Source organism: Diceros bicornis, chromosome 25, assembly GCF_020826845.1.
Source record: "Diceros bicornis minor isolate mBicDic1 chromosome 25, mDicBic1.mat.cur, whole genome shotgun sequence".
Lineage (NCBI taxonomy): Eukaryota > Metazoa > Chordata > Mammalia > Perissodactyla > Rhinocerotidae > Diceros > Diceros bicornis.
This window is the reverse complement of record NC_080764.1, coordinates 34,144,685-34,216,773: the sequence shown is the minus strand read 5'-3', so window position 1 is coordinate 34,216,773 and position 72,089 is coordinate 34,144,685.

Here is a 72,089-nt window from a genome sequence, read left to right as displayed (position 1 = left end):
AATAATAAAGCAAATGGATTAAATATAAAAAAAAAATAATAAAATAAAATAAAAGAGAATGTCAGACCGAATAAAAAAAATAAGACCCAATTATATGCTGCCATCAAGATATCTACTTTAAATATATACAGATACTAAAAGCAAAAGGATGGAAAGGAGGCAAAGATGAATTAAAAGCAAGCAAGAGTGGCTGTATAAATACAAGCCAGACACTATATCAGATAAAGTAATGAATTAAAATTGTTGTATGACACGATTCTTGTCCTGAAAGAGACTTTATTCTATCTAAGGATATAAGAATTGAATAATACAAAAGAGTCATAAATAGAAAAGAAAATTATATTCAGTGTGTGCATGTAAAGTAAATAAGCTACTTCTCTTCCTGAATTGTTTCTTAAATTTAAAATAAACAGCAAAATCTTATTTAAAGTACTTTCCTTGATAAGAATTATGCCCCAATAGAGGAAATGAACTTGAAGTACTTCTCACTTTCTCCAAAGTGGACAACCTTAATATATTCTAATTATATTACACAACTTGTGTTGTTGTGATTGTGATTGTTTTTAGTCTACTAAAGAGAAAATTTCTCTATAAGGCGGTATAGATCAGAGCAAAGGCATGAATCTGAAGTAATCCAAGCCAAAGTTGGAATTCTGGCTATACAATGTACTTATTAAGTAATTGGCAAATTACTAAACCTTCCTGATATTTCCTAGTATTATTGTTAAGATTATAGATACTAAATAATTAGCAAAACATTAGGGACATAGTTAGCCCTAAATGAATAGCGACTAGTATGATGTCAGAAAACATTGGAAAGTTGTGTGGGAGAAATAACTACTGGGATTTAGTGTCTAAGGTATAATACACACACAGTTTTATACTGTATTGCGTACTATAAATGTATTTCCTATTTTATACGTATATACCAAATATTTATTAATAAACTTTGAAGGGATAGTGTATTAAACATCACATTTTATGAATCTAATTATTTTATATTCTATTATGCTTGACTAAAATAGAAGGTAATAAATATCTTTTTAAAATAATCTATTATTGGAGGTTTTAGCTAAGAGGGATGGAGACATAAGGGAATGTTAGAGATGAACCACATGATTATTTCCCTTCTCACCTATGTTATTATTTTAAAATATTTTTAATTATATGACCATAAAATGTATTCTAATATTAGCTAATTCTGAAACATATAATTAGGCTGTATTTGCAATCTCTCTGTTTCCAGTCATTTCAAGTATCATAGACGATTTAAAAATTAACCATGGGAACTGCATTTCTTTTTTAGACTTGTAGGACCAATTAAATATTATTTTCTCAGCATCTTCTAAATCTCAAATTTGATGGTACATTTTTGAAGTGAGTAACAAGAGACTATGACAACAATCCTTTCAAATATTCGTTGTTAAGAAAATAATACAATTTAATCTAACTTTTCCCCTTTAGGATGCAAGAAAAAGGCCAGTAATCTCAATGATAATTAGATGTGGTAAATTAGTGCAAAATCCCTGTCAGTACTTTAGCTTTGTGACTACAGAATAATGTTCCGGTTTAGTTGCATTCAAAAAATTTTCAGTGGGTCTCTAAAACTGAAATAATTTCATTTCATTCTTATTGTGCTTATCTAAAAAGGTTAGCTTTATCTAAAACCCAATGGGTAAACCAGACCTTAAAATTAAATCATATTGTGTTATTTAGCCATAATACTAGAAGTATATCTTAGAAGGTCTGGGATGAAACGAAATTCTTAGATCATTAAGTTGCCCCCTTCCATAATTACACTGAATTTATGGGATTGTTTTAAAATGTATTAATTATCTATTGTTTCATAACAAATTACCACAAATTTAGCAGATTAAAACAACATACATTTATTATCTCATAGTTCCTGTGAGTCATGAGTCTGGACGTAGGTCCTCTGTTCAAGGCCTCATAAGGCTGCAATCAAGCTCTGGGCCAGGCTGCACTCCTTTCTGGAGTTCAGTGTCCTCTTCAAAGATCACACGATTGTTGCTGAATTCAGCGCCTTGTGTTTGTGAGACTCAGGTCCTTGTTTTCTTGCTTATTGTCATCCTGGAACTTCTCTCAGCTACTGGAGGCCTCCTGCAATGTCTTTCCAGGAAGCCTTCTCACACGCTCTCTTACAGGCCCTGTGATAACATGACAACCTACTCCTGCAAGGCCAGCTGGAGAATCTTATTCCTGTGTGCTAAAACTAAGCTAAAATAATCACAGGAGTAACTATCCTTTGTTAAATTCTCTTGGCAGCAAGTCACAGGTTCTCCACATACAGGAAGGGGGTTATGTAAGGATGTGACTCATTTGTGTGTGGAGGTGCCACTTTAGGGTGTGTCTAACACCTGAGGATTAAATTAACTAACACAGGTAAGAGATTAATAATCCTGTTTGGCAAAAGCAGACTCTCAATAATTCTAGCTCTTAGCTACTATTGTTGTCACCTAGTAAAATTTCCTAATCTCTGTCATATGCCTCCAATTGCTTTATGAATTCAGTTGCTTCAACTGTTAGGCTGCCTTAAAAGTTTCCTTATGGTCTTCTCTCTAAAAATCTCTTTTTTTCTGGGCGACTGGTCACTGGCTCTCTCTTTATGCATTTAACCTGTTGTCACAAAGGTGATGATGATTAGTGGAAAGACACTAGCCAATAAACAAACAAGTCTATTTAATAAGGGTAAAAGTACAACAATTTATCCTCAAGAGCATGTAGACTGTATATCGCAGGGGACACAACAGCACACTCCCAGCTAGTGGCGTCATTCTCTGATTTGTGCATCCCCCAGAAGTCAAGTGTCAATTTTATGAGTTCATATAGGCGAAGACTCAGTCAGGTCCTTTGACTGGTGGAGTGGAAGGAGGGTTAAATCTCTGTGCCACTCTCAAACAAGTGAGGGTACAGAGCAATTCCAGCCAATGTTGAACAATCAGTCAGTGCAGGCATAAATCAATTACAATAATATAGTATATCTTTCTCTAAGAATATTCATATCCATCACTCCTTATCAGCATGGTAACTTGTCTGTACAAGTACCAGCACCATTCTGAGCACAGATACTGTGGGCTAGATTGGATTGCAGGTGAGTGCCCCAGTGGTTTCCTCTGAGGTTCCTTTATAAGTAGGATTAAGTCTCATGTTCCCCTGAAATCCAATATCTAAACACAGCTCTTGGTCTACAATTTCCTATAGTCACCTTATTAACTCATCACCTTTTTTCTTTATAAAACTGTCACGATAATGATAACATCCCTAATAACACTGCAAACTTTATTACTATGTCAATACCTACTTGACTTATCCAACAGGGTAATTAGACTGGGAAAAATAGTATCAAGTGAATAACCTATAGTTTTCCATCCTCTTTAAGAGATAGTTTCATATTGTTTAAACAGGTGAATAATTTGTTCTTCACCTATTTGTATGAACATGTATTACTTTTAACAAGCAGATTGATTTGCTGATTTGTGACTTTATCTTCAATCACGTGTAACTTGGACCATTGTTTTCTATATTTTGGAGAGCACTATGGACTTATTTTAAGTTACCAATGTAAATCAGTTACACAGTCAGTATTATCAAAATATTTATTACACATGCATTCATTTTGTCTTACAATACATCCACAATTATACCACTATCAGTATAATTCAACATATAAGTAATTTGTTCACACTAAGTGTTGGTCATTATTAAGGATATTTCCTTTTCAGAAATATTCCCTGTTTTGACCCCTGTACTGGATAGAAAGAGGATTATACACCAGAGGCCAAGCTTCAGTAATTACATTCTAAACTATATCTGGGGTCATAACCACTGACTGATTGTAAAAGGACGGTTCTGTACAGAAATGAGTTGCAAAGTAGCGTTCGTTAATTACAGACCATTGATTGCCCATGGGCATTAGTCTGTGATCTCCCACAATCTGGATCATTCCTGCTAACTGTATATTCAACACAAATATTTATTCAGGCTGCTTAAATTGCTAGGAAGCTGTACTGTAGGCTACATTTTCATTTTATATTTTCAAGTATTCTGAGTTCCCCACTTTTTTGATAATTTTTCTTTTAGCTTTGTATTCTAGGATTTCAGACTACCTGATTCTGATTCTACTTCTGTTAACACATTGAAAATCTCTGAGTAAATAACCAGGATTATTTTAATATTTGAGTTCTAGCCAAGTAGCCCCAAATTTTGAGGTTATTATTAGGCCAGATTTATAAAGCTTCCTCTCCTCATCATGGAACTCCTGTGCCCACCTTGATTTCTGAAATAGAAATTCTTCTGGAGCTTCTCTCTGCCTCATGAGACTTTTTTCCTTTCCACTACTTATTTTCACATATGTTAGGTGTAACTTGGTGAGATTCCCCAAGCTAGTTAAAATGACACCAAGGTTTTATTTCCTGTGATTATGTGGTCAACGGTCTTCAAATCTTAATAAATTTTTTTCCCATAACTCATATTAACTCAGAACCTCCCAAAACTACTTCAATCACTAGCATTTCTTTCTTTAGGAGCAGTCAGATCTCATTTACAGTATTTACGTACACCTTGGTCTCACAGGACAACAAAAACTTTCACAATTCCTGTCTCTATATCATAGGACTTTGGAGAACCCCTTCTTTCTGTGTTCCTTTTTTTTTTCTGATCAAATGACTTAAATGTTGTATTACATTTGTGGATGATTACCTTCAGTGAACACAGCAAACACTGCCAGACAAACAGCATGTTAGCTGTCTTACCCTTTAAGCAGACTTACTTTCTCTTTTTTGAAACTTCTTTTCTTTAACCATTTTATTACTTCCATCTATAAAGCATTTACCTTTTGATTTGAATCTGGCAAAGAATCAAATGCTGAGAACCACTGCATCTACTATGGCAGGAATTAAATCTCAGAAGGAGATGGAACTGTGTTCCTAGTGCATGTAGTAGTCTCTTGTTTCATGCCCCCAGTATCTTTCTGAAAATACCAGTTCAGTTTAATAAGAGGGCTTTGTTGATCAGTGACTTCCTTATGAGAAAGCCTTTCTCATATCACCCAGGACATCTGCCCGTATACCTCAAAGTGATAAGTCAGCACATCCAGAGTCCCTGTTATAGACTGAGTGTTGTATTCCCCCAAAATTCATATGTTAAAGCACTAACCTCCAATGTGGTGGTATTTAGAGATGGGGTCTTTAGGAGGTAATTAGGGTTAGATGAGGTCATGAGGGTGGGGTGCTCATGATGGGATTAGTGCCCTAATAAACAGACACCAGTGAACTGGCTCCTTTTCTCTTGCACCAAGGAAAGGCCGTGTGACCACACAGAGAGAAGGCAGCCACCTGCAATCCAGGAAGAGAACACTCACCAGAACCAAATAGGCCAGCCCCTTGATCTTGGACTTTCCAGCCTCCAGAACTGTAAGAAATAACTTTCTGTTGTTTAAGCTGCTCAGTCTATGAAATTTTTGTTATGACAATCTGAGATGACTATTAGAAACCCCCCCAAATAGTCATAAGTATATGTTGAGATTTTCCCAAATCTAAATAGACTCAGTAAGCATTAGTTCTTGTTTTGAAGTGGTCCAAAAATAAAAATAAATTATTAGATAATGTTTCTAGCAACTCCAACCTAACTAATCTCCCTTTCTTTCCTTTTGTTAATTAAGCCATTGAATTTTTACATAATAATAAGCCAATTCTGCTCTGTCTTTTGACCTACCATCAGTTTTAAAATTATTTTTTGTGAATTCAAGAATTATTATGTTGTCAGTGTAGACGAGTATATTTCATGATACCATCATTGAATCCAAGCCATCTGGCACTAGTTGATCACAGTAGGTATCCTTGAGACAATATCATGAAAAATTATTGCATACCTAACTATGTAAATGCAGAATGGTATTTGACTTTCCTCAACAATACAATTGAAAAAGAAAAGACTATTTTTTCAAATCAATGACAGCCTAATATTGTACAGTGGTCTCCTTAATTTCTTGGACCTGTATTTGTATTTTCTACTAAATTATATAACCCTTATAATATAGAGAAGTGGTTCTTAACCAGGGGTGATTTTGCCCCCAGGAGACATTTGGTAACGTCTGAAGATATCTATGGTTGTCACAACTGGTGTGTGTGGGGAGGAGCATGCCACTGGTTTTCAGTGGTTAAATGCCCAGGATGTTGCTAAACATTGCAGCATGCCTGAGATAGCCTCCCACAACAAATAATTATCCAGTCCACAATGTTAATGCTGCTGAGGTTGAGGACCCAGATTTATGTTCTTTTTGGACAAGTCAAAGATGACTGTTGCCCCAAAACTCATAAAACAAAAAAACAACATAAAAAAAAATAATGCTAACTAAAACATTGGTTTCCATAAGATCTTCATTTAAAGCATACATTTCTGTCACTGCCATGATTTCTGCACTTATTTATATTTTCCACAGTTTTAGTAGAACTGAATATTTCCCACTTAGCATGCCTAATGGCTATATAAAAACCACAAGTTGTCCCCTCCAGACTCACTTTTCCTTTGAAATTTTTATTTGAATAATAGATTAATCTAAATAGCACCTCTTGGAGGGGTAAGAATACCAATGTTCACATGTATGGTGTATCTTATTCCACCAAGAACTGGAGATAGACTTTTCCCTTGGAATATTTCCTCTCTATAAGCTCCCAGATCAGGCACAAGTCCATTAGTGTGCTATATTAGGTTTTTTTGTACCACTGTACTAGTTTTCTGCTGCTGCTATGACAAATTATCATAAATTTGGCAGCTTAAAACAACACAGATGTATTATCTCACAGTGTGTGAAATAGCAGCCCAACATGGATCTTACTGGGCTAAAATCAAGATCTTGTCAGGGCTGCATTCCTTTCTGGAAGTTCTGGGGAAGAATCTGCATCAAAGATAATTCAGGTTGTTGGCAGAATTCAGTTTCATGCAATTATGGGACTGAGGTTTCTGTTTCTTTGCTGGCTATCAGCCAGGGAATGTTCTTAGCTTCCAGAGGCTGCCCACATTCCTTGGCTTTTGTCCCGTTACCTTCTTCTTCAAAGTAGGCAACTGTGGGTAGAATTTTCTTATGCTTTGAATATCTCTGACTTCACCTTCTGCCTCATCTCTCTGCTTTCCTCTTCCACTACATTGTCCTGGACTTCCTCTTTTGCTTTCCTTTTCTGCTTTTAAGGACTCATATGATTACATGAGGCCCCCTTAGGGAATCCAGGCTAATCTCCCTATTTGAAGATCTGTTGATTAGCGACCTTAAATACAGCTCAAAAATCCCTTCACACCAGAACCTAGATTAGTGTTTGATTAAAAAACCAGGGGATGGAAATCTTGGGGAACATCTTTAGAATTTTGTCTACCATAGCATCATCATCGATATTAAATATATTGTTTCCCTCCAAGAATCATATCACATAATGCCTCAGAGTCCCTATTAGAGTGTTGCAAGAGTGCCCCATCATTCCCAAAACACAGAGGGAACTCTAGAGTCTTAATCATCCCCTTATGCTTAACAGAATGCATTCACTCTGATATTACCAGTTTAAAGAAGGAAGAGGTTACTTCAATCCTCTTCTCAATAGCATTTTCTCACTCTCATTCTCTCCTTCCGGGTATAATTTAGTGTCTTTGATTCTTGTAATTCAAGATAATATCTTGCAAATTTACTTGAGTAGAGATTTCTGTGTTTTTATCTCCTTTGTGTCTTTGCTCAGGTTTTACTCATATTTGTTTGCCAGGTCCTAGAACATGAATTGCCCAAGGCAACGTCTACAAATATACAAACAAAATCTTGAATGAGCTCGTCGAAATGTCATGTCTTTTATAATTGCATTACATTTAGTAGACATTCATTTTTTCATCTGCCCAGAAGCCGTTCTTTCTTCCAAACTTCTAATAAGATTATTTTTACTCTCTTGCTGTCAGAAAACAATTTCTTCACCTACTACAGTCATACAAATCTGGTAGGTCATCACCAATTATAGTACCTGATCACTCTCCTCACAGTTGGTTTTCCCAAGGGTTTAACCACTGTGTAGACACTTTTGATTGACATATCCAACTATTTTCAACTCTTTTCTATGTTTCCTGTCTCCACTTTAGGGGCTGAAAAAGTTGCATAACTCTTTTTGAATGTTAAAACTCCTATGAAGGTCAAAATTTATAGGTCAGAATTTTAACTTGTCAGGGAAAATTTTGGTAGACACTATAATGGAGTCAGTTAGGATGGATATGGCACATAGAGGAAGTGTTTGATTTTGGTGGTTACAGGAGTCCCTGAGGAAATGTGGCAAGTGGCCAGAAGTTTAAATGTGATACTGATATGGGTGATTTAGTTTAATTATAGGCAAGTACATATTAAAGTTTCTCTACTTTAAAATTTTATATTTGACCATTTGTTCACTTTATTTGCTCTGTCAACAGATGTTAATTTAATATCTACTTTGTGCAAAGCACTGTTTTAGGAAGTGGGGATACATGCTAAGTAGAACAGACATCCAACATGTACTGAGTGCTTATTAGGTACCAGACTATTCTAAATGCTTTTCATATGTCAATAAAATCAATCCTCACACAAGTCTATGAGTTAGGTAAAATTTTTTCCCCATTTTACAGATGAGAAAATTAATGAAGAGTTTAGTTATTTGCATCAGGTAACAGCTCTGTAAGTGAAGGAACCATGATCAACACCCAAGAAATCTGACTATAGAAACTAAATATGAACACTGACAATATTTTATAATGAATAAATACTGTGACCTGATTAAAGTACTTTTTCCTTGAACATATTGTATATTATGAAAAAGGGTTTTCCTCTAAGGCCTGAAGCCCATATTCCACTTCATTTCTGTGCTATAGCCACACCTCTATTACAACACTCATCACGTGGGATTCAATTACTGATTTTCTTTTTCCATCTTCATGATAAACTCTTTGAAAGCCCTAAAAATCTCCCTATTACAGTGCAATATGATGTAAGGAAATGGAGAAGATTCTTTGTTTTGCAGATAGAAATATTATAAAGAAAGAACAATTTGGAAATATTAGTAATCACCTGAGCTCTTTTTGTCTCAGATCGAGTTCCAGTCCGTTCACCCTTTGGTCTACTCTGCTCTCTATTACACAATGTCATCCACCAAAATTACCTTGTTTTTCTCAGGATACAATGATATTTTGGTTCCTTATAAAAATTCATCTGACAACAAAAGAGACATTTCAAAACAAACTAGACTTATTGTATTGTTTTTATGTATTAATGTACATTTTACATCAAGCAATCCATTCTTCAGTTTAATACTAATGCTATTTCATCATAAGACTCTCAAAAGATCATCTAAAGCAGATAAATTTGAAAATAGCTATCAATAAAAGCAGTTTGTAGATATATTTTGTATTATTGTTTTTGGGTCATTGTTGATGGATAGAAAAACAAATCTTTTATGTGGATTACCAAGACAATTTAGGTGAGACAGAAAGTGAGAAAATACAAAGTCAACCCATCAAAGATTCAGGAAAATACAAATGGAGGCAGCCAGAACAACTAACAATATATTTATTTGATGTGATGAAATAAAAGATGAAAAAAGGATCTAAGTTTTTGAACCTCAAAAATGATTCATTCCTAGATCATTTAGTGCAATGGACTGAACGTCTGTGTGCCCCCAAAATTCATGTTAAAATCCTAACCCCCAATGTGATGGTATTAGGAGATGGGACCTCTAACGGTAAGGAGGTCGTGAGGGTGGAGCCCTCATGAAAGAGATTCATATGCTTATAAAAGAGACCCCAGAGAACTCTCTCTCTCCCGCTACAGTGTGAGGATACAAGAGGGCCATCTGCAAACAAGGAAGTAGGACCTCAACAGACACTAGATCTGCCATCACCTTCATCTTGGACTTCCCAGTCTCCAGAACTATGAGAAATAAGTATTCACTGTTTAAGCCACCCAGCCTATGGCATTTTTTTTTTTTACAGCAGGCCAAACTGATTAAGATACACAGAATTATTTATTATCATTTGGCATAAGGGTTGCTCATAACGTATGTTTGTACATTATATGCTCACATAAAAGTTACCAACACATCTGGGGAAAATCAATTAAATAATATTGCTTAAGAGGGATTCAATAGCTATTAATATTTTCCAATGTTTAATTTTAGTTTTGACTGGACTTAATAGCTCAAAATTTCGCAAAACTAAAATAGAAAATATAGCAACATCAAGACTATAAACATTCTTTGATCATTTTTCTCCTCTAACTGGCTTCCCGTGCTGGCTAGCAGATCAACTAGTGATAGATCCTGTTAGATATATGATTTCTGACATTCTAGTCAATATATTTTATATATATAGTTTTAACTATTTTTTAAAACAAATTTCATTTATGGTTGACCCATTTTTGTTTATCCCTGCTCAATTTTGTCTCATTTTTAATTATTCAAAAAAATAGCTTTACTCACCACGTGTTAAGTATTTTACATTTCAGTAGTACTGGTTTCAATAACCACAATTCACCATTTATTCTCAAGTTAAACCCACTAACAGTATAACTAACTAGGGAAATAAACACTGGAGTCATTTCGATGGAATAAGGCTTAAATAAAAACATGTAAAGCTTTTTAAAAGTAGAAGTCCTAAAATAAATGGAAAGTTATCTCAAACTGCCTGTAACACTGAGTTTTAAGACCTCTAAGGTGAGGCACAGATCTCTGATAGGAATGTATGAGCAGAGAGGGTGACAGAGCTGACTTTGATTGCTTTCCTCTAGTTGACTGAAGAAACAGAATGAGGAATTACTGCAGAACTCTATTGGCTACCAGGCTTAGCTGGAAATAGGGTTGCTATGAGAAGTAGAAAGATAGGCGGGAAATCAGCAAATCAGCAGACGATATCCGATGTAAGAAGAGGATAACATATAACCCCCACAAAACCAGAATAATTTATAATATAAAGATATCCCTGATTGGTGGGGGGTTAATATTTAAAAAAGGAGACATCATAAGGTTAAATAATATGTGGGAAAAGAAACTTGCCATTGGTTCTATACATGGTCATGTTTGTTTGGAAATATTTTACATGTTTTTAACTAAAATAATTCTGATAAATAATATATATTCAGTCAGTAAAAGATTCTGTCAACAAGAACTTGTTTGGGTCAGGAAGAACATATCTTATTTCACAAGCTAATTAAGAATACAAGAATTGGGGCCGGCCGGTGGTGCAGCAATTAAATGCACACACTCTGCTTGGGCAGCTGAGGGTTCACAGATTTGGATCCCGGGCACGCACTGACACACCACTTGTCAAGCCATGCTCTGGCAGCCTCTCATATAAAGTAGAGGAAGATGGACACGGATGTTAGCCCATGGCCAGTCTTCCTCAGCAAAAAAAGAGGAGGATTGGCACCAGATGTTAGCTCAGGAACAGATGTTCCTCACACACACACACAAAAAGAATACAAGAATAACACGAGATTGACAAAGAAGGAGAGTGTATAGTTCTGTCATTATTGTGACTACAAAAGAGAGGAAAAATTCATATAGAGATAAGGAAAAATTAGTGCTGTGAACAAAAGCTGAGATTATATACACAAAAATTTAAGATATGGATGAAAAGAAATTTGCCCAACCTATTGGCTAAAGAACATCTTGAGCATTTAGCTCTCATGCCATTTCTCTGCTGGTATGCTCATGGCCAGTATAAATGACCAAGTACACATAAATCCACGCTGCCTCTTTAGTCTTGCCTATTGACAACATTGCCCAGAAAGAAACTCTAAAGACATAGAGTTAGAGAGCTGTGAACAAGTTAGGAGAATACCTAATTCATCAATATTGAAATGCTTTTGGTTAGAATAAAACATGATGGAATACCATGCCGAGTGTTGGTGAGTTAAGAATTGCAAGCTCCAGCATTTGCCTAAACAAAGACACAGAGAATTTTGCAAATTAAGACCTAGTTATTGACATCATTCAAACTTATTAAATGTTCAACTTTATGGTTTTGTCCTTATTTTTCTCCCTTTCCACCTTACATTATAATGCTCATCACATCAATGTCATCTTGGCAACACTAAAAATGTTCATGTTTTCTATGTATGTGTATATGTATTTCCATATATATATCTACTTCTATAGGAGATACCACACACCACTAGCATGGCTATAATCAAGAAAAGACAGGGCTGGCCCCGTGGCTTGGCGGTTAAGTGCACGTGCCCGGGTTCGGATCCTGGGGGTGCACCAACACACTGCTTCTCCGGCCATGCTGAGGCCGTGTCCCACATACAGCAACTAGAAGGATGTGCAACTATGACATACAACTATCTACTGGGGCTTTGGGGGAAAAAAAGGGAGGAGGATTGGCAATAGATGTTAGCTCGGAGCCAGTCTTCCTCAGCAAAAAGAGGAGGATTAGCATGGATGTTAGCTCAGGGCTGATCTTCCTCACAAAAGAAAAAAAAAAAAAGAAGAGACAGAGGATAACATATGTTGGTGAGGATGTGGAGAAATTGGAACCTTCATATGTTGCTGCTAGAAATGTAAAATGACATAGGTGCTTTGAAAAATGCTTTGGCAGTCTTCAAAAAGTTAAAGAGAGTTATCATATGACACAGGAATTCTACTCCTAGGTATATACCCAAAAGAATTGAAAACATATGTAAACACAAAATTTGTACAGGAATGTTCATAGCCACATTATTCATAACAGCCAAAAGTGGAAAGAATAATATCCATTAATTGATGAAGGAATAAACAAAATGTGGTATATCCACACAATGGAGTAATACTGAGCCAAAAAAAAGGAATGAAATATTGAGACATGCTACACCATGGATGAACTTTGAAATCATTATGCTAAATAAAAGAAGACAGACACAAAAGGCCAATTATTGTACGATTCCATTTATATGAAATGTCCAGAACAGACAAATCCACAGAGATACAAAGTAATTGGTGATGCAAGGGGCTGGGTGGGAGGAAAAAATAAGGAGTGACTGCTAACGGGCACCTGGTTTCTTTTTGGATTGATAAAAATATTCTGGAATCATATATGTGATGGTTGTACAATTGCAAAGGTACCAAAAGCCACTGAAATTGTACACTTTCAAAGGTAAACTTTTTGTTGTGTGAATTTTACATCAATAAAAATAATAAAATTAAATTGTATGTGGATTTTAAAGTTAAATGTAAATGATAAATAATTCAGACTGTAGATGTTTTTTGAAAAGTTATACTTATGAACTTGTGTTAGAGAAGGACAACTTAAACAGAAAATCACTTTGACTACATTAGAGTTAAGATGTCTGTTAATCCAAAGAAACTATGGGTGAATGGAAAATAATCCCCAAAATGGAAGAAGATATTCATAACTGATGTAGACTTCATAGTCGGAATACAATAAAGTTCCTACAAATCAATAACAATAAACAAATAGCCTTATTAAAAATTGGTAAACAGACTTGCACAGGAATTTTCAAAAAAGGATACACAAGTGAAATATATTTAAAAATGCTCAATCTCATTAGAAAATACTCATTCCCTCATTAGTAAATTAAAGTGAAAACCAAAATTATGTACTATTGCATACAGATCAGAATGAATAGAATTAAAAGAAATGGCAATATCAAATGTTGACAACAATGTAGAGGATTAGCGTATCTCCTGTACTCCTGGTGGAAGTTCAAATTGGTACTACTGCTTTAGAAAACTCTTAGGCATTATCTGCTAAAGATAGACATTTACATACATTGTAACTCAGCAATTCTACTCCTAAATATCAACCAGCAAAATGCAAGCTTGTATGTACCAAAAAACGTATACTAGAATGTTCATAGCATTGTTCTTTCAATCCAAAGTTCGTCATTGTAAAATGAGTAGATTATTACCTTTTAATCAATGAAAATTAATGAATGACATACAAAAATGAGATTTAATCTTATCCATACAATATCTATGAATGTAACCAGATACAAAATTATCAATTTAATTAAAAATATATGCAAATCTAACTTATGGTATTAGAAATCATGATCTTGATTAATTTTATAAAGAACGGAGCATGGGTTCATTAGAAGAGGGCATAAATGGGAGCTTCTCATGTGCTAGTAATGTTTTCTATCTTGAGTTGGGTGGTGGTTACATATTCACTGAGCTGACCAATTATGTTTCTGCATTCTTCTGTGTTGTACCTCAATATAAATGTTTTTTAAAATGCAAGTCACTGAATAATATACACATATGATCCTATATATGTGAATACTTACAAACAAAACCATATCCACAAATTATATAATACATTATATTTAATATATTATGTATTCATAGCTTATAAATGTATTAAATATATGATATAGCAAATATAGATATTTATTGTTTATAAATACAAAGGAAATATTTAATTGGATGAAACACAATCTTTAGCAGTGCCTACCTCTGAGCATTGGCTTAGGACGGGGGATAAAATAGGGACTCACACTATGTACTCCTGGAATACTAAAATTTTATTTTAGTGAGATCATTCTTGCACTACTCATATAATTTTTAAATGCAAAATTATAAGCAACATTAAAGACATTTTTTCCATTAATGTTTTAAGAATTATAAGGTTTAAATCATTTCAGTATAACTTGGGACCATTATTGAGGAAATGCTCTGTGGTAAAAATCAGTCACCTGTGCCAAGGCATTTCCAAACAGTGAACAATATTCAGCAAGCAATAAAGTGAAATCCTGGTAATAATTTCTATTCCTATCATCTATACCTCCTTAAATCTGCAAACTTTAAAATCTCAGCAAGTTTTTAAGGTATTCAGGGTAGTGGAATTACATGGAAGCATTTCTCTCATAAATCTGTTCTAAAATTTTACAATTCAGTATTTTATGATCCTACACCAAATCTATATGGCAGATGCTTTCTACATTTCATTCTTCTTGACAGCAGTGGCCTTTTACAATTATTTTCAAAAGTGAAATCTAACCACATCAGGAAGTTCAAAACAACATTGTTCAGTGAGATTCTATTTTTTCCTACTCAAAATAGGTAATGCCTATGTTATAATGCTCCTTGGCACTATTCTGCAATTATTAGAATTTCCCAAAAGAAAAGGATTCCTGTTTTTCAATCTATACATTCAGTCATGTCTCAATCAGTTTTATTTAAAGCTACATGGCTAGCAGTAATATTTGGAGTCTCGTGAGTTCAGTTTAGAAGCAAGATTGAAGAGGAAAAATAGTATTTCTTTTGATTGAGGGCAACATTATTTCTTGGGTTTTCCTGCAAAATAATTGAGATAACAGGAAAAATTACATCAAAGCCACTAAGATTAAGCTAATTAAGAAAAAAAAAGTGAGAGTGGGCAATATTCAATCAAAATCTATTAGCCAAGCAGCATTGGCAAGAAAAATGATATATGGTTATGGTTAGAAATCAGGATAAGTGGGTTTTCATCTGAATAAATGACAATTTTGGTGTTCCTGCATATTGTCTGGCATAAAAATTCACCTAATTTATTCAATAAATATTCATTGGCAGATACTATATTCCAGATACATAATAAAGAGATATGGAAAGAAGGTGGGTAATATTGGAGGTTTGCTTATATTATATTATGAGAACATGGCTGTGAAACCTACTTTCTATGAGATCTCAAAAATCCAGAAACAACTATTATAATTCAATCCAAGTACTGGTCAATCATTCAAGGTAGTATAAGTAGACTCTAAACACTCTTGAGAAAAGGAAATCTAAGGTGTCAACAAAGGCATCTTATTTCTACTTAATCTTGTGTGTCTAGCAAATGACACATTTTATGCTGCTCTGGCCATTTTACATTCTACTTTATTTTACTTTCGGCAAATATTTTCTCTTTTTTACTTCTTTATTTACCCTAAAATCCACTGTGGTAGATTGCAGAAATGGTTGCACATTCTTCCTATCCCTGTATGTATACTTTTCATGATATAACTTTGCAACTTCTGCAATCAAGAGGTGAAGTTTATATCTCTACCCTTCATATTTGGACTTGGAATTGAACTGGTTCGGTTGAATTGAATTTGGTTGAATTGAGTTGAATTGGTTCACACGTGAATTGGCTTGGCCAGTGGGAATTTAGCCAAGGTGACACAAGCAGAGGCTTTCTAAGCACTTGCTCACTGAGGCTTGCCTTCCTTGCTGTTGACAACCTTGGAACTACAATGTGATGAAGCATGAACTAGCCTCATAGAAGATTAGAGACCTTTGGAAAAACAGGCCCAGCTGATTCAAGCGTCCCATCTATTCCAGCTGAAATCAGTCTGCTGCTGACCCACCAGCCACTGCAGCCCACGAGTGACCCCAGGTGAGAACAGAGAACTAACCCTGTCCAGCCACCCAAGAATCATGAGAAATAACAAAATTGTTCTCATTTTAAGTCACTAAATTTTGGGGTGGTTTTTGTGTAGCAAAAACAAACTGATACAACTACTTTGATTATTGCACGTATCATCAATTAGTAATTTTTTTTTTTTTTTTGGATTCAAACCAAGTAAAACCTAAACCAAACTCTCTCAAGGAATCAGAGAATTTTTTGCCTCACAAAATTCGTAAATTCAGAGACAACTAGGTTTTTATGTAAATTGATCAAGGTTTCAAATGATACAGATCAATGGGACCTGATTTTTCTCTCTGCTCCATTCTGTGTTCTGTCATATATATTCAAAGCTATGCCTACCTTTAAGAGGGTGTATTTTCTAGGATTCCTAGGAAATTCTACTTGGGTTTAATCGACTAAGGGATGCACTGATTATCTCCAGTTTAGGTCACATGTTACAATTTTTAGCTGAGTTACTGCCCTCACCTAACACATATGGTTACCCAGAATAATAAAAGATATTTTACTGAATGAAGGGTGAATAAATTCTAGGTGGCAAGAACACCAGATATTCACTATATAAAATATCAGCTGACTCTCTAATGAACTTTTATCAGCATCATGATAAAATATACGGATGTCTGAGTTTAAGTGCCATTTCCTCCCAGAAGTCTTTCCTAATGCCCTGTGTTAAGTTGGGTTGCCAAGTAATACATTCCTGTGATACTTTTACTATGTGTGTGTGTGTGTGTGTGTGTGTGTTTTAAATAAACTTGATTGACTTCTATTCTGTTCTATTGACAGTAAGATCCACAAAGTTGAGGGCCATAATTTTCTTCTTCACAACTGTGACCATGGGATCTAGTAACATGATTGGCAAATAAATCTTTGTTCAACGAATGAAAATAAATTTAACTGTTTACAATTTCAGGTTCCTTAACACAAGAAGGGGATTCAATTTAGGCTTATGTTTTAGGGTTCTTTCCTTAAATAATTTTATTGTATACAAAGATGTAAATTTAGTCTAGAAATGTAAAGGCCATAAATTATTGTGGAAAAAAAAATTTTGTTTCAAATTCAACATGATGTTTCAGTATTCCTTAGAGTTTTCTATCAACTGCATTTGACAATGCTAGCATTTTAATACTGTAGTTTTGTGTAATTTTGAAACAGTACCTTAACACAATAGTTTTACATAATTCTCCAGTCAGAGAATATGGTGAGCATGACACTAATTCTTTGAAATTTGGGAAACTTTTTTAGTTAACTTATACAAGGTCAATTTTCATAAGTGTTCCCTGGGCATTTAAAAAAGTATAGTCTGCAATTGTCTTCTATAATATTGTATATATTATTATTAGTTGTGCTGTGTAAATACTCTATATTCTTATTAATATTTTTACCTGCTTTAGTTCTCTATTAACAACAGAAATTTGTTTAAATTTTCCATTATGAAGGTGGATTTGTCAATTTCTCCTTATTTCTATTATTTTTATTTCTTTAAAATAATATCTGTGCATTAGCTTGTAATTTTTAAATCTTTCAGATGAAACTTTTATCAATATCTGTAATTTTTGTTCTAAAATCTGTTTTGCCTGATACTAATACATTTATTTAATGTGAATGAGATCTTGAGAATGGAGTGGAAGATGGTCTGAATTGGTCTTTTTCTCCAAAAGAAAGAGAAGACTATATAATTTTCAACAAAAGAAAAATGTATAGGTAGCAACAGGGAGAGGAAATTGAGTATTTAGCAATATCACCAGGACCTGTGAGACAGCTTGGCCATGCAAAAAATGCATTATTTATTTGAGATATATTGAGTAGTCAGGTACTTTTGTGTGAATGGGCGATATCGAATCAAAAACACATAAACTTGCTGGTCATTGGCATTTTAACTCAATCATTAGTCATATTGTGTTATCCAAGGTAAGTCATTTACATAATCTTTTAAATTAGTCTTGGTAGTGATTAATGTCACTCCTCAAAATTTCTTGTGTTTTAACATTGTTCTTCTCTATAGTTTTTTTCCTATATATACTCTGAAATTTGGAGTCCTTGATTTCAACGCATGATTTTTCTTGTAATCCATTGCAACAACTTCATTTAGGCTCTTCCTATGGTAAATCTTGCTATATTTATACAGGAAATTAAATACATGTAATTTTTTTCATTGGTTCTAATGATAACATCAATCAATAACTGTTAGGTGGCCTTTTCTAGATAACTGCATGCTCCTCATATACCTGATATTTATACCTAAGCAGCTTTTGAGAGCCAACAAAAGTGTTACTTTCTTCAGAAAACCTCTGTACTTCAGACTGCTTCGAGTGTCCCTCTTCTCTGAGTCTATAACAGTCAAGGAATACCTTTATTACAATAGTTTTATATTCTATTGAAATGATCTATTTACAGATTCTGTTCACTCAATAGGCTGTAAGCTCCTTGATGGGGCAAAATAACACTGAGCATTTCATTTCTATTTATTAATGGATCTTTTACGTAGCGGATATTTATAAGAAATATTTTGAACTCAACCATTTTATTTATATTTTAGACAATGATTTCTAATTTACATATATAGCATATATTATATATATATATATATGGTGTATATCACTTTTTCGTAAGAAGAGAGCAAAGCATGTATGTAGCTGCTGGTGTGAGCCTGTCTAACAACATGCACATTGTATTTAAAAGTAGATTGGGTAACTTTAAACTTATCCTTGACCAAGAACCAAATCGAAGGAAGAAGTAATATTTAACTGAGGACTTGGTCTCATTTAAATCTAAAGGACATTATTTTATAGATTCTTTTAAAACACTGAGCAAAAGGTCTTGTAATATAGCAAAATATTAATATTACATCTGTAAGGTGTTGATAATTTAACACATCAAAATTCTGCCTAGTGTATTTTGAATCATGTATTTTAAAGCCCTATACTATTTTTAAAAATTAGAATATTTAAAATATTTTAAAATACTAAAAATGTTATAAAAATTTCAAAGTCAGTAGGACAATCCTTGCCAGACTTTCCCTACTACAATGCACCATCAGTCTGGGAAATTGGAAAAAGTCAAGATTTCTAATAACCGCCACAGACTACAATTCTTAATTAAGTCATGCTTTCGGAGTTATAAACTTTAATATACTTTTTCATGGCATTCTATATTTTACAATAGCTGCTTCCTTCAGAATATGTTTCTCTGAGAACATTGGGTATATCAGTCACTAATAAATGTCTTCGTGTTTAGAAAAAGGAAAAAAATTATAAATCAATTCTCCACTTCCTCCACAACAAAATATTACATCAGACAGCAGGTTAATACTCATACTAAGCTTATAGTTGTACCAAGTATATTCTGTCTGAGTGTCCAAATGTAATCGTGCTTCTGCTTCAGTAGAATTCTATGCTACAGATTCTGCTGTGGACTCAAAAATCACCCCCTTTATTACAAAAGAAGTTCTATTGATAAAGCAAGAATATTGCAACGTATCCCTTTCCACAACACCACAACAAGTGTGTCTAGAGTGCTCTAGTAAATATACAGGAATGCAGCAGTGACACATTTAAATACAAAATGCTGCAGAAAAAGTACCAGTAACATTTCTAAGGGACTGAAATTGGGTGGCTCAGATTTAAACTGTTGTTTCACCGTGAATTATGATCCTCTTTCCCTCTAGTGTCTCCAGACATTGAAAATGGATGTCTGTCTTGTTATACATTATCTGAGATTCTTCTGGAGACTGAACTGGAGAAGAAAAATCCTCAGTCTTCAGTCACAGAGAAGCCCTCATTGACTTAAGAGGAATTTATCAATGTTAAAGGATTGGTTTATTACTGCTTTAAACCCCTCATGCATCACAAAAGGATTTGCTAAATACTTTCATGGGGACTGCCTGTGTGCTGCCAAGGGGCTTCCGAAAGGCAGTGAACCTTTTGGTGATTGAAATGTACAGTCCCACTGCAATGAATTAACATAATTGGAATCAGGGCTAGATGTTTTTATAGGAGCTGATTATGTGCAGTTCCAATAGCATCATTACTTTAGCCTGTGTTGTCCTTGAGGGCATAGGAAGACGTGGAAACAGACATTGAATATGATGGCTGCTCAGCAGGTGAGCAACTCTTTGGTGAGAGGTGCATTAGCTGTAATTTATAAAGTGTAGTTGGTGGTATTTAACATTCTAATTATAAGTAATATTAAGATGCGTTAAGAGGTAAAATATTGCATGTACTATCTACTTTAGAAAAAAGTTCGAACCCATCTATATTACTATGATCTGCTGCAGAAGCACAAGCTTCTTCTTCATGATATATTAACCAAATGAAATGTTAGGGTTATTGAGGCCAGAATCCATGTAACTGTAGATCTATTTATCTAAAAAAATCATTGGTGCATCCAGTATCAACAAAAAGCTAAACATCACATGTAGCCACATATCGAGCAAGTCAAACAAAATAAAAAATCCAACCACTTAAGTTTCATCTACAGCAGTTTAGTCATTAATGTCCTCATGGAATTGTTTAATTTCAAAGATTCATATACCAACTAACTCCATTATAATTTGGAATAATATGGGCTTGCTTATTACTTACAAGTAGCTACAACAACTACGAAAAGGAAAGAAACAAGCCCTAATTTTATTTGATAATTTCTTTCCCTCCCCAACAAGATGCCTAAAACTGTAAAAAATAGTCCCACAAATACATCTCTCTAGCCCAGCAACTAGCAACTTTATTTTTTTAACCACCCCACTTTTCTTAGACAGTAAATGGGTGCTTAAAATAAATGAAATCACTGGATTTCATTTAGATTAACATTGCAATCAATGAGTAGATGAATGTTTAATGATAGAACAGGATACTATAAGAGCTGAGTAATTTAGATTCATAGATGAAGAACTATATGAGTTACAAAAATATGTTAAGGCTATTTCTTTTTGTAAAAAGTAGATACAGTAAATCAAGTAAAACTCTAATAAACTATTATCCATTTGAGACTGTGACAATGACTGGGTGAAAATGACTGAAGACGAGTTTATCAGAGAGGTCAAGCCAGGCCAGTTTGTTTCAGGACATACATGATTGCTACTGAAATATTTTCAAATAGTTGGAACTCTTTAGTAAATACTTTTCTTGGAAATTATTTGCAGTGCTCACCTTTATAGTAACCTCTACGTCTTCCTCCAAGCATTGTTTTTCAAACTTCAGTTGATCGTAATTAGTACAATGACAATGAATATAGGACAAACACAAACTTAATTCTTATTTTAAATAATGTGTGTACTCCTTTGCCCCATAGACACATTTTATGCTTTGGAACACCTAAAGGTTAGCGAAAAAGTAATTGCCTGTATCTTGTATAATTTTTTTAAGTTTGTTGCTAAAGGTCCCAATTGCTGTCTCCCTGGATAACACACTCGCACCCAACCTCCAATAGTGCTTTAGATAAGAGAGGGGACTGGGAAGCCTGGGAATGAACACCGGATCCAGTCTGGTCAAATCATTTTGTTTTTCTTCTTGGAGTTTGGAATGTTGATAAAGAGAGTGAGTGAGTTAGATGTGGAGATCGGTGTTAAGAGTGTCCATATTATCGGCACTATTGTTGGTGCCAATAATGGCTAAAGCAATGAATGGCCAAGTAAACACTTTGGAAAGCAAAAATGAAACACCCTGCCTAAGAAATCAGTCTTCAGAGAGGAAAATTGAACAAAAGTATATAGAGAGATGAGATGAGAAGACCTGCAGCCCCACAAAGAGATGGAGAGACTATCTACAAACTTACTCTTATACTGTGGCCACATTGTATTTCTTGCAATTAATTCTTTCAGATTTTCCATATTACAATACATTCTCATCTTACTTAAATCCATTTAAATGAGCGTCTGTTATGTTGTAATAAAAATATCCATGATTATAATTTTGCATTAAAAATCATAACTAATTTTATGTCATTTTTGAGTACTCACAAATAATTACTCTTTTCTAGAAAGATAAAGGTTAAACGGACTTTTACTTTTGACTTTTGACACTTTAAAGTAGAGGTTCATCGATATTTTGCTTGTGGAGTGTACAGTGGAATTATTTTAGAGACAAAAGAATACTGCAGTGTTTAACCTTGTCATTTGCAATATGATCATATTAATTTGTAATGCTGAGTTTTTGGTGTACGCGGGTTGAATAATATAGAAGTTTAATTCTCTTTCACACAATTTTCCAGGTGGGCAAGTGGTCAAGACAGTTGTACTTCATGTCTTCATCCAGGGAATCAAGTTGGCTATAACTTCTCACCTCCTCGAAAAGTGCTTTCCCAGTCTGGGTCTAAGAAAGTTATTACAGAAGTCTCCAGTCCACAGCCAGTGGAAAGGAATAAGGGGCAAAATGAATGACAAGCAGTTTCATTCTATGGAAATAACATGAAAGTTGCATACATCACATCTGCTCACATTCCTATAGCAGGGGCTTCATTGCATGACCATACCTAGCCGTATGGAAGATCTTTGTAGCTAGCCATAGGACCTGCTAAAACTTGGGAGTGGAGAGTTGTATTACTAAAAGGAATAAAGAGGTAACAACCGGTGAGAAATTAGAATTGCTACCAAGGAATAATATTCTGTTGTAATCTTTTTGTATGTATCTTTCCTGTATAAAAAAAATACTTAGGAATCATAGGTTGGCAGGAGTAATCATATCAGAACTTTTATCTTGAATAGTTTTTCATTCATTTAAAGATTCTACTTTGTAAATATGTATTAACAAGCATAAAACTTACTTAGAAATACATTGTAATATAGCAAAATAGGAAATACAATATTTCATTAACTTTAAAAGCCAATCTTTCTCATTACAGTTTTTTAAAATTATAGCACTATTGTAATTTTCTATTTTAATAAGGAATGCAAGTTTTGAAATGAAAAATAAAACCAAACTAATGCCATATAAATTAGAATGATTTGTCATTTTTGCCATAATATTCTAAAGAAAACTTTGATGTTAGCATTAAACAGGAAAATGTCTATACTATTAAAATCAATATAGTTTCAAATTTTTAATCACTGATGAACAAAGATTTATGGCTTAGGAGAAATTGGAGAAAGTAAAAATGAGATGGTGTTTCCTGGATTAGAAAGGTATTGACCTTTCGATTCTTCATTTCATTTACACTGATTGCATCAGACAAAGAGAATAAAGTCTACAAATTGTGGCTGACTTGAGAAAGATAGAAAAAAACCTAATGTAGAAGTTAGAAACTAGTGGAAAAATAAGGTTGAGGTATTTTTTTAAAGCAATAGAAATCAGCTTTCTTTTCAAAGTGATGGAGAAACAGAATGATATGAAAAACATTAAAAGGGAGAAATATGCTTGATCTATGAACCAGCAACCATATGTCTTATCTCAGTCTAAGAGAAGATTTTAGTTCTAAACTGCAGAGGTTTAAAAGGAAAGTGACATTCTCCATTTGGATTTTAGGGTCAATATCAACCAGATTAGCTTTTCAAATCATTATAGCCATACATCCTTCTACCTAGCCTTTGTGTGGAATCTTTATTTTAGCTATAAGAATATGGGTTTAGAATTCTGGATTCTCATCCAGAAATGTCATTATAGTTACGACTTGGGGAAAGGCCTTACTTCCCTGTATTTTTTTTTTACTCCTAAAATGATATATTAATATGTTCTCTGGCTTTCTCTCTGGGATGTTTATTAAAAAAGCTACATGCAATAGAGATAGGGAAACCCCCAGAACAAAGAGGGAACATTTTTTAGGATCATCAATTACTTGAAGTTTTTGTGGGAGGAAGGATGAATTATGTAAAGTAAGTAAAATTTTGCATTAAGGAAAGATAATAAATATGTGGCTGTGCCCATTTTGGCAGCTTTTGCCCTTGACCTGCACACATCTCATAATATTACTCAGTTTCTAATTACTTTTCTTCCTTTCCCCCCTCTAGCCCCATTCAACTCCAAAACTCTGATGAATAATGTGAGTTTTACTGCACATTTCATGTGGAAACCAAAGACATTGAAGGCTACTAATCCTTTGATATCTCTTTTTGCCTTCTAAATCTCTCCCTCTTCAACGTACCTTCCCAGAACTCAGTACCTATGCTTTCTTCTCATCCTTCCCTTCCCACAGCCGTTATGCACCACAAGTTAGCCTCATTCCCACAACATGAATGCCACATTCTACGACTCAAGATTTTGCTCAGCCAAACTTACTTTGTCTAATATTCCTCAAACATGCTCCTTCAGTAGAAGTGGAGGAGTATGTGACTTAGCTCACCATACCATAGGGAAATATTAAACAACCTATTTTCACTGGGCTATGCATGCTCATATTCACCCTCTGAATTTAAGGAGAATGGTTAAGAGAACAAATTCTAAAGCCATATTGCTTGGTATCAAATCCACTTATTATTACATAGTGAAGTAACATAAGTGTCTTCTGTTATTGCTGGTACTTGAGTTCAAAAGCTTTAGATGCAGAGGACAGTGAAAAACCTCAGTCAAGTAGAGCTGAGTTTTAAATCTGGCTCTCATTGTTACTGGTTGTGTGACTTGGGAAAACCACTTGCTATCACCGATAGTTTCTTTGTATGAAAATTTGGGGAAATGTAAACCTAGCAAACATGTAAGAATTGGTGATAAACGCACACAGAGAGACATCACTAAATAAATGATAGCTACTACTGTCTTCAGTATGTACTGAGGATGAAAATAGGAATGAAGGAGATGTAAAAGGTTTTTAAGCAACGTTTAATATAAAAAAATGCAAGGAGGTTAATAGTCAACATTCATTTAACAAATATTTTTTGTTAGCCTATTATGGTCCAGGCACAAAGCTAAGCATTGGACAATGAGCAGCATTAGACATAGCCCTTTACTCTCACTCAGTTCATTTCCTGTGAGGTCTGGGAGTAGTCTAAAAAAACCGCAAAATTAAAAGGGTAGCCTTTCATTGCTTATAGAAGCAATCTGGAAGAGATAAAGGAGGATAGTGCGGTCCCATGAATATGGACTCTAGATAAACTTATCAGGCAAATCATTAGAACTACTTAGCAGCTTAATAAAAAATAATAAATGGCCTTTCTGTGGTCAATCATAATATATTATATTACTAATAAGCTTATAGTTTTGAAAATAAGTCAGAAGAGTATTTCAACATGAAGAAAGTGAGTATATTTAACTATAAAAGCATTTTAACAAAAGCAACAGCTTATGCCTGATTTGCATAAGCGGGGTTTAGGATCAATCCTAAGAAAGGGAAAATCATCTTTCAACAAGGAAGAGATACTAGAGACATGAGAAGCTAACAATTCTATGATTGTGCTTTTTCCTAAACCTCTATGCTCTATTTCGGAATCAATATTTTTGGCTGACTCAGAAAAAGCCTTAGAACAAGCCACACGCGGATTCCTAAACTGGAATATTTCAGACATGTGTGCTGGAACTTCTCACAATATTTTACCATTTCCTTGATTTAATATTCAAAATTGATAAAACAGTTTCAGAAAACATTTTAGGAATACACTTGAGCGTGAAAAATGCTTTGCAAGTTGAGAATAGACTGAAACCTTGTGTTTCTTGGAGTAATGGAGCAAGCACAACTTTTGATTTTCAAGTAAACATACTATTAGCCAAGGGTGACTTTGCTTTTCAAATTTAATACCTGCGAGTTTAATTAACACCTTCCTAATTAATTGACTTCCACACAAATAAAGCTTTAGTGAAGACTTAGCATAACGTTTGAAATTGTTCGTTTTTTCTTTTTAATTTAAGTATCTGAAAATATTTTCAAGCATTTCTATTTTAACCAATTTGGAACCATATAACACTATAAATCCCTAGTGATTTTAGTATTTTGAAATATATATATATATAATTGTCTTATAATCGACTTATATAATTGACTTATTCATATATATGACTTTTTATATATAATTTACTTTTATATATAATTGAATATATATATACACACACACACACATATATATATCTGAACTGACTTCAAAGAAAAATCCCATCTACCAACTTTTGAGTCATGGAAAGTGAGGAGCAGAAAGCTAGAACACTTCCTTTATCTTCTACTATCTTCTTATTTTGAGAATTCATGAACAAAAGGAGAGGGGCAAAGGTTAAGTAAAGATGGAATCTGGACATATAAGTCAACAAGCTGGAAAAGACTAGAAGGAATTTGTGAAACAAAAAGATGAAATTTTGAGTTAAAATGATACACCAAGTGGGGCAAAATTAATTAGCTCTGTCTTGTATCCCTCTCTCGTGCTGAAATCCTTGATAATAAAAAGGAATGCCTCCAGGACCATAGGGAAAAAATGTTATCTATTCAATAGGATAAAAGAAAAGAGAGAAAGTAGTAAAGGGAATGGAAAGGTAATGAAAAGCCCTCGGAAGCCTCGAGTAACACTCCCAAGCATTTAATTTGAGGATATAGAAAAGAAATCAATGGAAAAATAAAAAATTTGGAAAAAGTTAAAAGTAGAAATTAAGTGCTAAGAAAACTGGATAACCTATAAAATTGAAAAATAAAACCAAGGTTCACCTCTTTAAAATCTATTAAATTGATAAGCTGCTGACAACTCTAATCAAGAGACAAAACAAATTTATGATATTTGGAATGAAAACAATTATAACTAGAATGGGAGCAATTAAAAAATATGAAAATGTTATGAACAATGGTACACTAGTAAATTTACTGCATGATTTTACAGAAAAATATAGTGGAAAAGCATTAAGAAGAATTCTAATACTTAAACCAACAAAGAAAATTAAAATATTGTGAAATATTATCACTAAAGAGTACCATGCTCAAGATTTTTATGAAAATAAAAGCACATAATAACCTGAAAACAGTGGTTTCCCAGATTTGTAGATTGCTATGATTGCAGGTAATCTTTTGTAACCTATTCATTACTTTGAAAATATTCTATAAACAATATAGCTTAATTTTAAAATCAGGAATAAAACATTAAAAATAATTCTTGCCATGGCAAATCTTGGAAGATAGCATATTTAGATTAATGAAAGATCACATTTACTCACATATCCAAAGTAGAATATTAATATGTCAAATATGAGATTATGTAGCTATTTTCATATATCTTTAGATTAATAGTTTTCATTAAAGTATTTATACAAAGTTTAATGTTTGTGTAATATAAGGTGCTAAATCAAATTCAATTTATATTGATTCATAAATTTCATCACTACATAATCAGAAAAATTCATTTTATGAAGAGATCAATTCAATAATGTGTTTCAATAAGAATTTCTCAATGGCAAAATCAGATAAATCTGATAAAGTGTTTCACAAAAAACATAATTTGAGGATATTGTGTTTAAAACACAAAACTTGCATTAAGTTGCAAGAGAGATAAGCACTTAGGAAAGCTCCTATCCTCCTGTTTATTTGAATCCTCATACACTAGAATAAGTATTATTAGTAAATGTGCCCGATTCATTTTATTCACAAGCTAACTGTACATGGCATGACATACCACAGCAATTACTGTCAAGAGAATTACTATTAGAAGAATCATTTTCTTTGCACTTAAAGTGTTTTAACCTAAAACAAAAAGAATAGAAGTTGTCATTCTGTGCCTATTATGGAGTGATCTGCCCCAAGATATCCTCACAGCTCCCTCTTTTATTTCTTTCAGGTCTCGCTGATCAAATATCACTTTCTCATAAAAGATTTTCTTTATCACCTGCGTTGGATTGTATTTTTGTTCACAATTATTCACTCTCCCAGGAGGATTATACATTCTTGCCAAGTTGGCTTCAGGTTTGGCCATACAACTTGCTTTGTCCAACAATATGTGAAGGTAAGTGAGGTGTTTTTCCAGGCGGAAGATTTAAGCACCTCACTTTGTTGTTCACATCTCATTTCCCTCTGTCTGGTTGCCTGTAATAGTCTGCATAGAAGATGCTCTGTCACCCTGGGCCCCAGAAGACAACATGGAAGAGAGCCAGGCTTGACTTTTGTTTGACATGTCGTGTTAGCCATAACTAAATTTTATTGTAGTAAACCTTTGAGATTCGGAGTTTGATTGTTATCAGAGCATAACCTAGCCTATTTTCAGGGTAAACTATCTCATATTAGCATCGGGTACACATCCTCTAACCTGCTTCATTTTTTCCCATAGCATTTTTTTGCCTGTTAACATATACATCCATATTTGTTTATTGTCTGTCTTCATTCATAAGAATATAAGCCCCATGTGGGCAGAGACTTTACTCTTCTCATTGCTGAATCCTCAATGCCTAGTTCAGTGACTGTGGTAATTATTAGTCAGATGGAAGGGGCATGGGAGGAGGAAGGGCAATCTTCCCAAAATGCCAGAAGAGAGATACAAGCTGCTGAACTGGATCAATTTCATTTAGTTTTCCAGCAAGAGGGAGAAAATCAATCAGAGTGGGAAGGACAGGAAATTGGAGGACTGGGTTATTGTAGTTATCCATGAGGTCTGGACATAATCAGGAGAGAGAAACCACACAGCAATTTGAAGAGGGGTAGTTTGACATACAGAAGTATTAACTATAACAGAGAAGTGGAGTAATGGGGAATAGGTTAGTTAAGAGTTAAAGAGGACTCTAAAGAATATAGGAATAGCAGACGTAGGGAGCAGTCCCAAATACAAAAATACATATATATAGCACTAGGGCTGCGATAAACGGCCCAAGGAAGAGACCCAGCTCCTTCCCCGAAATCCCCCACCTTCCTTCCTGGGCTGAGATACAGACTTCATTGGAGGGCGTGATTCTGACTAATTGTATGGCAGAGAATTTACTGTGGTACTGCACTTGTGGAACTTGCTAGAGCTGTGTCCTCTAAGATGCCAAGAAAGCTATTGATTTGGCAGTGTCTTACTGAGGTACTCTGCTACAAAACTACCTAAGAAAGTGTGCCAAGGAAAATGCTGGTCACTATGTACTCCAAGATTGGGTGATGAAGAAACCACCTATGCTAGCACATCAGAACAAGGAAGCAAAACTCCTTTCCTCTTGCAATGTCTGTCTAACATCCTCTACTGGAAAAGCTTAAAATCATGCCAACTTGCAAAAAAAAAAAATAATTTAAAGGTCCAAGATACATTTTTCACAGATCAGGCAATGCAGGATAAATTTGGAGTTGAGTGGCAATAAATTGATAACTGACATGCTAGATAAGAGACTTTGGGGATCATTCCAAGAGAATGGAAAAGAGGGTGTAATACCTTTGACAGATGTAGAGCCATTCACAAAGTAGATTTTGCAGGATTTGATAACAGATTGGATATAGAATTGAAGAAGGTGGAGTAAAGAACTCTCAGATTGCACCGTGAACGATTGATTCCCTGAGAAGTGGAATTCAAGAAAAAATGATCTTTGGAGATGTAACAGGAAGATTGGTGGGGAAGTTAGTAAGTAAAATTGTAGACACAATGAATTAAAGATAAATATTAAATATCTAGGTGGAAGTTTCTTTTGGGTAATCGAATATAAAGATCTGGAGCTCAGGAGAGAGATACAATCTGGGATATAGATTTTATACTTTCTATGTAAAATAATTATTAAATACTTGATATAGATATCAGCAGAGAGTTGCTAGGTAATATAATAGGAATTGAATTAAATCAACCAAAAGTGAAAAGAGAAGGCTGCCAAAAACAGGTATCCTAGAAAACAAGAGTTTTAATTGTTCTGTTTTGTTTCCTTGGCTTCTGTCAGTGAGGATGTTTAGCACCAAGTATTCTCTTCACAAGGTCAGGCCTTATGTAGCACATGGAGAGTTTATCCACTGTTGGGACATTCCATACACCATCTTTTTTCTGAATTATAGCAAGCGATAACATATATACTTCCTGCACCTAAAATTCAGTAGTTGTCCACATTGCAGCAATAGATTTTTAAAACAATTTCTTATACAATGACTGAATGATATGAGCTATCAGAAAGCAACATCGGCCTAATAAATCGAGAGTGACATCTGCATGGCAATTTATAGCCCTGGGTAGAATTAACTAGCTCTCCCAGGGTGAGGTTTCTTGGGGAAGCATCCTTAAATGAGCTGGAAGATCCTCGGGGCAAGTCAGAGGGCTATTGTTGGAAAGTCTAAGAGTAAGAAGACCCTCAGTCTCCCCTTGATGGTTTGGGCTTTTTCCATATTACCATCACTGTAGTTACAGTCCTGTCAGTTATTAGAAAAGCAACAATTGTACAGTGAAGAAAAAGAAGAAGAGAGGAAAAAGAGAAAGACTATATTTCTTTAAACTTAGGCAAATACAAAATTTGCTTTAAAAAAAAGGAAAAAATGTGAGTTGATGAAATAAATACTAAAGATACGGAGGGTAGTCCAAATTGAGTTAATGAAGTATGTTTGAATGGGAGATTGACAGGGTAGAAATGAAGAAATCAAACATAAGCAGGGCAGGGATTTGAACTCTTACTAATGTCTTCTGTGTATCTGATTTCCAGTGTACAGTTCACCACCTTGGACTAAGCTGGCCTAATCACCCTGAAGAATGGCCTGTAGGCATATGATCTTCCTTTTACTCAGCCTACATTCCAAGTCAGAGAGACATGGAGACCCCCAGTGACCTACCAAGACCAGGACACTAATGACTTCAGTGCTCTCAGAAACCCCAACAGTCTCAGAAGGAGAAACAGAAGATTTACTCATGTATACCATAAGTCATTGTTGTCTATTAAGCATAATCACAGAATTATATTTGTAGTAAAGAAGAATTAAAACATAAAGAATGAAAAAAATAAAAACTTGGCAAATAGCTTGACATAGCTTATGATGGAAAATTCCTATTTGTATATTATATATTTATCTCAGAATGACTTGAAGAATAATTTCTCTATAAAAATTATAAGCAGAGAAGTTTATGGCACAGGCAATGATCTGTGTGTAATTTCAATTCTTGGCTTATCTTTCTGCCATGATTTGATAAATCATGGAAGCATTTGTAATGTAGAGTGAAATAAAAAGTTTTGATATTATAAAGTTGTGGGTTTGAATCTTAATTCTGCTTCTTACTGTGTGTGAGTTTTTTTCTCTAATAGCTCAGATCCCGTAGGCTTTTAATGTGTAAATGAGGATAGATTGCAATTAGTAGGGATATTTTGAAGATTAAAAATAATTCATACAAAACACCTAGCACAGTGTATGGCAGCGAATAAAGAGTGCCTCTCATTTCTGTTGTTATACTTATAGCTACTGAGTTAGCACTGCTCTGAATCAGCGTTAATCTCCAATCATAACTAACTTGATTCTAGCAAGGTTTTCAAAGGCAAGGAAGCCAATTAACTTCATTAATTGGTGTCAAAAAATGAAGACTGCTACTCTTTTTAGAAATTTCAGTGACTTTCCCTTCCGATTATGTTGTAGTCGTTGTACAATAAAATACATATCTGATAATTGCAGTTAAAATAATTTCCGTGCTGACTAATCCATTTATCCAAATGTCTGTCACATTAGTGTATTCTTATTTAGTAACTAGCGTTGTCAGAATTAATTGGTCAGATGACCATTCATATAAAAATTAGGGGACATGGTCAGAGATGATAGGGTCAGAGTACATGTGGAACTTAGTTATTTGCCACAATAGAATTTTCCTCTAAGGTAAGAAAAGTTGTTTTAAGTGTCATTGATTTTTACTTGGAAAGTGTGTTCTATTGATTTTTCCATCTAGACCCTTAACTGTGGCTTTTAATACACTATTCTTTTCTATAATGACAACCAATGGAAATCAAGAACAGAAATGGGATGGTACAAGGTAGGGAAGGGTAAAATTGGTCTTCAAGAAATACTTCCTAGGGCCGGTCCGGTGGCGCAAGCGGTTAAGTGCTCCCGCTCCGCTGCAGCGGCCCAGGGTTCACCGGCTCAGATCCCGGCGCGCACCGATGCACCGCTTGTCAAGCCATGCTGTGGCGGCGTCCCATATAAAGTGGAGGAAGATGGGCTTGGATGTTAGCCCAGGGTCAGTCTTCCTTAGCAAAAAAAGAGAGGAGGATTGGCAGATGTTAGCTCAGGGCGGATCCTTCTTAGAAAAAAAAAAAAAGAAAGAAATACTACCTAAAAGAGTTTTTTTCCCCCTACACATGATAGTATTTCAAAGTGCTACTTACTTCTAAAATGGGAAAAGAAGGTTCTTAGCTCTGTAAGTGAAACCGTGTGGTGAGTTTAAAAAGTTAGCAACTGAATTTGTTGTTTCAAAGCTTCTATGATTTTAGGTAAAGAATTCCTGGGTTTCTGTTGAAAATGAAGTTCAAATTATTTGGAGGGGTTGGTTGTTTGAGTTTCCGTATTTTTCTTAATCAGGCTTTGTTTTTCATAGCTGTCATAAGTCGATTCTATTTCATTACATTTTGGGACTTGGCATTCAAGCATTTGGAAACGTATTTAGTCAGTGTAAGAAAAAAACAACAACAACACTGCTGAATGCTTAAGACCATTGTTTATCATCTGGCATTGCACAGTTAATATTCTTAGTGCTTCAAAGAACCAACTTCTACACGGCTACCTCGGAGGAGCCTCTGTAGACAATGCCTTTTTTTTCCCTTTCTCTTTCCTCTCTCCATGCATCTTTCCTGCTTTTCTCTCTTATTTCTCTCTCACTGTCTCCTCCTTTTCCTTTCTTCCCTCTCCCCGACTCTCTCCTCTCTTCTTGCCCTTTCTTCCCTCTTCTTTTCTGAGTTGTCTTTTTTCACTTAAATTTGGAAGCTCAAAAGAAATAATTTAACTTAAAAGTTCAATATTTGTCCAAAAGGATTTTGTCAGGAAACAGAGTTTATTATTTTATTTGTACTAGATTTTGAGCACAATAGAATGAAATTGCAAGGAAGACAATTCTGCTAGCATGCTAATAGATATTATCCTTTATCTCAACGGTTCATGATGTTAGTATGTGCCATTGAACAATATCTTCTTAAGTAAATCCACTTAAATACTCTGGAAATTTTCAGCCTCACTTAGAATCTTTTAGTTAAGATTGCTACATTGGTGGTGTTTTTCTGGCTCCATAAGGCAATTTGATTTCCAGACATGGATTACTACCGGAAAGAAGAAAAGGTTAAAAGAACAAAAAGTACTTAATAACTGAACAACTTATTAACCTATAGAACATTTAATTTATCATTCAAAATATTAAAAATCCTTAACTACAGGGTCTGGCCTAGTTGTGTAGTGGTTAAGATCGTGCGCTCTGCTTCGGTGGCCTGGGGTATGCAGGTTTGGATCCTGGGTGCAGACCTATACACCACTCATCAAGTCATGCTGTGGCAGTGTCCCATATACAAAATAGAGGAAGACTGTCAGAGATTTTAGCTCAGGGCCAATCTTCCTCAGCAAGAAGAGGAAGATTGGCAACAGATGTTAGCTCAGGGCTAATCTTCCACACCAGAAAAAAAAAGTCTTTAACTATATAGCTTAAGGGATCCTACAAAATATATTCCTATAGGAAAAAAAATTCCAAGTTTCTGTTTTGACATTTTAGTTAACTAAACAATAACATTCATACAAACTAATTTTTTGAATAAAATCAGACACTTAATATTCATATATTGTTGGCCTTTTAAATTTCTAATATTTTATCATGTTTATTATGTCTTTTTTGTATATTAGTATCCCTCATTTCATGCTTGATGATCATTGAGACAATGTAAGTTGCTTGCAGTCACACAAAGAATTATCAATAATCTAGCCCCCATGCTCTATTCAATCTGTATTGCACTTTAACTTTTTTAAATTAGATAAACTATCTTCAAGAAGAAGGCATACAGAACTGGTTTATCTTAATTGAGTCAAATAGCAAAGGTAGGCAAGGGGATCAGCTCCCAGTACAAGAAGTTGGCTATGGAACACAGTAGTCAGTCAGAGACCAGCCTCAGGTGAAAGGACAAAACTTGAATGGATTTGAAAAGCAGTTCTCTTCTCATCTACAATTTTCTTCTGGCTAACTCTGGGAAAATGGTGAGACAACTTGAAACCCACTATAGAGGAATGATTATGCTAGAAATTTTATACAAGCTTGATTTTTCTGTTTGGAACCATGGTGGGGAGAGGATAAAAGAGTGTCAAAAAGAGTGATGTTCAAGGAACTGATCACCTTCCCCAGGCAAAATTGAAGATGATTAATTATATTGCCTAAGGTTGAATTTATTTGTGCTTGCGTCTTTATTTATAAACAAACTATTAGAAGTAGTTCCAAAAGGCAAATAAAATAACAGAGAAAGAATTCTTTATATCTCTGGTTATTTCCCTTAGTCTTCTGCAGCCTTCCAATTCAAGGAAACAAGTACATTTTTAAAGGCATGTTGTACAAAGTTGCCTTCTTTTTTTACTTGACCAATAAAACTGGAAAAGCGACAATCAAAACTGCAGCTCTTCAGACAAGCTTGAGGCAATTTTGGATTCAAGCATTAAAAAAAAAAATCAGACTTTGTTCTTCACATTGTGCTTCTGTTTTTGCTGACAATGTCACAAAGCTACTGCACATTATAAAAGGCCACTAAAGCAGGCCATTAGATCCCAGCCAGTTACAAATCCCCAGTTTTTAGTATTCCACTGAAGACCTGCATGCTAGTACCAGTAGCCTAATTATTTTTATAGCTCTAAGATCAGCATTGTCATTTAAATTAAAATAACACACTTAAGTATGATATAATAGTATTTATCCTCAAAAAGCTTCATAACTAAGAATGAACCTTTGTTAAATCCTCAAATCTTCAACCATATAAATCATCTTCTAAAGCAAACCAGTACTTCATCCAGCCTTAAAATATTATTGATATGTCATGCCACATTTACCAAAGCATTCTATTTTTCTACAATACTTTTTCCTTAACATTTTCTGGCATTTCATTCCTTGCTCTTTTTCAAAAGAAAAATTGCAGAAAAATAGGATCTAAGTTTACTGAGAATCATTATTTTATTAATCTTCATTTTTTCTCTTTCATCTTCTCTGACATGATTCACAACCAAAATTATCATTATGAAAAGCAACAAGAATCACAACAAGGAACTCCTTTATTTCTTTACAAGTGTTTTGGTAGTTAGAAACATGAAGACAGCTTTGTGCTCTGAGAATACCTCTGAGGAAAAGGTTTCAGGTATTTTCTCTGAGCTGTCATGAATTAGCACACTGGGCAGTCATTCTGACACACTTTTAATCAGATATCCCTAAGCAATGAAGCAGGAGCTTTTCCCCCAAACTTACATTTGGTAAACACTTATCAATATAATAAACATTAACCAGATCATGTGAGTAAAAAAATTGGCTCTTAAAAATATGTTATCTCCAGTCAAATACAATTCCACAGAGTTGAAACCCAACATTTCTCCTGCCAGACACAGCTGTCATCAGAATCAACAGTAGCTTGTGCTGAATGATTGGTTACCTGGTGGTAAAGGGATACGCAGTGTATGCATTTGGGAGATGTTTTGATGATAGAACATGTGGAAATTGTTCTATGCCACTGCTTGATGTCTATTTCTTATATTTTATTAAACTTCCATAGTACAAAAGAGATCACGCCATTTAAGTATAGTCTATAAAATACACACAGTGGAAAAGTTGTTGTAAAATATAAAGTAAAATTTTAACAGGAAAAGGAGTGTATGAATTAAGTAAAATCAGGTGTAAGCGCTAAGAGCAGAATCACTGTGAAGCCACAGGAAGGGCTCATAGTCGGAGAAGGGGACACTGGAACACACCTGTCACGTAGCAGACACACGCTAGATCTGGCAGAATCAACACAGTAGCCAAGGGAAAATCCAGGCCAACGTGTAAACGTTTGCGTTTTAATTTTGACCCAGTAGGACAAATGGTCAGAAATACAAAGACCTAGATTGAAAAATCCTGCAAGTCATTAGAAATCATATTTTTGTTTTCTGAATAAGCAAGCAAACTGAATCACAGATTAACCTAAGAAAAGAAAATTTCAACCTTTAAAGCAAATGCTGGTAGATGTTTTCCATAAGGGGTCAGATAATAAATATTTTAGGCTTTGCAGGCCATTCAGTTTCTGTTACTGCTACTCAAATCTGTCCTTGTAGTAGGAATGCAACCAGAGACAATACGCAAAAAAATGTATATGGCTGTGTTCCAATGAAACTTTATTTATAGACATTAAAATTTGAAGTGTCATATGATACAAAATATTCTTCCTTTTATTATTTTTAATCACTTAAAACAATATAAAACCCTTTCTTAGTTCACAGGATGCACGAAAACTGGCATGGGCCAGCTTTGACCTATGGGCTGCAGTTTGCTGGCTCATGGTCTAGAGAAATAAAACCTATGTAATAGGTTAGCACGTTTCTCTGATGCTGGAAATACGCAAAATCTGGGCTGTTTCTAGTTGCCGAAATTTTCTAGTATGAAAGCTAGTCTTGGGAATCCAAGAATCAATAGCATCAGCAACTTGCAGTATTCTAATCAGTTTTTCTGAGACAAGGGCCTCTGGCTTAATTTAGAGACAAATAAGAGAACTAAAATAGATTTGGCAGATTGTGCCTAGGACTATTTCTATTTCTTTGTATCTTGCTCCAACTACAGTTATAAAGCAATCTTAGAGACTTGAAAGATGTTTTTAAATAATTAGCCGTATTTTTTCTATGAAATACATATAGATCTAATATATGTCTAGATATACAGCAAAATGTGTACCTTATCACATGATAGCTATTTGAATTTCGTGCTTTAGTGGCAAAATGATAACTAGCATATCTAATTTTAAAGAGGACATTTACATTTTCAAGGTAGTACATGCAGTGGTTAAGGGAATGGTTATAGAAACAGATAGCCTGGGTACACATCAGAGTTCTGTTACTTATTACTATATGACTTTGAACAGTCACCTAAACTCTGTGCCTCAGTTTATCCATTTATAAAATGGAGATATTCCATATGATTGTTTTGAGTTGACATATGTTAAATACTTTTAGGGTCGACATTAAAAGATGCCTTATAAAGTTGTTTGGTTTATTATTATCAGAAAGCACCTTCTCATGTATCATTTCCTTATTCTCACAGACTCCCTTTGAGTAAGCAAAATAACACATACACATACACACAAACATATAATAACCTAGGTGATCAGATAAACTTCCTCCAGGTGAACTTAACACGTCTTGACCAACTTTCAATATGACAGTAGTTTCCTAGCCGTATTCCTCATTTCAATCTGAAAAGCAGAACTTATTTAAAAACATACAGAAATATTTGCTCTTTAGAGGGTATAAGAAGAGAAAAAAGTTATATTTTACACTAGATACTTAAATGGCTAATTCGATTATATGAATTTGAGCAAAAAGAATGTTATTAATCAACTGCCTTTAATTATACTGAAAATTTTGCCTGAAAGGAATAGAATAATGTTGTTCCATTGACAGGTTACTCTTCCTCTTATTTAAATCGCTCTGTACCTCTAACTGAACATTACATGTGCATTTCTAATTTCAGCACAATATTTGTATTCACTCTACATGGAAATTTAATAAGAGGTTAAGAATATAAGCAACTGCCCCCTATTCCAATACTTATGAATTAGTCTTATGATAAGGTATTTCAACAATCTGGTTGTAGTTTTCAAATTAAAACGTTTACATATGATAATTGACAGCATTGCCATTAAAGTTTAAAACATCCTATAACCTTGTTTTTGTGATCTTTTAAAAAATAAATTCTAAAATGAATGATTACAAGTTTAACATCATGCAAAACCCAAATTTTGAGATGCAAACAATAAAACCAACACAAAACAAAGCTACAGTCAAAAATCCAGATAGATTATTTATAAAATGCAAAAATATATATAAACTGCACATTCTTTTGCCCAGTTTCCTTATAGCCTTTTTAGGACAGGAACAGATGTAAACATTTACGCAAAACACATTAACCTTATTTTATCCTCATTATAACCTATTAGGTATTTATTACCTTTCCTTGTCCTTCCTTAAGTGAGAAAACTTAAAAGACTTAAAAGAACTTAAAAGACAGATTATGCCATGTCTCAAGACTGTGCTGCAAATCCCCACCACAGCTAGAACCTGAGTGCAGATTTGGAATGCTAGTCCCAGTCTCTTCCCACTACACGAAAGATGACCTGCACTAAATTACACTACAGTGTAATATAATGTGGCCATTTTTGTCTGGCGCCGTTGAGGAATGTACCTCCTGAATTTTCCAAAAATGGAAACTGCATTTTGGGTCCCAAGGAAACATTTATTGTAATCATTTTTTGATAGAAATCTTCTGGAAGACTATCAACACTTCCCTGTCTTCTTAAAGAGAGGCCATTCAAGGGAATTTCCTCTTATCTCTATGATTCACTGTCTCCATCTTGAACGTCCAGTACCATACTTTGTGGTAATGCCTTGCCTGTCAAGCTGTCAGCTGTCACAGTCTGCCATCATCCTGCTTTCCTCTAATAGCCTTCTGCTCTGATTCCTTTCAATGACTCTGGGTCAGGGAACCAGACGACCAAGGCTTTTAAAGATTATATGTAAAAATTCTCAGTTTTCTCAACTGTAAAATGAGGTTGCTATACCAGACCAGTGGTTCTCAACCCTGGCTGCATATTTGAATCACTTGGGGACTTTTTCTCAAATATTGGTGCTCAGGTTCCATTCCAGGAGAGTACGGTTTAATTGGTTTGAAACTTGGCTTTGCCAATGGTGTTTTTAAAATGCTCCTCAAGTGTTTTGTTTCGTTTTTCGGCCAGATTTGCAAAAGTTATTATTAGATGATCACTAAAATATCTTGAAATCTGAAATATATTGTTTTCACAATTAAAAGAATCAGTATGTCTCCAAATGAAGGTCTATACCCTACACTCTATTCAGTTTCTAGCTTAGTAGTTTTTCTTCAAAATACAGATATATTTATTCCTCCTTACTTTATCATTTGCACAGTTCGGCTTCGCATTTGTCACCAAACCTACTCAGCATTTCCTCTCTAATTTTTCTAAATTCCCCTCTACATTTCTCCAGCTAAATTCTTAGCTTAGATTGCAAAAACCTAAATAATGAATGTAGCAATCTAACATTCTCAAAGTGTCCCCATATATATAGTTTTATATTTTCAATATTGCATCAGATTATCGGGACTATTATCTTTCCTTCCTTTCTTCTTCAAATTTTAATTCCCATTGCTATGTGCTTGATATTCATAGAGATAGACAAAAAAAAAAAATCTCTATTCTGATGGAGTTCATAGGTGAATGTGAAAAACTAACAAGTGAACAGACAGTTGTAATCAATGTGGCAGACATATTATAGATTCCTATAACAGTGCAGATTGGGTGCAATTAAAGTAACCTGGGAGAGGAGTTTAGATAAGGATTCTTAGAGAAAGCGGAGGTTGAGTTTAATCTTGAAAAATTCATCTAGGTGAAGAAGGAAAGGGTCAGAGGAAAGACACTCCCTATCAGGAGGAAAATATATGCAAAGTTAAAAAGATGTATGTAACAACGTAGAATATTTGGGGGTATTTCAAATATGCACTTTGATATGAGTTTTGGGTAGGAAAAAATGGAGAAAAGCATAGAGAGCAGAAACTTAAATAATCAGCTTGGAGCTAGTTCATGGAGGAACTTAAATGTCTTGCCAAATATCTTATATTTTTACTATCAAGACAATAGGAAGACATTGAGGAATCTTAATGTGCAAACCAAACACATAAGTAATCTACATTGCACATTCATGACTGAAACATTAAAACATGATTATCCTTCAGCAATAGTATTGCCATTTATGAATCTTAAGGAAATAATAATAATATATCTTGATTGGAGATTGATAGGTTAGAAGTCATTGTAATAATCAAGAATAATCAATAGTCAGTTATCTCCCTAGAGAATCTGTGTAGATGGGTTTGCAATTTATAATCGCTGAGGCATGGAGCATAGGAGTACAAGTTAAGAGGATGAAAAAAGTAACTTCCATTTTAACTTGTCATTGTTGACCATGAAACAGTCAACTGAACACATTCCGTGTGTACATACAAAGAACCTGAACCCAAGAGAGAACATAGAGAAATAAACATGAAGAAACAAGTCTATAGGATATTTGAAACTATAGTTTCATAAAGTGAGCAGAGAGATTGAGGTTAAAGAACTGAACTCTCAGGAACATAAATATTTAATAGGCAGGTGGAGGAATAGGGCCTGTAATGAGATGGAGAAGAAATAACTAGAAAGGTTAGAAAAAAACAAGGGAGACTGATGTTAGGTAATCTCCAATAGGATAATGTTTCCAGATTGTACGTAGTCAGGAATGTCAAATGTTGTAAAACAGTGAAGGGACCATACACACTGATGTGGTAGAGGTTAGCAGCCAGATTGCAGAGTTGAGGAATGAATAGCATGTGAGGAAGTATTTTTCTCTTTTCACGAAAATTCCTGCATGTACTTAGATACAGGTTTTTCCACTAATACTTAATTACATAATATCTTATTTGAGAAACTATGTGGTCACTCATAATGGCCTTCTTGAGTTGAATAAAAACAGTTACCTTCTGCTTCCATCAATTTTTTTTGTATTAGTTACCCTCACCTATCTCCAGCTGCAGAAATTCTAGTCATACCTCCTGTTCTGTCACCAATCTCCTGCTGGTTATTGGATTGCAAATTCCCAAGTTGGGAGTTAGTACTAACTACATCTTTCATTTTCTTTGTAAAATCCCAATCAATAGCTATAGAGCTTTGTACTCAATGGCTACTCAAAAATATACTTGTTAGAGATACTCTTCTGTTTAGTTTAGGAAATCAGGAGCGAGGTCAAATCCTCCTAATTCCATGCCATTTGGAACAACAGTTTTTAAAATCACTGATAATATAAGCCTTGGAAACATTGTGCAACTTCCTAGAGAAATGAATAATTTTCTTTATAGAGAACTTACTAAGGGATGTTGAAAATTTAATACAATTTTTTCTCAGTACTTAAAAAGAATAAAAGAATAAGAATTCTTGAAGTATACTTAATCTTTTATAAATATACTATAGCACAACAAGTTAATGGGTTTCACATAAATTTAATTTTCTTGATGTTGAAGTTCCCCAGTGTTAAGCTCTTGGACCTCTTTGTTCTGTCTTTACACTCTCTTCTCCAGAAATAGCATCTTGTCCCATGGCTTTAAATGCTAAATGTATGCTGATGACTCTCAAATTTATATCACCAGTTCTGAACTCACCTTGAGTTCCAGATTTGCTTAGACTTCTACCAACTTGATTTTTCTATTTAGATATCTCTGATGAGAATCTCAAATATTCATAGCAGATCCTTTGATTTCCACCCCACAGAAAAGGAGGAACAAAGTAAAACACACAACCCGTTCCTCCATTTAGTTTACTCACTTCAGTAAATGGCACTACCATCCTCACAAACACTTGGCCAAAAGCATGACTCAAGCTTTATTCCTCAGTTTACCTTACCCTACCCCCACATGCAATGGCTCAATGAGCCTATTGGCTCATCACTTCTATCACCGTTGCCTAGTTGTGATTTCATCGTCCATCTACCTAATTCCACAACCTCCAAACTACCCTGTTTCCTCTTTTGCTTCCCTTAAAGCTTTCCTAAACAGAGTAGCCAGCATGATCTTTATAACACAAAACATATCATGTCGTCTTCTTATTCAAAACTCTCCAATGGCTTCCCGTAGTAGTTAGCATTAAATCTAAACATTCAACCCTGACCTATAAGGCCCGACTTTACGGCCTTTTCATGGTTCTTGAAATATGACAAGATTATTTCTTCTTTATGGCCTTTGAGATTTTAATGTTCTTTTTGCGTAGAATATCCTCACCTTATTCAGAGCTTTGACAAAATGCCACTGACTCAGACAGGTCTTCCTTCTTGCTATCTTTTGCTATACTCTCACTCTGAAGTTATATTTTTTTTTTCTTGTTTTTCTCTATCTCTCTTCCTAAACATAGGCTCCATAGAGGCATAGAATTTGACCAAATGCCCAGTAGGTTGAAGATTATTTGACACACTGTAGGTGATGTAAAAATATTGTTGGATGAATGAATAGATGTAGGCATACTGCATTTGAAGATTGCTAAGCTACTTTTAATAACATCTAGGTGGTTGGATCATAGTACAGTCATGTGCTAAATAATGTTTCAGTTCACGACAAACTGCATATGCAACAGTGGTCCCATAAGACTGGTACCACATAGCCTAGGTGTGTAGTAGGCTATACCATCTAGGTTCGTGTAAGTAGGCTCCTTGATGTTTGCACAATGAAGCAATCACCTAATGACACATTTCTCAGAACTTATCCCTGTCATTAAGCAACACATGATTGTATTTAAAATTAACAACCAACAATTTTATAACGTGTTGCACTTCACAAAGTACTTTCACTGATTATCTCCTATGATCATCACAAGTTTAAACTGATTTAAGTATCCTTACTCTCCAGATGAGGACAATGGGGCCAAGAGAGGTTAAGGACCTTTCCACAGGACCCACACTTATTCAATTGTTGGGAGGGGGAAGGAATTCCAGCTCCAATGAACTTCTTGATGTCATACTTCCTCCTATCTGGCCGAGCTTCAGGACTAATGTGTATGTTTTGTGTTCAATGCAAAAGATACATATAAGCGAAATTCTTAGCCATATGGTTACACTGTTTCCGAGACAAGACTGCATTTTCTAAAGCAAGTTCTTCCAATAATTTATCCTTTAAGTAAACAATGACTTAGAAACAAAAAGCAATTAGCTCACCTAATTTTCCTAGTGCAGAAAAAATTACATTTATTGCGAGGGTGTGCTGAGGGTAAATTAATAACCATACACTTGAGCCAAAATAAGACTGATATACTGAATGTGGTAGGAAAACCATTATGTGTAATTTATGAATTTTAGGATTCTATACTATGTTTCTTTTCATTTCTTCTTTCTATAGTTATGAATTTAAAACTGTTTGAATCCAAGACTTCAGGAAGAAAGAGGAAATGGAAGCAAACTTATTTGTTATACATCTGCAAGCACTGTTCTTCTAGCATGTGATACATCACGCTCGCGGGAGTATTTGTGCATTCTTTTTCTGAGATGTTGGTAATTTATTTCAAAACCTCCTTAGCATATTCATTTAAGTAAAAATTATGAGAAAGACCTGTTTCTCATCAAGAAGAAAATATATACACTACTTAGAAAGTCCTGTGATATATCTGCATACAGATATTTTATTTATCATATATGCAATATTCTAGCATCATATCCTTTGGAATTTAGATTTTATTGTGAATTCAGCAGTAACGGCCTCTATAATAATCAAGGAAGGACTAACTAGATTGCCACTGAGGTAATTAAAATATATATACGATATATCAGAAAAGGTGCAAATTGTAGAGCTTGATTTAAAGGAGGCAGGTCTCTTATGACAATTGCTTTACAGGCTATGACATTTTCAATCTTGGTGAAATATGAGATTTTCCTTTCTGCATAGTATATTTGCATGGAAAACTTACATATATTGTGCCCTGACAATTCAATTAGTTAGATTTTCTTTTAATTATAAATGATGGTTTAAGATAATATAATCTAAATTCACTCTCATTCATCAAAGATTTGTATGCTTATTGAGTACTATGCTAGTTGCTAGGAGTAAAAAGATGAATGGTAAATGATCAACCCTCTAATGAAATCTATAGCCTGGTGGAACAAGCCAAGAAATCAACAATTATTATGTGGTTTTCCATCCACCTAACGACTACTGAGAATACAGATATATTCTGATCCATTTAACAATTATAGTTTTTGTTATAAATTAATATAATAGAATTCTGATGTATAAAATTTTTATGAGGTTAACAGAAACTCTAGCATTAAAGATTGATTTCTCCTTAGATTAGGGGCAAAAATCAAGTTTCTGAGCTTTCACAATTGAATTCTAGAACCTGGAAAGTGGAAATTTACTGAAGAAAGACAACTCTTAAAACACAGGCAATATTCCCTGCTAATGTTATTATTCTACCTCATCTTTTTAGAGCACAATCAATATCCATATATGATATAGTTTATAAGAGGAGGATGCACAAATGGCAGTTAGAGCACCCAAAATAATCCTCAGTGAATTGTAAACACAGATTTCAGATTTTTTTTTAACTTGTCTGAATGTAGGTGTATGCTTGTATATAAAACAGATGAAAAATATTAGTTATTGCAAATATAGTTTTAATGATTTACAAAAAACCTTTATGGTGAGAGCAAGTAATATAGGTGTGGTTAATTATCAATTTTAAATGTTAGTAGGGGATAAAACCTGGCAATAGATAAGAACTAGCATTTATTAAATGGTATGAAATCTGATTTTTATTTTAAATGCAGTATTGCATTTAAGCTTAAAACAATTCTGGCTTGAGGCGTAGAGTAAAGAGGTAACTCGTTAAAGAAGGAAGCTGAGAGATTCGCCTCTTATTTACTGATACAATAAATTCAGTGAGAGAAAGACCTGGTTCTTACTTTCCTTTGTATTTCTAGAGCCTGTAAGTCTATCTTGAATATAAATATTTGAATGATAAATTTCTGAGGTCACAGAGATAGTTAACTTACAGCAATGATATCTTTCTATGATCAAAGTTCTTGAATAGACATCCAACAATCTTAAGAAGAGGAAGTCTTAAAGCACATTCTTATGAAAATCGTCTTAACAGGACAAAACATTTTGCCCAATACTTCCTACGACTTAAATCCTTACGTTTCAGGGAGCTTTTGGAACGTTTTCCATGCAGTTCGAGAAAGGGTATTTGTCTTAACCGTAATATTAACCTCAGATAATTAATGGGTGTCTTAGTTAGTTTGGCCTTCTATAACAAATTGCCACATACTGGAGAGCTTACAAACAACAGAAATTTATTTCTTACAGTTTTAGAGGCTGAGAAATCCAAGATCAAGGCTCTAGCAGATTCGGTGTCTGGTGAGAACCTGCTTCTTGGTTCATAGATAGTCATCTCCCTGGGTCCTCATATGGCAAAAGTGGCAAGACAGCTTTCTGGGGTCTCTATAAGGGTGCTAATCCTATTCATGAGATTCCATCCTCACGAACTAATCACTACTGAAAGAAAACAGAATATGCAACCCCAAAATATGCCATTTTCACATATTGATTATTTTGAATTAAAGTTACTTAAGAAATAGCTGATGCAGGGGCTGGCCTAGTGGTGCAAACGGTTAAGCGCGCGCGTTCTGCTGCAGTGGTCTGGGGTTCGCCGGGTCGGATCCCGGGCGCGCACCGACGCACCGCTTGTCAGGCTGTGCCGCAGCGGCATCCCATGTAAAGTGGAGGAATATGGGCATGGATGTTAGCCCAGGCCCAGTCTTCCTCAGCAGAAAAAGAGGAGGATTGGCAGATGTTAGCTCAGGGCCAATATTCCTCACACACACACGAAAAAGAAATAGCTGATGCACAAAGGACACTCTGACACTTTTTTCCCCCTAGAAGCAGAAGTAAATCTCTGACATGAAAGGCACCCTCCCTGTACCAGGAGGGTAGAAGCCATCCTCATCCTCAGAGATAGGGAATTTAGAGCTGAGAAGGCTGTATAACCAAACCTTGTTACTTCTTCACTAATTTACTACCCCATGCATAAACCCTTTTGTCCTGTCAGTTCTTCATGAATGTATTGTTTCCTTGTCTAAAAGGTATAAAGGATGCCTGCTTTGGTCACTTCTTTGAGTCTCATATTTTTATGGGCTCCCATAAGTCTGAAATTGTTTGTTTTTATCCTGTTAATCTGTCTTATGTCAATTTAATTATTAGGCCAGCCAAAGAACCTAGAAAGGAAAAAGGGAAAAATTTTCTGCCTCTACACCACCCAGAGGCCCTGCTTCCTTATATCATCACATTAGGGTTTAGGATCTCAACACATGGGTTTTTGGGGGACACAGACATTCAGTCCATAACAACGAGTAAACTATAAAACTATTTTTTCTTCTCTCAACCATTAAATAAGATCTATATTTAAAAGAAAACTTGAACCTTTTCACTGGTAGGTGGTATATTTGGCTCTAGCTATGTTTTTCATAATTGAATATTAGTAATGCAAGCTCTCTTCATCAGCAACTACTATGAAAACAAAATGTGGGAGGCCACACTTGAAAAAAAATAATTGCTGGTCACATTACAACTTGAAATGCTATGCTTCCATTTCAACAAATTCAAAATCTCTTAGCTCAATATGAAACAAATTAGTATATGGCTGAGTAGTATTCCATTGTGTATATATACCACATCTTCTTTATCCATTCGTCCCTTGATGGGCACTTAGGTTGCTTCCAAGTCTTGGCTATTGTGAATAACGCTGCAATGAACACAGGGGTGCATGTACCTTTACAAATTGGTGTTTTCAAGTTCTTAGGATAAATACCCAACAGTGGAATAGCTGGATCATATGTGAAACAAATTAGTATAAAATGCACTTGCACACATCACGGAGAATGAGTCCATAGCTCATGGCCTGCAAAGAGAAAGATTTAGCAAATATGTTTTATAACAGGGTAACTTCCAGTTAAAAACTTGGGACATTGATCCATTTTTCTCTCTAGCTATAATTTTAGGAGATATTAGGAAGAATGAGCTTTTCTGAATTCCACTGTCACCTCCTCCCACATTTAAAACACTGGCATCAATCCAATTCCCTTTGTTATGTAGGTCTAGCAACTTAGAGATCTCTGACTTTCCCCACTTTCCTGGATTAAAAGAACAGTGTGAAGTTTAAGAAAGTATGCTCCGGGTGACAGTCTGGATTTGAGACTTGACTCTGGAAACTGCTGGTTATGTCTTAGGGTAAACTGCATAATATCCCTGTATCTCAGTTTCTCTACCTATGAAGTGAACTTAAAAATATCTCATAAGGTTGTTGTGAGAATTAATTAATTAAATAAATTAAAAATATGAAAAAAACACTTAGAGCTCTACCTAGCAGAAAGGAAAGATTCAATAAAAATTGTCTATTTATTTACTTATTTCTCTCTCTATTTATTTATTTAAGTATTCCAAATTGGAAAGCAGGTCTCAGGAAATGTGCCAGAGACTCTGAACTATATTTATATAGTCCCTCAGCATCCTCATATCCTCACCTCTGTACTAGATTACTTTAGATCTCATTATCTATACTTTTAAGCACTTCTTCCCACCGCCAATGAATATACCTGTTGCATCTATTCTTCTGTCAAAAACTCAACACTTGTGGGGCTGGCCTAGTGGTGCAGCGGTTGAGTGCACGCACTCTGCAGCGGCGGCCCAGGGTTCGCAGGTTCAGATGCCAGGTGTAGACCGAGGCACCGCTCATCAAGCCATGCTGTGGCGGCGTCCCATATAAAGTAGAGGAAGATGGGCATGGATGTTAGCCCAGGGCCAGTCTTCCTCGGCAAAAAGAGGAGGATTGGCATCTGATGTTAGCTCAGGGGTAATCTTCCTCACACACACACAAAAAGAAAAGAACTCAACACTTGTTAAATCCAAGCTGAATTATGTGCCTCTGTGAAGATGAAAGGGACTGGAGAAATACCACAGTGCTAATTTGTGTCACGTTAAATCTATGATCACAGATGTAGAGAGAGCCCCAGCCCTGCCATGATTTTCCTGTCACATTTCCCTATGTGAAATTACCTCACTCTCCCATTCACTGGAGTACTTTTTCACAAATTCTCTTTTCTTCAAACTTACAAGCCTTCTCCTTTTTTCTCATGCTCTGATAACCTTGCCTCTTTGGTGATTAGAAGGAAAACAAACAGTAGTAAACTTTTGTGTTTTTAAAAACCTCACACCACTGCAGCACCAATAACTTCTGCATCTACACCTGCGTGCTCCCTTTCTTCTTGTTGCAGCTGGTGACTCGTCCACACTAACTTATCTAATGCCAACCTCCACTTGTGTCCCGCATTTCAGATTCTATTTTTTATCATAGAATTTTCTTCTGCAAATGTACCTCTTTCTTTCTTACATCATCAGATTTTCCCTCTGAGCAGAATTATTTCTAAAAAATTTCTCAACTTAATTAAAAAGAAAACTCTTTATATCCTTCCAGCTTCTTCCTAATTGTCTGTTCCACTATAGGAAATTGCTCAGAAGTATTATCTGTATTTGCTATCTGCATTTCTTCTTTTTCCTTCTTTCTTGAAAATGCTCTAATCATGATTTTCTTCCCATCCCTTATCTGGAACTACTTTTTCAAGGTCCCCTATGATTAACACATGACCAAATCCAAAAGACATTTCTCAATCTATACATTTTACAATTTAAAACAGATCATTACCCGATATTGCCGTAGTAATTCCTTCTTGACACTCTAAATGGTTTCTGAGACACCCCACCCTTCCACTCATCCACTTACATCTCTGGAAACTGATTCTCATTCTCTTTGTTTGTTCAAGATTTTGATCCCAACCTCTTAACATTGAAATTCCTAGGACTCGACCTTTTAATTCACTTCCCTTTTATATTTATAACAGTCCATAGTCTCGCCTAGTTTAATGGCTTTCTTCATTACTATTTATACATATGACTCTGAAGTATGTATATTTTAACCCATTTAGTTCTCATAAATTCTAGACTTGTATCTTCAAGTGTCTATGCTGTATTTCAAATTTAATATATTTGATAATAAACTTGATCTTCACCAACTCCTAAACCTGCACTTCATTCAGTATTTTTGCTGCCATCAGTGGTAAAATCCCTTCCTCAGTTATTCAAGCCCCAAACCTTGGTGGCCTCCTTGATACTTTACTTTCTGTTACACTCCATATTCAGTCCATCTGTAGGTATTACTAGTTTCACTTACTGCAATGAAAGACTAGTCTGTTTTGGAACAATCCTCTTGATGAGACAACTAGAATAGTTGATAGAACAGTACATGCTCTAAGGCATAGTGGAGCTACAGCTGCAGTGAGAATTAGCAGGGTCAACATCAGGGAGAGGAGAAAATCCAAGGGAAGCCTGCCCACAATTTGAAACTGCTTTTCCTTTTGAGCTGTGGATTCCAAAAGCAGCAGGTGAGATGTTGAGACACATGATCAGAGCTTCAGTAATATCACTGTGCTGAAGTTATAAAAGTTGTCAATGAGGTAGAGCCAAGAAAGAGATACCATAGTAAACACCTCAAGCTTTGTGTTGGAACCCCAGATGGCTACACCCTAGGAATATGAGTGAATTGGAACAGCCAGCATGCACTAGGACCGAAGCCCAGTCACCAATCAGCTTAATTCTTAATTGGATTAAGGTGATCTTTCCACATTCTAGCTGTCTCCCATAAGCAAAATAAATCATCTCTAAGGAAATATAACATTATCTAGAGTCTCAAATTATATCCACAACGTTTTATATATTATATCTGACATTCAGTATAAAATTATATGGTGTATGACACATAACATATCAAAAAAAACAAAAATACATACCATAGAAACATAATTTATATGCAATTGAGATAATAGTTATTATAGATATTGACTTTAAAATATCTATGTTAAACAATTAAAAGACAAAACAAAATTTCAATAGACACTTCTACTTCTGAGTATATACAAAGAATTCAATGACGATTAAAGAACTGAAAAATATAATAATTTAAGATATCAGTGGATTGTTTACCATGATATTAGTCACAGCTAAGGTAAGAATTATGAAACGAAAATAAAAAAGGATAGAAAATACAGAAAAGACGCTAAAATGTATATGGGCCACAGTAGAAAGGTCATACCTATTTGTTACTGGAGTCCCAGTAAAAAGAAGAGAAAGAGAATGGGATAGGAGCAGTATTTAAAGAAAGAATGTTTGAGAATTTTTAAATGTGAAAAATACATTAATTCCATGATGTAAACGGTATAACTACAAAGAAAACTACACCAGGTATATTATAAACTTATGTTTTATATATATATACTTATATATGTATATATATACATATAAAAATATATATATATATTTTGTTGACAGTTCAGCCAGTCCTGTGGGAGGTTCCACACGCTCTACACAGCGGATTGGGAGATAAAGATCGTGACTTATTGTGCAATTTGGGTTAGAATTTCTCACATGTATTATCTGCAACTTTCCCCCCATTGTAGTCTCATGAACTCTTCCTGTAGTTTACCTTTGTGATCTTGGCATTTTATCATCCATATATGCTGAGTGTTTCTACAATCTTGACTATATGATGATATTAAAATGGAACAGCCAGGGAATGATAGAGTGTTGGAGAAGATGCTAACCTAAAGTTTACTAAGTCCAAGCTTCTGATTTTTAGCTGCAGTATGATTGGGACGGTCGGAATAGAAATCAGATTTCCTGATTCTCATGGCATGAAACAAAGTCACACCTAGAAAAATAAGAATTAGAGTTTATCCTCCAAGGAACTATACAAATTAGACATCATCATCCAAAGTGTCTCCCACTCATCCTTATGTTTTAATTGCCATTAAAAATCTTTTCCTTTGCGAAAGCAAAAAACAAACAAAACCCCCCAAAAACCCCTAGGATATTCACATGATAGATTTCATTTAAATATAAATTTGTTACTAAAAGCTAAACAAGAATGATTCTGTACTTGAATAATTATGATGACAATGGCAGCTACTATGATGATGTTGATGATGATGAGGGTGGTAAAGGTAAAGAAGACTATATAGTAAAATGTAAAACTCTCACCCCTGCCCCTGAATTCTATTTCTCAGCTAAAATCACTTCTCAATATTGCCTTTCTTTCATGGTATCTCTTGGATATCACAAATAGGTCTGCTTCATTCTTTAAATTAACTTAATATTCTATTGAAAGGCTGTATCATAATTATCGAATCAGTGCTCTATTGACCATATTTATGTGAATTCCAATCTTAGCTTTTGCCAATAATGCAAAGAGTATAGTTTTATAAATCTGCCCAATGTATTTGTTGGGTAAATTCCTATGAGTGATATGTCTGTCATAGTTGAATCTGGGAGAAAAAATTCTGCAACACATATGGGAAAATATTCAATTTTCTAAATGGTAATAAGCTTTTATAAACAGAAAAGGAAAACAATTCACTTGAAGAAATATAGACGAGGTCTGAATAGATTCACAAAAAAATTCATAAATAAATGGCCAATAAACATGAGAAAATTATTTAATCTCATGCATCCTGAAATAAGTGCAAATTTTCAAACTATTTTTTTTTTACCTAACAGATTGGCAAAGACAAAAATGTTTATTACCACTGAGCATTGGTGAAGTTGTGTGGTCACAGAGGTTTACACTGTTGGAGGGCACATGTTGTTATACAACCTCTTTGTAGGATGATATGGTAATATATATTCATAATTACAATTATTACTTTTATACTGAACTTTACTGGGACTTTAAAAAATGCTCTTTGGAAGATTAAAAAACACTTTTGAAAGTTGCTGGAATATGAAACACATGCCATAAGGATGTACAGTTGGGGTATGTGCCGGGGTAGTCTGCTGATTTATGTATGAGTGCCACCTAAGTTCATTTCAATCACATTAGTTTATTCACTTGGTTTCATTCTGAAGGAATGAATTCATTCTGATCATTGTGTCTGTGGTTGAGAAAATTGAACTCTAACAGATTGCAGTCCCAGAAGAAATTGCCTGGTGTTAGAGCAGCAAGTAATTGCTAAACTCCCACGTGTCTCAGGGGAGAAAGTATGTCCTTGATTAGAAAAACATGCAAGGAAAAAGAGGCAGCGAGCGTGTAGTTAATGGGCAAGATAGCATTCTCTGTTAAGTGCTTTAGAGCAACAAGGCACATTCTTCTCCATTTTTACTAACTAGACGATTAATTTATATTCCAAAAGAAATGTTAAAATTCTAATCATTCTACATCGAGTAGGGATTCTATACCTTCTCATTACCATACAGAGGGGCAGTTTAATTCAAATGAGGTAGATAAATAAATAAATCCAAGGGACTTATTTAAATTAATTTAATATTTAATTCTAAATTATATACTTCTGACAACACTGCCACAAACTAAATAGGATAGTTTACTGTTCAATTATGATGGATGCTACAGTCAGAAAATCAATACGCTGCAGCAATATAAGCACTTAGACTGTTTCTAGTGTACCAGAGAGTATTATTTCCAAGTCTTTCAAGAGGAAAAACAATGTATTTTTCCATCTATTCACTCTATTTCTGATTAGATTGTCACCATAAATTGATATATAATTCATATATCAACTTGGGTTATCAGAGTATATATACATATTGGTTTGAAGTCATTTAATATATTGACCAATACAGAGTTCATTTTAGAATACATATATTTCCTAATATATATTCTATATATGCTTTGTTATTTATGATCAAAAATTATATTTTTCTCTACTAATAACTGCAAAGAAACACTGAAGAGAGACAAAAACAGATAATAAACACAAAATGCAAAGTTAAAGCGCATCTGCATAAACGCGCCCTATTGGTACCAGCGAATAGTATCTGACAATACATAGTTAAATAGTCAATTCAATAGTTAGGAAACTGTGCTTCACTTATTTATACATATCTAGCGCATATGTATAAAGCGTTAGAGTGCAGCAAAATGTCTCTCAAGGAAAAAGCAAGCTGTCCCTAGAAGAATCAAAATTATCTATGATGAATGCCAAACCACTCTTAAAAGTCTCTCAAGTTAAAAAAAAAAACTACTAATAACAACAACCAAAACAACATTTGCAACAGCAAAAACAAATCTAGACATATAGAAGTTATATTATTGACAAATATGATTCTTTGTGATAAATAAATTAAAAGCAATGGGATATATTGAAGTACACGAGGAAGCCATTTGGTGTAAAACCAACTTGGCCTGACGTTGTTCTTTCCAAGAGGGCCTGACATGGCCTGTTGAGCATGCGTTGTGCATCTGCCTTAAACATTTACTGTGTCCCAAAGACAAGAATGATGTCATTAAAGATAGGGATGTAGCTTCCCCCATATCTTCATTTCTTTAAGGATAAGCGTCTCTTCCTGGAAACTAAGGATTAGTTATCCACCTGCTGTGCTCACCTTGTGACCACTGACCCGCTGACCACCGACCTGACCATCAACCATGAGCTAAGCACCTCATGTCAGTAGTATAAGGGACATTCCTGTCATATGTGATGTACGCTCTTTGTTCCAAGATGGTATATAACCACTCTGTACACCCCACGGAGCTGGTCCTCAGATCTAGCTCATAATAAACTCACCCCCATTTTGATTTATTGATTGATTATAGATTATTTGCATTGACATTTGTCTATTGGGCCACTAAAATGTGAAGTAAAGATATATGTAGAGACTTCAGGTAAAGCAAAATGAGGCTTTCACAGCTACGCCGTTGTCCCTTAACCTAATACCTCTCAAATGAAATAATGGACATCAAAAATAAATGAAATGTCATTGTAATTGTGTTGTTTCTAGGTAAGATCAAGAAAAAGTGACAACAGTGTAATAGATTAATATGGAGAGTGTTACACCTATATCCACAAAGACAGAAGTGAAAGAGATATTTTGATTAAACTAGGAACTACATGACTACAAGTTTAGTTTAGCCTGATTCAATAAATAAGAATAAGGCTAAGATTTTTCTTGTTGCTGTAAGTATTGATCCTTTAACTTATTTTGGTTAAGAAAAAACCAATATTACTTAGTGCATTGTATGTAATATCTAAAGTAATTCTTGCCAAAAAACATCTTATAAAGAAAATAGTATTATTTTCCTTTTTTACAAGTGAGAAAATAGACCTTTATTGATATTAGGAAACTCTCAATAATGTACAACTAGCAAATGACAGAACTAAATTTATTAAAATATAATAGAACATCTTTCAAGGAATTTAATAAAATAAAAAAATTATCAATATGATATACGAACATTCTATTATTTCAGGAGTTTAAGTAGAGACTAAACTCTGCTATTGTATTCTCCAATGTCTTATATCCATTTTGGTCATGGACAGATTAACTGTTTTAAAATACAAAATCCATACAATTCAACTACTGATGAATTAAGAAACCCAAGGTTCTTTATTACTAAAATTTCAAAGGCAAATTCTTTGGTATATTTACCAGTTATAGTTCTTGGTTGGTAAGCAATAGAATCTAACTCTGTCTAACAAGGCAAAGGATTCAAGTATTACAAGGATATACTCAAAATTCTCAAAATCTATGGCAGGCTTAGAAAAAGCAAGCACCAAGAAAGATCCATCAGCAAATGTTTTAGACAACAGTTTGGTCGAACAACCCGAATGGCAATGTAACTTCTACAGTAAAAATGACCTTCCATAATAGTAACAACAAAGCGACAATGACAATAGTAAGATTCGTTTTATTGATTTTTAATTGCATTCAAGGCTCTGTTTTAAGTGCTCTGCTTGAATTACTTCATTTCATTTTTCAAAGAAAAATTATTCTCTCGTTGAATAACTTCTCTGTGTTCTTGGAGACAAGTGTCACTCTGTTAGGAGGGAACATCTTTCCCAACTTCAGTTACGGGTCAGCCCTCTGGCTGTGCCGGCCTAGAACAGTAGGAACGACCCCTCTGGTCTTACTTCCCACCACTACACAAAATGGGAAGGTTGAATACTATTAGAAATGAGTTTTTGGGTGATAGACAATAAAACATATGTCTTCTATGACTAACTTTTAAATTCTTCCGTAATTTTTATTAGTGAGACTATAGAGCAGAATATAAAGCAAGTATTTCAGCAAACTTTATGTGCTCATTATTATATTAATAAATATTTATAGAATAATACACAAGAGAGAAAGAAAGACAAGAAACCAAGGTTATAAGGTACCTAATATTTGTACTGGGCACTTCAGCTATTTCCTTCACCCAATAGGACAGATTTTATTATCCAACATTTGTTAGTAAGTTAACTCGATTGCTGACAGTGAAATTAAGTTTCTTGCCCAAAGTCACACTGATGGAACAGAGTTTTGAATCCAGGTAAATAGGAATCTAGGTCTGTATGAAAAAGCGTGACACATGATTTATTACCTCTAAGACTTAAATGCTTTTAGGAATAACAGATTAAACACACATGCTATAGGAACCCTATCGCTGTAGAGAATACTTTTCGTATCTTGTATTCCCTCATCCACGCTGAGCAGTCTCTTGTTTTAGGTAATTCCTGTGTTGTGCCCCACCTTCTCAAATTATAAGCAGAATTAGTATTTAAAACCTTTCTCACAGAAAGGTGCAGGCACGTCCTCCAGACCCAGCAATCAGATTCCAACACGAGAAACCTTTGATTTGGTTCTGGGATTTGTTGGGGGCTCAAGCAGAAAATTATTGCCTTTTCCAGAACTGTCTTTGTTTTTGAAGCATTGTTCCTGCCAGCATAGACTTCACAAACACATACATACACACATGTGCGTGTGTGTGTGTGTGTGTGTGTGTGTATACATATATATATGTATACATTATCTGTTTGAAGTAGCTAGAATGGATTTTTTTATTTGCAACTAAGAAGTCTGGATTAGTCAAGTGACAGCACATAATTAAGTGCTAAGCTTTATGATATCCACTATTAAGAATTGCCATACCTCAAAGGAAAGTGAGAAGTATGAATGTTTCATAAGAGAATTGGAAACCTATTGGACCTCTAAAAGATTGGTCGGGGTTAGGATGGGTTTAGGAGGATGAAAGGAATTTCGGCTAAGGGAAATAATATGAAAGATAAAAAGTCAGTATTTTTATGACCTATCAGACAGATGAGAAAATACATCTGAATAAAATTTATGAAGATCAGCCTGGGATATAATCCAGGATTAAGTTTCACAAATGTTGCATCACCAAATTTGAGAGGCTCTTGGGAAAATTTAGGATTGATATTTAAGAAGTAGGAAGTTACTTTAGAGAAACTGGCAAGCTATAAGAGAGACACAATGTAGTAGAAAAAAAAATAATTAATGGAGATCAGAAATTTTTGACACCAGACTGACCTCAGCCATTGCCCCCCAGGAGACTTTGGACCAGTTGTTTCACTTCTCTGCGGAATAGCATCCTTCTTTGAGGAAAGAGGATATTATGTTACACAATCTCTAGAATTTATTTTCAATAGATGATGCTGTGGGGGCCGGCTCTGTGCCGTAGCGGTTAAGTTGGGTATGTTTTGCTTTGGCTGCCTGGGTTAACAGGTTCCAATCCTGGGTACAGACCTACAATACTTGTCAGCCATGCTGTGGCGGTGACCCAAATACGAAGTAGAGGAGTATTGGACCAGGTGTTAGTTAGCTCAGGGCTAATGTTCCTCAAGCGAAAAATGAGGAAGATTGGCAACAGATGTTAGTTTAGGGCTCATCTTCTTCAGGAAAAAGAAAAGAAAAAAAAAATATGATGCTGTGATTAAAGTTCTCTTAAAGGAAAATTAGTATAGTATGAGAAATGGAAATGATAAGAGGCAAGCAAGAATCACTGAATTCATCTTTGTGTTTATTGTAATGATCCAAGCATGAGATAATTAACATTTAGACAAAGATAGGTACAGAGGGATTAGAAAAAAATGCAATATAAGAAAAAACCCACAGATTTTGTGTGTTGCTGGATATTGGGGTATCCTGTGATTTTATTGAAAGACAGGGAATTTGAAGGAGAGAACTAGTTTACGTGATGTTAGTAAGTTTTAATATAGGAATATCAAGTTGGGTCTGGGAGGGCTACCTACATGGAAATGTTCTGCAAATAGTAAGAAAAGAGCTTTCATTATTTTATGATATTTCTAATAAAATATTAATTTTCCATTTATATTATGTCCTATAGCAGCCAGGGAAATAAGGCAAGGGCCTCAATGTGTCTCCTATTTCAGGGACTGGCACTTTTATTTCCTTCCAGATGACAAGAGGGAAGAACAAAAGCACTAGACCATAGTGTCCTTCTGAAGTATCTGTTTTGACAGAAGTGTCCTTTGGTCATATTTTATATTTCCAGCATATGTGTATATTGGTAAGAACAAGTATGAGAATCAGGTCACTTTTGTACCTACAGGCAGAGGTGTTAAAAAAAGAAAAACATGATGTTTTAAACCCTAAGAAATGGTTATTCATCACAAGAAGCCAGAGAAGATTAATGATTAGCTATGTTCTGAACATTTTTAAGAAATGTTCATACTTATAGGTCCTGAATCTCTAAAGGGACCTTGAGAATTTCATAGATATACTTATAATCACCGCCAACAGACAGTTTTTTTTTTTAATATGTATAAATCAGCAGAGAAGGAAATTTTAGAATCTAGCTTTACCTATTTCTGTGTTAATACTCTTATTTGGTGTAAAGTTCTTGTATACACATACAAAAGTCCTAGTTCTATAGAAAGAGTCTAATGGTTTTTTTTGATCTTAGTGACAACTGAGAATTATTAATCACTGACCTTGGTAAAACTCCTTCAAATAAAGGTGGTTATGAGATCATTACTTTTTATAAAATAAACAATAATAATTCCTACTTATATCACAATAGAAAAAGCAAAGAAGGCATAAGAAAGGCGAATAGATATATTAAAAACCTTTCAACTTTACTAATCATTGAAGTACAGAAAATGAAATTAAAAACAAGTTCTTGCTTTTCACAATCAAATTAGAAATCCCCGACAGGACTCCCTTTTTCACATTAGCACTCAATGCTGACAAAGTTGTGGTAAACCTTGAACATCTAATGTGGACAATATGACATTATGCAATCTTTCTAGAAAGCAATATCTCAACACATCATAATCATTTTGGTTTGGTTCCGCTTCTGTTCTGTCTTAGATCAGCTTCCTTAAGACTTAAACTGTTTTCAGTTCACTTCTGACTTAAATCAGAAGTCAAGCCTGAGAAGGGATTTAGGTACAAATAATTTATCGACTCTTAAGGCAAGAAGTAAAGCAGATAAGGGAAGGAGAAAGAGCCAAGAGAGGGTAAAGATGTGTCTAAGATTAAGTCTATTCCTGAATCTTCCCACAGAGTTGTCCCCACTGCCAGTTGGTACAAGTGCTGGGCGTGGAGTAAGCCTGAATGTTAGCATGCAACACTCATAGTAACTGGGAGATGGGAATACTGGTCTAATAAAGAGGGTATGGGAAGGGTACCAAAGCAGGACTAGCAGATAGCTTTGAAGATAGTCACAAACATTAACTCAAAATTTTGTGCATAGATGGTCACTGCACTGTTACACTCATTAAAAATTGGTTCTGGGTTATTATTTTTCATTTTAGTGGTACAACTTTTTTGTCCAATAGTAGAAGATCCCTAGTAATTTGGAATAAAAGACAGGAGGAAGAAGAAAAATATGAAAACTAGACAGGCTTTCACTTCACAAATTTAGTTATTTAAATTAGTATTTTTATATTACACTTGCTAGTATATCAAAATATGCAAGCACAAATAGTTTGATATTTTCCATAATTTTATTCCTCTGTGTCAGGGCCAGATACACAATTTGAATGGCCCAGTGCAAAATGAAAATGTGGGGCTCCTTGTTAAAAATTATCAAGAAATTCAAGACAGCAACAGCAGAGCAGTAAAGCAAGAATGGGGTCCTTCTAAGTGTGGGGCCCTGTTCGACTCCATAGGGCACATGCCCGTGAAACCTGCCCTGTCCTGGCAACAGTGACTACAGTTTTAAATGGAGAAGTTTTCTATCTTGATATATTGTCATATGAGAAAGAGAGTTTCTCATATTACATAAATACCCATGTATAAAATAAAGTCCTGTAGATTCCTAGTTTGTGGCAGTTCCCTGTTTCATCCATTTATAAAATGAGAAAAAAAAAATCAGATTTAAGACTATAGTAGAAGAAACACTTGGAGAATTAAGGGATAACTTAAAAATGCACTATATATTGAAAAGATGTCCAAAACTTTTAAAAGTTTAAATATTTTTGAAATGTATAAATGTAAAATCTATTCTTCTATACCCTGCATTAATAAAATATAATATCCTAAATCAAGAAAAATGAAAGGATGGAATACAAAAAAAAATGTTTTTCAAAATTAAGATGTTGGTAACCAGTTCTTAATCCATGAAGAACACAATCAATAGCTCACCATAAAAATAAAAAACTTCAGAGTGTGTATAAGTCAAAAGCAAAAACTCATCAAAACTGAGTGAAATCAATTCTCTAGGCTGTATATTATCAGCACAGGATAAATGAGTCATTTGGGGGATGCTGGAATCATCTGAGGTGTGTCCAACATTTCATGAGTTAAGATCTCACTTGACAAACCTTTTGTGTCATCTGATGTCACTGTGACCATGAGAAAACTATTTTTGAAAATTGGATATTTCCTTGAGCATTAATCATTAAAACTGGGCATAGAGCAGAGTGTTTTTTCAGATTTTCACCTTCTAGCCACAACATAAAAAAAATTAATTTTGAAGGAAATGAAAATGGAGTATCCAGGTTCTTGTATCTAGATATCAAGAAAGAAAAGCTCCATTGAGTTTACACACAAAAGGTAGCTGTCAACTGTAGACAATGTTTTCCTCCTTTGATTCCCTTCCCTGAGAGTCTGTATTTTTCCACAACTCAATACCTATTGATCAACAGTCATTAAGTCAGAAAATGAAAAGGCACCCTCCCACCACGAAAGTAATAATGAGCATTGATAAAATCATTGATAAAATCGTTTCATGAAAAGAGATTTTGTTAAAAGGTTAGCAGTGCAACAGTGTAGTCCATCTGTAATTGCCAACTATTTATTCTGAAAATCTATGTAGACCAAGTTTTCATTCCATTTCATTACTGTGAGATTGTTCCACTCAAATACATAAGGCTACAAACACACACACACACATACACACACAAACACAATGGCATTCATTATATTACATTCAGCAGTTCTGCTTCTGTTGAAGATAACAGTGTTGCCATTAGCTACCGTCTTCTTATGTACAGCAGATGGTTTAAATGACAGGGGTTTTTTCAGACCAGATTTAATATAAAGGTGGCTATCAGACTGAACAACTCCCTCAGTGAATATTGTTGTTTTTGATGAATTGGCTGTTTTTTCCTCTCCCAAATGACAATATGTTCAAACAGCTGTCAAACATTTCAACCAACAAGTATTAGGTTGATCCTACTCTCTGAGGATATATCATCTTATTCTGAAAACCTTAATTCATCTTTGTGGGTTATCACATCATAATAAATGCATTTATCATGGCCAAAGGCTTATAGGGGTAACATATACTAAATCTATTAATATTTATAGGATTGTAAGGGCTTGTACCTCCATTGTAAAGGTGCGTGTCTATGTATGTATATGTGTATATGTATATATATATAAACTTTTGGAATACTCTGTGCTTTAGGAAAGGGGAGTTTCATAAAATACTGACTGAAGGTATGCAATGGATAATTCTGAAAAGCAAAAGCTAATATGCATACATATATTACAGCATTTTTCTTTAACTTTTTTTGTTCACATAACATATGGATATCTTTCAAATCTGTAAATTTGAATTTAATTTTCTCTTTTTACATATACAAAGTATTAAATATACATGCACAACACAAATTTTTATTAGAAAAATAAACTTGGTAGACATCCAGTTACTGGAGCTATAGTATTTATTCCAAGTATGGAAAAGTCAGAGAATGAAGTAAAGACAGAGAGAAAACACATAATCAATGACTTGCTCCTTTGTGAAATTTTTTTTTTTTTTTTTTTTTTTTGCTATAGCACAGGTTAGTATTTGATTCTTCTTTGCCATGATTTTTCTGCTCCTATTAGGGGGGTTGTACCTTGGGAACAAGTGCTCCAACGTTCTCAGTGTTACGTTTGCAGTGTCTACCTCTGTATCTGACACCTGTTAAATCCTCAGTAAATATACAGAAAGGAGGGGAGTTGGTGGGAGTAAGGGAAAGAAGGAAGGAAGGTAGGAAGGAAGGAAGATAGGGAGGGAGGGAGGGAGGGAAGGAGGAGGGAGAAAAAGAAAGGCGTCATTTAAGAATCTATTAAAATAATACAGCTATGATATGCGTCAGAATAAGATAGCTAAAAGCAAAAATGAACAAAAAAATCATCAGCATTAATATTGTTTCATATCATCTGACATACTGGAGAAATGACTGTGAAGTCATAAGAATTCCACCATAAGTCATATGAAAATTTATTTCATTATATTAGAGTCAAACCTTGTATAATTACATATAATAACTTCTAAATAGCTCTTCTATTTTTTTTTTTAAAGATTTTATTTATTTATTTTTTCCCCCCAAAGCCCCAGTAGATAGTTGCATGTCATAGTTGCACATCCTTCTAGTTGCTGTATGTGGGACACGGCCTCAGCATGGCCGGAGAAGCGGTGCGTGCCCGGGATCCGAACCCGGGCCGCTAGCAGCGAAGCGCGTGCACTTAACCGCTAAGCCACAGGGCCGGCCCAGCTCTTCTATTTTTAAACAAGTATAATAATATTAATAACAAGTTTTAACTGATTCAGAGATATTCACCCATACATAAAACCTTTTAAAGGGTTGACTTTGTTCCTTTTGGGGGTATGTGTGAACATGAAGGTACTAGAGTAGTAAATAAATTATCACAGAGCCATAAAATTGCAGATCCAGGATTCATTCTCAAATTTGTCACATTTAAACACTTAAGCTCTTAGGTATAACTCTTGTGTTCATTTATTTTCCTAATCATTATTTATTGTATACATATCCAAATAAGTCTATTCCTTTTACTCTGAAACGTTAGTGTACTTTATCTAGATTTATTTGATGTTTTAAATCAACATCGGTTTAGGTTATTATTCTGGTGTATGAATGCTTAAACTAGTAATGATACCTAAATTTCAAAAGAGAAAATGTGGATCTTTTACAAACATACTTTCAAATCAAATAGTTTCAATGTGTTTCTGACACAGAAACAATGAATAAAACTAGGTAATGTGTTCTTATTTCTTTGAAATTAATTGATTCATTTATAATCTAAGATATATTGTTTTTGGCAGATATCATAATGTGTTAGTATACCGTATTTCGTTTATTGTCATTATAAAAAAATACTATCAGTTTTCTTAAAGATAAATAAACCATCTCCTAATTGCCAATGACATTTATAAACCATCATTAATCTACTAGAGGAGGCACATATAGACATTACACAGGACAATGTGCACCGCATTAAATTAGATAAACGTGAAAATTAAGTAAGAAACCATTTTGATAAACAACATGCTATCTAATTTTGCTTTTAGATAGTAACTTACTGCCTTTACTTCATAAGTTGGCTCTACCTAATATTATCTTTTTGATTCCTCTTGTCGGTGTACATTAATCTTTGAAAGCAAATGTGACAAATATAAATTATCTCATCTCATTTAGCACCTTGCCCTTGCAAAAAGGAAAGTAACATTAAAATGAAAATCAGTCACAGAAGGGCAAATGTACTAGCATGCCGGATCTATCCAGCTTTACAATTCCTTAACTTCGTGAAAAATGAAAGGGGTAAACCCATCTAGAAGTTATGAGTAGTTTACAAATCAATTTATATGTCATTGTACTATGTAAAGTTTGTAAAAAGGAGAAAAATAGATTTAATCTATTTGAATATTCTGTGCAGTGGATGTCCTATTCCTCTGATAAGTGGTAGCTGTCAACAGATGACAGTTATATGCTTTGTAATAGTGACATGCCAATTACCAAGAAAAAGATAATGTTCTGTACATTTGAAAGTTAAGTCTGGAATACTATGAGATACTAGTTTATCTAGATTTCCAGTAGAAAGAACATTATGTTAGTATTGGGAGCATGGGGGAATCTCTTGCCCATTAAACATGCAGCTAATGCTTCTCCCTTTCTAGCAGTGTATACTACACTCTGAGCTGTTTTCATTGCTCTAGAGATAGATTTGCACAGTCCAATAGTGAAGATGGATTTGCACGAATCCTCTCAAGGCTTCTCACTGCTTGTGACAACCAGCATTTGAAAGAGAATTGTTGGGAAATAATGGCACCATCATTGGCCCCAGGTTGGAAACAAAATCAGCTCATTCATTCTGTTCTTGGCCAACCAACCTTCTCTGGGCTATTAATTTTAAAAAAGAAAAGAAAACTAATAATTATAACTATCACAATAATCCTAGTTCAGAAAGAAAGGTTTGAAACAAACCTAACATTAAAACAAACTACGTGGAGCCCATTCTTAAATGGCTTATATAAGAATATGGATTTAACGACAACAAAAAAAAATCAGGAATATAATGTCAATAGTTTAAAATACTCATACTGTAGGAGAAAACAAGGATTCTTATTAAAATCTAATGTCCTTTCACTCTAAACCCTAACCTTTTTATCCTTTGCCATGACTAATAATTCTGATAGTATTCCCTTTCTGAATTTTAAGTTGTAATGCAATTATCATCATCAAAATTTTAAGAGGTAGATTATATTGTCAGAAATGCACAGCATATCCCATTAATCCCAATTAGTAATTGTTACTTGATAAGTATTTTTAAAAGCCCAAAATGCTAAATTATGGGGTTATCTGAGGGACAAAGTCATCTGGGGAAAGCCATTGATTTATAAAAGTGTTTTTATTGAAATAATAGAAAATAACATGAAAAAAATAGGTCGAAGCATGAAATAGGAGAAACAAAATACCAGAAACAAATAAAACCATTAGCCAAGGTGAACCTTAACAACCCCACAACCTAATGGAACTCTAATCCTATATATTTACAAAAGTATGGGTAGCATGGACATTTTGATGATTTTTGCAAACAGAATATCTAATTCTAGAATATGCTTGCTTTCAGTAGTGTCTCTACTTCGTGGTTTATTATTAGGGGACTTGATATAAATTTTCTTTTCCAGGATTTTTTTTCCTCATACAATTCTTTCCTAAAATTTATCTAAACCAGTGATTCTCAACCAGGAGTGATTTTCTCCCCAAGGACACTTAGAAATGTCTGGAGACATTTTTGGTAGTCACAACTAGGGGCTTGTATCCCATGGGCATCTAGTGGGAACAGGGCAGGGATGCTGCTAAACACTCAACAATACACAGGGACGCCTCCCCACAACAAAAATTATTTGGCCCCAAATGTCAATAGTACTGCTTTGAGGAATCCTGGTCTAACCCATAATGGTAAAATAAACGCTGTAACTCGTTCATTTTTCCATGTATTTTCTAAAGAAAAAAACATGTTCTCAATATTTCAATAGTTGTTGTTCTGGTTATCTATTGCTGTGTAACAGCACAAAATAGTGGCCTAAAACAACAGCAATCCTTTAGTTTGTTCGTGATCCAGCAGTTGAGTGGGCTCAGCGAGTCAGTTCTCACCTGACTTGGGTTTCTTAGGCAGTAGCATTTGCACCATGTCTGGTGACAGGGATGGGGTTATCTTGAAGATTTCATCACTTGCATAGCTGGTACCTGGGCTGGAAAGACTCAAACAGCCAGTGTCAGAACAGTTGAGGTTGCTTGGGCGTCTCTTCTCTCTCAATATGCTTTCTCCATCTGGTATCTCCACATGGTGGCCTCAGGGTAGCTGGTTTTTTTATATCATGGCTGATGGTCTTCCAGAACAGATGTCTCAAGAAAGACCGGCAGAAGCTGCATGAATTTTTATCTGAAGTTACACCGTATCCCTCTACTACATTCTATTTTATAAGACAGTCATGATGTCCTGTCCAGTTTCAAGGAGAATTAACATAGGCCCCACCTCTTGATGAGTGTCAGAGAACTTGTGGGCACAGTCCACCTTCTTGCCACAAAGTGTTTACATTCTTTCCATATGCAAACACACTCACTCTCTCTCAAGACTCCCAGATGTCTCATATATTGCAGCATCAGACTCAGGTCCAAGTTTTAGCATCTTGTCTAAGTCAGGGCCCTGTACATGTAAGGCTCCTTGGGTGTTTCTTTCAGTATAGCTCCTTCAGTACTGTTCCTCTCAGTCTGAAGACCTGTGAACTGAAGAGACAAGTTATCTTCCTAACATATGGCCAATGCGTAATGGTGGCTCAAGTATAGAATGACTGCTCTATACATACCCATTCAAAACAGGAGGTAAACAGTCACTGATCTATAGCATTTCTGAAATCCAGCCAGTACAGGTTGCCGTTTCTTGATAATGGCTTAGTCCTATTATCTGGAAATGCTTTTCCACAACTTCTGGGTCTGCCTTCTAGGTCTTGATTTGGCTGTCTGAGTCATCCTTCCTTTTACATAAGAAATGATTGGTGTTTGTAGTTGAGTGTTTTCTCAGTCTGCTTCCTGCCCATAGAAATTCTGGAGTCCAAGTCTTCTCTTAATTTTATACTTTTTCTGTCCTGTCAGTCCCATCTGCTACAATTTATTTAAAACTATGTGGGTTTTTTATTAGTTGACTTATAATTATTTTCATTAAAGAAAATATATAATCACAAGTCTCTTTTGGGAAAGCTCTTTTCTATCTTGGGATCCTCTTAAGGCTGCTGTGGGGAAAATCCTTAAAATTCTTTGATCTTCCATTGTTTAACAGAAAGTATCTGTGAAGCACACTCTGAGCGTCCTTAGAAGGCTTTTTATGTCTTTGAGAGGGCCTATAAAACATGACTTTAGATTTTCCTTGATTCTTAATAAAGACCCATCTTGAATTTGATCTTTGATTGAAATATATATCTTAATTTAAAAATACTTTGCAGTCTAGAGAGTCTGGGAGTAAGAAACATTTTTGCTTGTGTGTGTGAACCAAGCAAATCCCAACTGCCTTATATTTCCTATAAATTTGGATTAAGATTAAATAGTTCCTTTTCCAACTCTCTTGCTTTATCTCTCTACAGTGTATCCTTAGGATAGCTAGGTTTCCTGGTTGCTGGAGCCTCCCAAAACAAGGATGCCAAGAGAAACCTACAAAAATGGCACGACCTTTGTAATCTAATCTCCGATAGAGTAATGCAATAGCACTTTTTCTGCAACATATTCATTGAGGGAGTCACAAAAGCCCGCCAGGTTCAAAGGAAGTGGACATAGACTTGACCTCCTGACAGGAGGAATGTCAAAGAATTTGTGACATGTTTTAAACTCTGGAAGTGCTCTATATATTATCTTTCCTTTGAAGCCCCTCAATTAGGTCCTATTAATATCAATATTTATATCTACTGCCTATGATTTAGTTTTCCCCATTATGATGTATTTCCCAACTCTCGTTTGTCTCTTTTCAAAGTCGGACTCAATCATCCATTCAAAAAGTTTTAATGATGACTTAGCTGTGTTAGGAGCAATAGGAAAAACAAAAGGGACAAAAGACATGGTTCATGACCTTAAAGCATTCATTGGTGAGTTGAGGGAAATTATAAAATATGAAACACAATTCTAGAACATAAATTAATACAACAGCATATTAAAAATAAAATTTTGGCCTAGTCACCAATATAAAGTATATGGATCATTTATAGAAATTCAAGATGATAATTAAAATGAATCCCCTCAGTCACACCAAGGACACAGACGACTGAGAGCTGGAAAATAAAGACTGAATATTTAAAGAAGATTTCTTTGGAGCGAGCTGAACAGTAAGTTGTACACAATGTCATCCTCCATAATCCCTCTCACATCCACACTTCAAAAAGTGGAGGGTAAAAGCTAGTCCCAAATTGGTGAGAGAAACTTTAAAGGACCAATCAAGGAATCAGACACCTACGTCATGGAAGGGGGTGCGACACCACGGAATGGATCTTGACTCATGCTTAAGAGAGCTAAAGGGGAAACAGTAGAAGGTTTCAGGTGCAAAACAGCACCACTTGTCCTCAGGAGGGCCAAAAGTACAAGAATCTGATGTACCAGGTGTAGCTCTAGCAACAGGAGCACTGCTCTGCAATCATTTGGAAAGGCATCTTGTCTGAAAGGATGACCTTCCGAGGCTTGAGCCAAGGCTGTCCACACGCACTACATCAGCACTGGAGGCTTAGTGAGAAAAAACATAATGAAGAGAAACCCTGTCTATACAGCCAGCAAAGAGAGAGCCACAGAAACACTTCATAAGAAAAAAAAATTTTGACAAGAGCAATGCATTTTGCCCAGAAGGCATGAATTCATCTTTAAAATGTTCTTATCTGTGCTCTCTCCTCCCTCTCCTACTTTGATAATGGAGACAGAAGAGTCCTTGGCTTACCAGTTGAGTGTGGATGGGGGAAGGCTAGCCAGGAAAGAGTGAGGAATCACTTCTCTGACTTACAATACAAGGTCCCTAGAGAGGAAGGGGACATATTTAACTTTAAATTAGGTTCAGCTTTTGATTATTAGATGGGGTTAATCATTTAAATTTTACCGAATTGGGATTGTGTTTTTGTCTTAAAGTGACCACAAAGCATTTGCTAATGTAAGACTGATCCCCAGAAAAACAATAAAAAAAGCAAGGAGTCTGCCAGAGGGTACAAACTGCATCCACAATTGTGCCAATTCATCCTACTGGTAATATACAGCTTACCATCCTTCAATGGCATCTTCTACTGTATATTTTAAAAGAGTAGATACAAAGATGTTACGACATTTAGTGTAGGTAGAATTATTAGCCCGGATATTATTAATCTCAGGTAATTCAATGAAAGAAAGAACTGTGGATAATATTTATTTCCACAGTCTTTCTAAATCACCCTCTATGTCAAGAGCGTGCATCCTGAATTAAGCAAATATCAACATAAATAAGAAGGATAGTAAAGAGAAGAATCTTATGGCTGGGAGAGCACGTTAGCGCTTTGTGGTCATCGTTTAGTAATGGTTCTCTTCTCCCATCAGTGATCTCAAGAACTAGAGAAATGAGGATGACAGCAGGAGGGAGGGCACTGTTAGCTATGCATACCAGGAAACAAGCAGTGTGTAAACTGAAAGACAGGGGAAAATAGTTGCTGCAGGTCATCTAAGACTCTACGCCTTTAGTAACTTCGCTGAAGTTACTAAAAGACACTGAAAAACAGAGCCAGTGTCCTTAGAACAGTTAAATGTCTGGAGTTGAGGTCCAGTCTTTAGGTGCCAACAAAAGACTGAAATCTTATAATTCTGCTATAGGGTCTTTTCTTACTAATTAACTTACCTACTGAAAAATTAAACATACATGTACATACAGACACACACACATTGTAAAAATATGCATCTAAATGCCTCATTTTCCCCTACTTTAACAAATTTTGTGGCAAATCTAGATCTTGGTCACACAACATTTGGATTCAGCCAACATACTATTATCAAGGGCATCTCAGAGAATAACCTGGAAATCCCAAAGTATCCCACCAAGTCAATATTTTTTAGTGGACTTGTCAAGAATCAATCTCAAAATAATAATGCGTTTTTTAAAAAGTGAATATGTTGGCAGATGCTACTGAAAATATTCTAGGTCTCAAACCATGACGTAGAGACTCTGTTTCTATTCATATCTCCACTTCACTTTACTCTGTTCCCTCAGAGTAGCAAATAGAGACAAAAGCAATGACCAAACTTGGTTTATTCACACATCCCTAACCAATCTGTCTGACCAACAGTATAGTGGACTCTAATTTGATTAACCAGAGTCATATGTCCATCCCTCATTCTGCTGTCGGGGTTATGAAGGGATGGGAGCTGGGTCTGCACTGATTAATATACATGGAATGAACTGGGTTATTTCAGTAAGAGAGAGGTGGCATTCACATGAAAAACATATGTCCGCTGTGTTCCTATATATACTAAACCCAGGGTCCTCCTGCTCATTATTCCTGCTTCTTGAGAAGAATATAGAGACACATGTGCTGCATTGAGGTTGAATTCGTGTTCCAAGTCTATACAACAATTTTGTACGCTGATACCTCATCACGCAATGTTTATTCAGCAATTTATATAACAATTGGCTATGAAAGTTGGCTTTTATTACTGTTTGAGTTTGGAGAATATCAAACAAGTAACGTTGCCAGGTTCATTACTGCTCTTTAGAAATTCATAATTAAATATTTTTCAAAATACTATTATAATCTTTTTTAATTCTCTGGAGATTTAATAAAAAATAAAACGTAACAACTGCAAGAAAGTTCACTGGTAAATATGCAAGATGTATGTAATTAATTTCTCATCTCTGAAAATATTTCTGAAATTGCATGTTTGCAAATCGTGTATGTCTTAACTTGTTTAGGTAACAATTAAAAGAGGAAAGCAAAAGAGTCAAGGCTCTTCGGGACTTGAGGGAAGTGAGGCTTCTGTGTAAGCATACGTAGGTTTTTCCTTTACCTGGACAAGTATTTGCTCTTCACAATATCCATGCATTGTAAAATTGACTTTCATAAGATGCTGAAAAAATCTAAATCTGAATAAAAATACATTTTAATAGATTTTTTACCATATATATAATTTTTTTAATATGAAATATTTCCATTAAGATTCAAAATGCACACCTTGTCATTAAATATGATTCAAAATGGTTAATGGTAAATTAACACCCCAACAATCAATCATTCTCTTAAAATCTTGACATCACTATGTGTAAAGTGCAAGATTCAGCAACCTTTATGACCTCTTTTACATTGCTGCCCCTCCCCAAATTGTGAAGCTTTATGTAGTTGATCTTTGATGGAATTATAGACATCTCTAATAATTTTCTGAAATTAATCTATGTTCATTAACAGATTTTTCAAAAATGGGTAATACAATGCTTTAAATTTGTAGCCATTATTTCCAGAGCTATCTTTTGGGCATTCACTTTCTCCAGTCTAACACCTTATAAAGTGTTTAAGCACTAATTTTATAGATAGATATTCCTAATCAATAATTGCCAAAACTTCCCCACCATACATACAATAATAACAGTCACAAATTAATTCAGTTATGTGACTTGAGAAATAAATAAGAAGATTTGCTAATTTGGGGAACTAGAGTTTGCTTTTTGGTAAATATTATTTTAATAACATTAACATAAATAAATTATTTATTAAATTACTGAAAGCTTAAAAATCAACACTAACTCACTTTAAAAGGATCTCTGATAGTTGTTAATAGCTTAAAGACTAGTGACTTAAAGGTCAAACTTTCTGAATTTTGTGACATTATCTAGTACTTTATTTACATTATTATATATTGTTAAAGAAGAGATTGAAACTGAGGAATCTACTTCTTAAAAAATCTAGAGTATACCATATTGTCCTCTTTTTTTCCCATTTTTTAATGAATGAGGAGCTATGTGAGAATTAATCATTACTTAATTGGTTCTCCATTGGTTAGCAGTTCTCTGAATCTCAGGGAACTTAAACAAGTTGGGTATAAGTGGCAATGATTTGGGGTTAGCCTAGACCAAATAAAAAACTTTACAAGACAGTGGATAGACACAGAGACGAAAATCACCAACGCTCCCTTCTTCTCCTGTGTACACCTATACAATTGCCACACCTGTGTTTAAAATACTTTAGGCAAATATTATGACTTTCTAATAAGATGGTGAAGAATTCTGGCAACTCAGACAAGCTCCTTTCCAAGGTTGGAAAGATTTTAAGTTGCATTGTGGTTGCATTTTTCCTACATGTTCAGGAATTAACTCTTTTTATCCTTTTACAAAGGAATATGATAGAAAACATCTGAAGAGTTGAGGTAACGTATAATCACACTCCAAAGCCTTCACAGAAGAATGTCAGTGTTGAAAGATTATGGATCCTTCACTAACCAACACCAGAGAATATGCTCTTTTAGATGTTTATCTCAAAAACTCAAATAATCATGACAGAAACATCATCTATCACTTGACAAAAGATAGTTGGAAACAGTTGAAATTTGAGTGAGATCATCTCATGATATAACTGTATCTTCCTCTTAAAACAAACTAAATATATCAAGTTGGATCATGAAGAAGTAACATAAACCCACATGACCTTTATTTTCTATAGCAAAATTTTCACTAATTTAAGACATAAAACTATAGAGATAAGATGTCAATATCCAGGCAACAGATCAGATAGAGATACAAAAATATAAATTACTCATCTCAATAAAATTTGTGTGTAAATTTATGGTTGAGATATGATACTACCGAGTGTATTTTATATGCCTGAATTGCTTTTGGATTCACTGGCATGAAAAAATGTGTCTATCCACATTAAACAAAAATACTTGATTTCTTTTACTAGACAAAAGCAACTACAGAATTCAAATATTTTCTCTCTTTTTTTTGTTATAGATTCTAGCAACACAACCTTGTTTAGAGCTCAGCTGTAGCAAATCATTAATCTGGGTGTTAATATGAGAAGTAAGTATGTATATATACAAGAAGTAAAAAAAATTACCCTCACCTATAATTCTATCTCCTGTAGTTAGTCATTGTTAATACGTGGATCTACGTGCTTCTGGTCTGTTCCCATGTTTTATTACAAGAAAACAAACCCAAATAAGTGTGTGTATATACACACACACACTGCCTTCCAATAGTTTTGTTCTGTTTTTATTGTTTGTGTTTGATATGCATAATATGTAAGTAATATCAAATCTAATTTGATAGTAATTAAATAAAATGTAATACATACATAGACAAATACCACCTTGAATTGGTGGTTTTAGATAATTATTGATGATTTGAAATTAATTTGAAAATGTAGAAGTATGGTTAAAAAAGGTAGAAATTTCTAAATATATAGCAAAAATATTCTTGAATTAAAATATTTGAATATTCATAAGACACTGTAAAGGTCTTAAAAGTATACTTTCCATTTTGAATAAAACGCCATGTCCTGCCTGTAAATACTGTGATATGAGTTATGTTTTAACCTGCCCTGAGTTAGAAATATTGAAAG